This window comes from Linepithema humile, chromosome 1, assembly GCF_040581485.1.
Source record: "Linepithema humile isolate Giens D197 chromosome 1, Lhum_UNIL_v1.0, whole genome shotgun sequence".
Taxonomy (NCBI): domain Eukaryota; kingdom Metazoa; phylum Arthropoda; class Insecta; order Hymenoptera; family Formicidae; genus Linepithema; species Linepithema humile.
The window spans coordinates 18203252-18271154 of NC_090128.1; the positions used below are offsets into that span (position 1 = coordinate 18203252).

General features: G+C 38.4%; 6 protein-coding genes and 1 pseudogene across 11 annotated transcripts; 3 read left to right on the top strand and 4 right to left on the bottom strand.

The window, feature by feature from the left end:
* The first annotated feature begins 11112 nt into the window (after nucleotides 1–11112).
* Nucleotides 11113–14405, top strand: LOC136997352 (uncharacterized). The gene is made up of 6 exons (XM_067348040.1): nucleotides 11113–12167; nucleotides 12425–12511; nucleotides 12685–12777; nucleotides 12838–12954; nucleotides 13109–13356; nucleotides 14148–14405. Exons 1-6 carry the CDS (start codon nucleotides 12149–12151, stop codon nucleotides 14328–14330), a joined length of 747 nt encoding a protein of 248 aa, XP_067204141.1. The 5' UTR covers nucleotides 11113–12148; the 3' UTR covers nucleotides 14331–14405.
* An 8839-nt stretch (nucleotides 14406–23244) lies between these two features.
* Nucleotides 23245–23932, bottom strand: LOC105677794 (uncharacterized; annotated as a pseudogene).
* Nucleotides 23933–30702: 6770 nt separating this feature from the next.
* On the top strand, nucleotides 30703–33327 carry LOC136997350 (uncharacterized). The gene is made up of 8 exons (XM_067348038.1): nucleotides 30703–30841; nucleotides 31012–31115; nucleotides 31386–31512; nucleotides 31598–31765; nucleotides 31845–32031; nucleotides 32154–32419; nucleotides 32526–32582; nucleotides 32863–33327. Exons 1-8 carry the CDS (start codon nucleotides 30754–30756, stop codon nucleotides 33072–33074), a joined length of 1209 nt encoding a protein of 402 aa, XP_067204139.1. The 5' UTR covers nucleotides 30703–30753; the 3' UTR covers nucleotides 33075–33327.
* Nucleotides 33328–33388: 61 nt separating this feature from the next.
* LOC136997348 (putative nuclease HARBI1) lies at nucleotides 33389–37774 on the bottom strand. 3 transcript variants are annotated; one of them, XM_067348032.1, is made up of 3 exons: nucleotides 35838–37774; nucleotides 34198–35758; nucleotides 33389–34119 (listed from the first exon to the last, which is right to left on the bottom strand). In XM_067348032.1, the coding sequence occupies exons 2-3, from the start codon at nucleotides 34837–34839 to the stop codon at nucleotides 33418–33420; spliced, it is 1344 nt and encodes a 447-aa protein (XP_067204133.1). In that variant the 5' UTR covers nucleotides 34840–35758; nucleotides 35838–37774; the 3' UTR covers nucleotides 33389–33417. The 3 variants fall into 3 exon arrangements, with proteins under 3 accessions (XP_067204133.1, XP_067204132.1, XP_067204134.1); XM_067348031.1 differs by having other exon boundaries at nucleotides 34198–34947; nucleotides 35052–37774; XM_067348033.1 differs by having other exon boundaries at nucleotides 34198–34546; nucleotides 34658–37774.
* Nucleotides 37775–39319: 1545 nt separating this feature from the next.
* On the bottom strand, nucleotides 39320–40105 carry LOC136997015 (uncharacterized). The gene has a single exon (XM_067347130.1). It carries the CDS (start codon nucleotides 40103–40105, stop codon nucleotides 39320–39322), a length of 786 nt encoding a protein of 261 aa, XP_067203231.1.
* A 6074-nt stretch (nucleotides 40106–46179) lies between these two features.
* LOC136997349 (putative nuclease HARBI1) lies at nucleotides 46180–51544 on the top strand. 4 transcript variants are annotated; one of them, XM_067348037.1, is made up of 3 exons: nucleotides 46180–50275; nucleotides 50387–50735; nucleotides 50814–51544. In XM_067348037.1, the coding sequence occupies exons 1-3, from the start codon at nucleotides 50094–50096 to the stop codon at nucleotides 51513–51515; spliced, it is 1233 nt and encodes a 410-aa protein (XP_067204138.1). In that variant the 5' UTR covers nucleotides 46180–50093; the 3' UTR covers nucleotides 51516–51544. The 4 variants fall into 4 exon arrangements, with proteins under 4 accessions (XP_067204138.1, XP_067204136.1, XP_067204137.1 ...); XM_067348035.1 differs by having other exon boundaries at nucleotides 46180–49881; nucleotides 49986–50735; XM_067348036.1 differs by having other exon boundaries at nucleotides 46180–49095; nucleotides 49175–50735.
* Nucleotides 51545–51605: 61 nt separating this feature from the next.
* Nucleotides 51606–54229, bottom strand: LOC136997351 (uncharacterized). The gene is made up of 8 exons (XM_067348039.1): nucleotides 54092–54229; nucleotides 53818–53921; nucleotides 53421–53547; nucleotides 53168–53335; nucleotides 52902–53088; nucleotides 52514–52779; nucleotides 52351–52407; nucleotides 51606–52070 (listed from the first exon to the last, which is right to left on the bottom strand). The coding sequence occupies exons 1-8, from the start codon at nucleotides 54177–54179 to the stop codon at nucleotides 51859–51861; spliced, it is 1209 nt and encodes a 402-aa protein (XP_067204140.1). The 5' UTR covers nucleotides 54180–54229; the 3' UTR covers nucleotides 51606–51858.
* Nucleotides 54230–67903: the final 13674 nt, after the last annotated feature.

Below are 67903 nucleotides of genomic sequence, written 5' to 3' on the forward strand. Positions count from 1 at the left end.
CACCGCTGCCACCAAATTTATGTTGCGTTGTCTTTCCGATCGCAACCGTAAGTTCGAGATCCGCTTGGGGAACGGGACGTACTGCTTAGAGGTGTGGAATAACTGGACGCAAACCTTGCCTCGAACAATTTATTTAATCACTCACAAACCGCCAGGACGGTGTTAGATTTTCGTGAGCCGTGTACGGACACGGGGAAACGAGCCGGTGTATTCGCGTATCGTAAACTGAATCCGTCGCTGCTTGCGCGCGACTGTATTTATACGAATCGGCAATCAAGAGTTTTGTAATATTATTGATATGTTATTGTTGATATTTCTCGGATTGCAGATTCGTGTCACCTTGAATCCGAGGTTGTTTCTCTGCAGCCTCATCGTTATTCTTTATTTGCTAAATAATTCTTTCTTAGTATTTTTATTTTGGTATTTAACTTAATTAACCTTATAGCGACACGTTGTGTTACGACACACAACAACTTTTTAACGTTTTACATGTCCGTTTAAAAATTAAACATTTTTGAGCGTTTCAAAAGTGAAGACAAGAAATAAAACACTTTAATGTTTTAAATTTAAACACTTTCTTTTATGACTGTATGCAGTTTGGTTTCAGCGCAAGGATTATAAATGTGCAACACTGGTGCCGAAGTTAATTCTTTCTTAAGAGATTCAAATGCTTTAATACAATCATTATCAAAATTAAACTCTATATTTTTTTGTGTTAACAATGTAAGAGGTCTCACTTTTAATGCATGATCTTTGTTTTGTGAAAAATGCGTCCGTGCGTATTTCTTTGCGTTTTTCTCTTTCTGTTTCAAGCTGGTGCCTGAAATTTGCTCACTACGGATTGAACAATACAAATAAAAATAAACCTTTCCTTTGAATTAAACTGATTGCTTTATTATACGTCTTGCTATGCGTACAAGTACGACCGACACACACTTCTCCCCCCCTCGCTTCGTTAGAGTTCCTATAAGTAGGTAGTACTTATAGGAACTCTAATCGTTATACCCAATACTTGCCCGAATCACAATTTCCGCGCTATTCCGGCGACAGTTTCTATCTCTATCTATCTACGCCACGCTACTTCGTGGAAGAGATTACTAATGTCCCTTTTTACGCTTCTCCAAAAATTTCCCGCGAACTCTCTTTCTCCGTCTCGTGCTCTTGGTATTCATAGGCCCCTCAAGCTTGAGGGGCCTATGCACTTTTGAGGCTCGTTCTCAATACTGGCGGCACCCCGTGCTGACCAATCTCTTTGCCTCTCCCTCTCTGCCTCTTACAGTTCGGCCATCCTGACGATGAGATTGTCCTCAATCCATTTGACCCAATATCCATATATATATATATATATACACATGTAAATAACACAATTTGTCGTTTTGCTAACACTAGCATGTCGTTACATTACTTATTACATTAATTTTACGTTTACATTTTTTCTATAAAATTACAAATTAATTTTCCGATTCTTTCATTGTAACTCGTATCCATGGTTTAATTTTATCGGATGACAAAATACTATTATATGGTTTGTTTGACAATTGATACCCTGGAACATCGGTAATTACATATCGGTTTTTATTTAAAGCTTTACGCACTTGGTATGGCCCTTTATACTTAGGCAAAAGTTTTTGGTTAACGCCCGGTCTCACTGTCATGTCTCGTATCATTACTAAATCGCCCTGTCGATACAGAGTTGGTTTTCTGTGCTTTTTATCATATCGTGTTTTGTTATACAATTGTAAATTTCTATTAGCTTCGTGTGCACAATCTCTCAGAATTGATCGTTGTTGTTCCAGATCATCATCTATTTCGAGTAACTCTTTAATTCCGTCTTGCAAGTCGCGATCCGCATGATTTCTTTGCTCATATCCCAGCAATAATTTGCTTGGTGATGAATTAATTGCTTTATGAAAGGTGTTATTCAGAATATATTGCGCGTCTATTAATTTGGCTTTCCATTCGTTAGGCGAACTTACTAATTTAGCTAATGTACTCTTTAAAAATCTATTTACTCTTTCCACCTGACCATTGGCCCACGGCGAAGCTACTGCCACTTGCACATGATTTACTTTGAATGTATCGAGACATTGTGAGAATACTTGTGACGTGAAAGCGGTACCTTGATCGCTAATTATTCGTTTCGATGCGCCGAACATACCAAATAAATACATTATATGCTCTATCGCTTCCTGTGTTCCCGTTGATTTTGTCGCAAACAACCATGTATACTTCGTGAATGCATCCACCACTATCAAGACGAATCGATAATTGTCCGGAGTTTTTTCCAACGGCCCAAAGTGATCAATGTGCAGTGTCTCGAAAGGAATAGTCCCTTTTTCGACCACTTGCAATTCCCCCTCTGATCTTTCGGTGGAAAAAGTTGTAATCAAACATTTTATACAATTTTGGATATACTCCCGAACAGTCTGCTTTATACACGGAAACCAGTACGTGTTCAAGATTCCCTCCATTGTCTTCTGTACCCCTACATGACCTAACTCGTCGTGATACACGCGGATAACATTATTTACCATTACCTGCGGCACTACAAATAATAATCGTTCCTGATATATTCTGTAAACCAATGCATTTTCTAAAGTAAAACGTTTATTTTCCTTATATTCTAAAGATATAGCTAAGTCGCGTATGCTCTCGTCCGTCATTTGTCGCTGCATTAGCTCGTCTTCCAGAGTAGGCGCGTTAATAATCATTATGTGACGACTCAATGCGTCCACATGCGTCATTTTTTCCGCTGACCGATGTACCAATTCAAAAGTATAATTCTGTAGAGCTAACCCGAGCAGAAATTTGATCGGGCATGCCTGATGTAGGGTCAGGCCCTGACCGGGGATTAATAAGGTATGCTCTAGTAGGGAATCCCCGACTTGAACTTGATCGGGAAAAAGTAAGGCATACCCTAATCTGGAATTCCTGACTTGGGCCTGTCCGTTGCTAATCAGGATTTCCTTTTTAGTTTATTTTTTAGGCAATCCTACATGGGCCTGATAACTCAATCCTTAATCTTTCCCTCATAAGTTTGTGCATAATATATAATTTGCATGACAGTTTGACAGTCAACACAAGTGAAGCGAGTTGCAACACACAAGCGAAATAGCCAATCAGCATCGCGGAAAAGAGGCCTCAACATTTCGATATATTCGAGTTCGAGATGTTGCATGTCTTTTTTAAGATAGGATAAATATATGGCAAGACGGAGTGTTAATATACATACCGAAATTCATGTCAATTAACAGCATTATGGACAATAAAAAGAGTTTGTTAATATCGCGAATGCGAGTACGTAGATTTCGTGCAACTCGACGATCATTGTATTTAAAAACCGGCTCACATTTTTTAATTAATGGTACGTATTTTAATTTTTTTATTAAATGTAGAGACTTTTTTTACAATTTTTACAATTTTAATTTTTTTTTTTTTTTTAATATTATATATTTTAATTCGATAATTATTCGTAGAGAATGGTTCTACTGCAAATTATGCAATACCATCCCAGAGTCATTCATCTTCATGGAATTTGGAGTAGACAGTGAAAACGACGAAAATGAAAATGATACTCAAAAAGAAAATAGTGAAACGGAAGATGCAGAAATCACAGAAAATGAAAGGAACAATGGAGAAAATGAATTAATAGATATCAGTGACAGAGATGACAGAAACAACAGTGAAGAATCAAGCGAGGAAGACAGTATTGCAGAAGCTAATGAGAGCAAACAAGACATTGACAGCGACGAAGTAGATAGCGACGAAGTAGAGGTCGATGAAGAAGCGTACGACAGTGATGGTGAAGCAAGGGACATAGTGGATCTTCAACAATGGGCAATAAAATCCGGCATACCACACTGTCATTTGAACACTCTACTTAAAATCCTGAGAAAACGTGCACTGCCAACTTTACCAGCATGTTCGAAAACATTTCTCAGGACATCATCGTCGGAGTATAAAATCAAGAATTTTCAAACGCACGACGGTAAAGAGATAGGAGAGTTTGTATACTTCGGTATTGCGGCAGGTCTTGAAAGATGTGTCAATAAAAATCTCCATCCAACGAATGAACTTCAGCTGCAGTTTAATTGTGACGGTTTACCTTTATACAAGTCTAGTGCAAAACAATTTTGGCCTATATTGTGCAAAGTCCATGTTAATCCCGATGTTTATAAACCGTTCCTAGTGGTCGTATTCTGTGGAATCGAAAAACCGAATAATTTGGACGAATATCTATGTGAATTTGTTCAAGAAATGAACGAACTGTCACGAAATGGCATTTTAATTGACGAACAGTCACTAACAGTTCGCATCATGTGCTTTGTGTGCGATAAACCAGCTCGCTCTTTTATCAAGTGCATTAAGGGCCATGGGGGCTATTATGCATGCGAACGGTGTACTATTCAAGGAATTCGATATGAGAGACGAACGGTGTATCTGTCTTCTAACTGCAAAGATCGTACCGATGTATCATTTCGAAGCCAAGAAAATCGCGAACATCATACAGGTCTGTCACCATTATTGCAGTTGGAACCAAAACTTGACATGGTGAAATGTTTTGTATTGGACTTCATGCATCTAGGCTGTTTAGGCATCATGAAAAAAATGTTAACCGAGATTTTTTTGGAGGGACATTCAGTTGCTAAACTTAATCAAGGCCGTAAACAATGGCTTTCGCAGTGCTTAGTAGAGTTACAATCACAAATACCAGATGATTTCCAACGCACGACTAGGACACTTGCAGAAACTGCCAAATGGAAAGCAACTGAATATCGTCTGTTGTTACTCTACGTTGGTCCTGTTGTTTTCCGACAAATATTGCCGAAAAAATATTACAGACATTTTCTTCTGCTGCATTGTGCGTGCAGAATACTCTGTTCAAAAGAATTGGCATTACAATACAATTTGCAAGCTAAAGCGTATCTGAAAAGCTTTGTGTTGCTTACGAAGCAATATTATGGCAAGAAATATCTAATCTTGAATATGCACAGTTTGATCCATCTTGCAGATGATGCAAAAAATATGGAGTGCTCTCTAAATGATTTTACGAGTTTTCCATTCGAAAATTCGTTGGGAAAAATAAAAAAAGTACTTCGCACCGGTCACCGGCCACTTGCTCAGTTATGTCGACGAATGCACGAGTCACATTTCGCCGATTTCAAAAAAGTGACTTTTCCACCATCTGTCACTATATTGAGAAAAGGACGTATCGAACAAAATGGAAGTATTCTTGTAAAAAAAATTAAATACAAACAAGTTATAATTACAACAAAGTCACCAAATAATACAGTATTACTCAACAACAAGATTCCAATGAACATCGATGCCATGCATATTCCACCAAATGAAAATGACACAAGAATCGTTCTGACTGGAACAGCTTTACGAATCATAGAACCAATGTTTACTTATCCTTGCAATTCCGAAACACTGAAAATGTGGAAGGTAGATGTAACGTCAAAGAGAATAATCTATCCGCTACAATCTGTTGCTCATAAAATGACAAAATTAACAATAAAAAATTATGATAATAGTAACAATAACAATGACGAAGATGACAGTGACAATGAGGCAACGAGTACTTTCGTCATTTCATTTTTACATATGTAATAAATGCTGCTAATCAGAAGCTATTGTATACCAGCTATATTTTGACTTTCAAAATTATTGCGGACGATCTCCTAATTATCACAAAACTGTAAATAATGAAAATGACATATAACGAAAAAATATACATAAATTCACAAAATCATATTTTTTGTAACATTATCCTCTTAATTAATACTCTTTTTTTGTATTTATTTAAAAGATTTCGAATAAGATTAAATATTATGTATTTTGTCTTGTTAATTTTTTGTTTATTTTCAAAGAGCGATTTTTATCAACTGCCCCTTATGCCCTTATGTACAAATGACATTTCTACTCTTGATTTCGGAGCATGTGGAGGAAACGCACTCAAGTGCGAGCGCGTACGTGTGTTCTCTGCGCAAGTGACAAGTGAAAAACGCGCGTTGTTAATTTCTTTATTTTCCAGTTTCATTATTTGTGGTTAGCTTTACGAAATCAAATTTCATGATGTCTTCAAAACCGCAAAAATCATCGAAAAAAGGTGAGGTATGTAAAACCATTGTAAAACTATTTATGGTTCTGTTATTGTAAGAATTTATTCAAAGTTTAAAGATTTCTGGAGTTGATTGCTCAAGCCGGTTTACCTTGTGGGTGTCGTGTTACTTAGACAAATTTTTCATGGTTAGAAATACATACAATTTTTTTTGTTGAATTAACGTCGTGAAGTATATTTTCTTATCATGTATAATGTTTAAATTTTATGGAGGATCTAGCTTAATTATTAGTGAAATCTGGTCAACCAATTAAATAATGGATATCATTTGCCTTTCAAATTTGCCTTTCAAATTTTTGTAAATTTCTAAGTATATATTTGTGGAAATAATTCAGTATTTATTTTTTTCACAGAATTCGGAAAACGCTTGTGCCGGCTACAAGCTAATTTCCTTTACACAAGAGAAATGTACAGGTAGAAGCATCGATATTGTACCAAATGATTGGATTTGTTATGATGTAAAGTCAGGTAAATTGGTAACCAAGTTTATGCCCCCACCATACTCTCGAAAAACCGCCGATATTCTTTTCAACCTTGTAAAGGCTAAGACGAAGCCGCCAGAGTCTTGGCCATCGTACGAGATTTCTATAATGGGCGATGCCAGTAAGTTACACTTCAATTATTTAACGTAGTAATTCATTTATAATAACCACACTTGAAAATTTTTTCACTCTAATATAATTAATAGTTTACACTCATTAATTCAGACTAAGAAATGTTTTCTATTTTTTGTGAATTCACATGACGTGCAAAACTACATTTTTTATACTTTTTTACATTTGTTGTGTAACATTTCGTTGTAATATTAAATTATGTAATATTATATTGTTTCAGAAAATTATGACGCAGCTCTGAAACGACTCAAAATTTTAGAAACGAAAGAGTACGCGTATACTACAGACTCGGAATTTTCTGCTGAAGCTCGTTCACAGCTTGCAAAAAAGAGCTACAAACTAAAAACATTAAAAGTGTAACGGTGCGGCTCCCCGTATGGGAGCGGTTAGCGCGGTTAAGCTCGCCGGTGCCAGGATTCGGAATGCGGAACGGGTGAGACTCCAAATAAGTAGGCGCGGTTAAGTCGTAAACTATGATATATTTTAGCTTTCTTATGTACAATATATATATACAAGGTGTTCTGCCGTCGGACTTGGTTCGACCAAGCTAGGCGAAAGAATAGCGGTAAACGCAAGATACCCAGAATAGGGGTAAGCGCAAAGTAACGAATACAAAGAATAGCGGTAAACGCAAGATACCGTAACGAAAATAAGGAATAGCGGTAAGCGTAAGATGCAAAGTAACGAATACAAAGAATAGCGGTAAACGCAAGATACCGTAACGAAAATAAGGAATAGCGGTAAGCGTAAGATGCAAAGTAACGAATACAAAGAATAGCGGTAACCGCAAGATACCGTAACGAAAATAAGGAATAGCGGTAGGCGTAAGATGCAAAGTAACGAATACAAAGAATAGCGGTAACCGCAAGATACCGTAACGAAAATAAGGAATAGCGGTAAGCGTAAGATACCAAGAATAGTGGTAAGCGCAAAGTAACGAATACAAAGAACAGCGGTAAACGCAAGGTACCGTAAAGAATAGCGGTAAGCCAAGTATAGCGGTAAGCGCGCGCGGTCGGAGGCCGGGAGCACCCGGCTGAGTCAGGGAGCGCCCTGGCTCGGGTACGGAAATCGGTCGGGAACCGGGAGCACCCGGTGGAGTCAGGGAGCGCCCTGGCTCGTATAGGATTGGCTTCGAGGTGTCACGCTCGAAGCCGGACGGGACTCTGCCGGTCTCGGCCGAGACCGGCCTTTTATACCCGTCACGGTGATCCCCACCCGTGACGGGCTCCCACCTAGCCGCCGTTCGGACCGGGTTCGGTCTCCGAACTGGCGGTCCGTAGGGATGACGCCTTAAGGCGTCGTCACAAAAGAAGACAAAGAACTTGAACAAGAGCTGCTAAATGTTCCCCGATTGGAAGAAAGCATGGAAGACTCATCTCCCTGTTCAAAAGTTTCAGACGCAAGCACTGAATGTAAGTATTTTTCGTATTTTTCTTAAGGAGCCTGAGAATCAGCATTTTTTTATTTATTTTTGCTCTGAAATTGAATATACAATTTTATGCCCGATACAAACTCCGACAAAGTTTTGATCTGGCCATTAAGAGGATGCTGAAGTCATATTGTTACCGACCGAAACTTCAATTTTCTAAAAAGGGTGGCGTTTTTTATTGCTTTAATAGAATTACAAATCCTTTGGTGTAAATAAAGTACATATGCTAATCTTTCGGCAGTTGGTCAAATTTAAACCAAAAAATAAAAAAAATTTTTGAAAATTTACCGACAATGTCACCTCAAAGAATTATATCTTTTATATCAAAATTATACTGCTTCAATCTGCAAAACAAGACCATGTGCCGAAGAAGAGCGTATGAAACAATAATGGAAAACCAAAAAAATAGAGCTTAGAGACTTATTTTCAAAACGCCACCCTTTTCCAGATTTATGTAAAGCATGTGTGCAATATAGAAAGAATAAGGTAAAAAAGAGCTATAGATTAGTTCCGAGATTTTTGGATAGAGGCGCTATACAGTTCTCAGTGCTATCTGTCATATACAGAATCTTTTAGGTTAGTTATGTGTGTGTTAGTTGTGCGTGTGTGTGTGTTTGTGTTATGTGCTACGAAACCCGGCTGAAAAAAATGGGTTGAAGGCACTCTGAAGGATAAAAAAGTGTATGTATTATACATAAATTTTGCAACATTTTTGCAAACATTTATATTATTTAATTACATACATTCATATTCTAATTTCTACAAAATACTTTTATTCATGTGCTTTATGTGTATATATTATGTATATTCTGTGCTCCATATTATGTATATTCACATCAAAGTATCTATGTAAAATTAACTTTTTATATCATCTTGTATATTGTATATCATTTATATGAATATCATTTTGTATATTGTATATATTTTTATAATAAATGTATATGTCATATAACTTATTTATAAAGCATGAAATATAAAGGTATTTTTAGTTTCTTGTATGTATCATTTGTAAAAAAATCTTGATAAAAAAAACATTAATTTTGTGACTTGCAATTATCTGTTTCAATATATACTTCTTTTAAATACTTACAACTAGCCTTATTTTATGCGTTTTCCTTGGTATCTAAAATACACATCAAAATATAAAATTAATTTCTAGTTCAGTAGAAAAAAAACATTGTAGTCTTACACCAGAAAGGAATGATAAAATATCATGTATATGTAATAACAAATAAATCACTTTTCCACTGACATTATACACAACTTTGCAGAAATAAATTTATTCTGTGAATTTTGAATGTGTAGTGCAGTTTAAAACACACAGTCGAAATATATCTATATTTTTGAAATAATAATTCTGATTTTTCATGAATCACAGTGGTTTTTTAAAATGTTCAATTTTAACAGTTTTTATTGGATTGTACTTTAAACAATATTATATTTTGCCATTTCTCTCTGTTGTAAGACAAGAATGTTTCGTTTCTACTGTAATAGAAATACATTTTCGATTTTGATACGTATTTTAAATACCAAGTTAATCACATAAAATAAGGCTAAGTGTAAGTATTTAAAAGAAGCATATAATGAAACAGATTATTGCAAGTCGCAAAATTAATGTTGTTTCTTTTATCAAAATTTTTTTACAAATGATAGACACAAAAAAATAAAAATATCTTTATATTTTATGCTTTAGAAATAAAAAATATGGCATATATCATATACATTTATTGTAAAAAGAGTATACAAAATGATGTCAATTTCTTAGAAAAATATTTTGATATAAATATAGATAATGTGGAGCATATAATATACATTATATATATATATATACATAAAGCATATGACGTAATAAAAGTATCTTACAATAAAGAATAAGACAAGCCAGAGGCGGTTTCCTCGTGGACTGGCAATATATAATAAGACAAGCCAGAGGCGGTTTTCTCGTGGACTGGCATTAGAAAACTCTTATTCTTGTCTTCAAGCCAGAGGCGGTTTCCTCGTGGACTGGCAATATAGAATAAGACAAGCCAGAGGCGGTTTTCTCATGGACTGGCAATATAGAATAAGACAAGCCAGAGGCGGTTTTCTCGTGGACTGGCATTAGAAAACTCTTATTCTTGTCTTCAAGCCAGAGGCGGTTTCCTCGTGGACTGGCATTAGAAAATTCTTATTCTTGTCTTCAAGCCAGAGGCGGTTTCCTCGTGGACTGGCAATATAGAATAAGACAAGCCAAAGGCGGTTTTCTCGTGGACTGGCAATATAGAATAAGACAAGCCAGAGGCGGTTTTCTCGTGGACTGGCATTAGAAGAAAATTCTTATTCTTGTCTTCAAGCCAGAGGCGGCTTTGTCGTGGACTGGCAATATAGAATAAGACAAGCCAGAAGAGATCTTTCGTGAGCTGACAATTTTAAATAAATATAATCAGAGGCGATCTAACGTCAGCTGACAGTTTAGAAGAAAGAGAGCTAAAGGCGATTTATTCGTGAACTGGCAAATTGTAAGAAATATTGTCAGAGGCGATCTATCATGAACTGACAATTTTAAATAAATATTGTCACAGACGATCTAACGTCAGCTGACAGTTTAGAAAAAGAGAGCTAAAGACGATTTATTCGTGAACTGGCAAATTGTAAGAAATATTGTCAGAAGCGATCTATTGTGAGCTGACAATTTTTAATAAATATAGTCAGAGGCGATCTAACGTCAGCTGACAGTTTAGAAAAAAGAGAGCTAAAAACGATTTATTCGTGAACTGGCAAATTGTTAGAAATATTGTCAGAGGCGATCTAACGTCAGCTGACAGATTTGAAGAAATACGTATTTATTTTAGTTAGCAATTTACTGCACGTGTGGTCTGTTTATATTTTATCAGATAATTTATAAGGTCATTTAACCTTTTTTCTCGCAATTGAAATTCTATCGTATGGCCGAATGATGTACATACGAGACAAAATAGACTTATACAAGGTGTCTAATAGATATAAGTTAGATATGATAAAATATTTTATTTGAAAAATGTATGTATAATACTATATGTCTAATTGGAAAAATATGTTATATGCTTTTCCTATTTTTATTCTTATGTAACAAATACAAAATAAATAAATAAGTTAATTAATTATTGAATACATACATATACATATTGAATATAGTTATCTTTATTTTGTATTTTATATAACTGAAATAATATATACTTTCATTATTTTAGTCATTATCATATAAAATACAAAATAAAGATAACTATTTATTGAATATATGTGTATATGTATATATTAATTAATTGATTAATTAGTTATTTAGTATTTACTACATAAGGATAAAAGTAAGAAAAGTATATGACATTTTTCTTCAATGATATATATAGTATTATATGTATATTTTTTATTTATTATTTTGTCATATTTAGTTTGTATTTATTTGACACCTTGTATACGCTTATGTTTTCTCGGACATTATATTGCAGCTTTGCGACGAAATTTCAGTCGAGGAAACAAGCGCAAGCATCGTTTGTTTACAAACTTCCGATGACACACGTACACAGACCACACGTCAGTGTAGTGAGTCACCACTACAAACAAATGCGTACACACGGACCTACGCGGCATAGGTCCGTAGGCTGCGCCGATAATGTCATTTCATTTTTAGTACCATCGAAATGATGGCGCTTTCGCGTCGGAGTTCGCCCGTCACTTCAGCATCCTCTTAAACCAATTTTAAAGTGTGGCAGCACATTCTCTTCGTAAAAGGAAGCTCTAATGAACATTGAGCCGTTTATTAGAGGAGTAAGGGTGTAAAAATGTATAAGTATTGCGCGACCTATTTTTTGAATAGCCCCATATTACTTTTAACATCATTCTAATATCTTTAAATTTTAGAGAGAATTATTCCTTTTGTTTGTTTCAGCGTTTTCAGATAATGAAAGTGCAGAACTGTCATTAATAAGAAATGACCAACAGTGTGCAAGGAAAGAAAAAGTAATGAGCAAAAGAGATAAAGGTAAATTTAACTTGATCATTTAAACACCTCGCTATGTTCCGTTGGCATTCGGTAATGAAGAATTATGATGAAATTAAAAAATTTTAATGTTATTTCAATTTGAAAATAATTTTTTTCAATTTTTTTTCTGCATTTTTTATATAAAGTTGTATATAAATTGTTTGTACATATAATGTTTTGATCTCATATTACATTACAAGATTAATAGGTATTTCTTTCATATTTACATAATAATTATTCTTTTCCGAATCTTTCAGTGATTTTAAGCAATAAACGGGCAAAAAGTTCATTTCATGACGAACAATCTCTGAAGAAGAAAAAGAAATCGAGTACTACAGATAAAGGTAAAAATTTTAATATATTTTATATTATATAACTTTGTTGATCTTTTTTCAGATCTACTTAATATACTGAACGGTTTGGACGATTAATCTTGAATACTATATTATTTTGTTATATTACTTTTGACATCATTCCAATATCTTTAAATAAGAATTATTCCTTCTGTCTGTTTCAGTGTTTTCAGATAATAAAAGTGCAGAACTGTCATTAATAAGAAATGACCAACAATGCGCAAAGAAAGAAAAATCAATGAGCAAGAGAGATAAAGGTAAATTTAATTTGGTCATTTAAATTTTTATAAAAAGTTGACTTATTTTGTTTTCTAAAGAATCAATGGAAAATACTATGTCCGATACTCGTCCGATAACTTCCAAAGCAATGGGATCAGCTGGGGACTCTCATTATTCTTTCACATTTGACGAGAGAAAAAAATATAGTAATGACGGTAACGTTAAGTCCATTCTCTTTAACATTTTACTCCGGGCGATTCTGAATATATGCGTACATGTGTACAAACTTTGTTAATCTTTTTTCAGATCTACTTAATGTACTGAACGATTTGGACGATTAATTTTGAATACTGTATTATTTTGTTTTAGATTTAGCACGTATAACGTTATCAAGGTTTAGGAGTGTCATAACTCAATTGACCCAAATAAAGGGTGAAATTCATGAAATAAAGACAATACTGCAATCTCAAAAGAGTTATTGTCCTGATACGCGGGGTACGTTTTCTGACGAAAATTTTTCGGAAAAATACGGATTTAGTATTCCATTTGAAACACTGGACGACTTCTTGACATTTGACAAGGATCTGAAATCAAGTGACGAATTTCGAAAAGATTTTGTAAATATATTTAAGGCTATATTAATTGTTTTAAGGGAGAGCATCTCACAGGCTGATATATATATATATATATATATATAAATAATACATTTTATTTTTCATTATTACAAAACATTTTTTGAAATTAAAATCAAATAAGTAATCGAACAAACTTAGTCTAAAGAACATCTTCTTACAAAGAAAATTTATCTTAATTAGTTTTTAATGGTTATACTGGTACAGCTTGTATCCTATGCGCAGTGATAATTAATAAGTTAGTGATACATTTTGTCTGATTCAAATATATGAAGATTTTAGCGTAAAATGTGCACAAATATATGCATTCTTTTTTATAAACATACTTACCACTAATAATCAAAAGTGTTATATAATTTAGAAAATGTATAAAAAATGTAAAAAATTTTAAAATAATTTATGATAAAATTAAAAAGTATTTTATAATGTTACTTAAGCAGCCTGTGAGGTGTTCATTTTTAATTAAAAATGATATACAGGATGTCCCAATTCGCACTTTAAAATAACGGGGGTTTCCTTATGAAAATTTTAGATTTCTTCTGAACAATTGAATCTGAGGCATGCTTTTCAAGAAAATAAGTCCAGATCTTTCAAAAATTAAACAAATTTAAACAAATTTATTTCTTGCAAACTGTGTCTCGGATCCCATTTATGTTACAAGGACAAATCATATTACATTGTCATAAGAAACACTCTCTCCAGATTTGTTTTGGTTGCGAATTCTTGGATACTCTGTAGATTTTCTATACTCATTGAATTCATAATTCGTTTTTCAGAAATTGAACATGTGGACATCAATTGATACCAGTATGGCGTTAGTGAGATCTCTAACTAGCGTATTAAAGAAATACTTAGTTAGAGATCTTGCATTGAAATTCACGGCAGTTAAGAAGGTCGACGGCAAAATATTATTTAAAAATACAACCATATGTTCTTGCATAAAAGGTAATAATGTATAATGTAATATATATCATATATATATAATTATAATATATTTATACACTCACCCGAAAAAAAAGTGGTACACTGAAAATGTGGGAAAAATTCATCAAATTTCAACTGACGATAACTTCGTAAATAATAAAGATAGAAAGTTCTATAAAATATGAAAATGAAGCTAAAAATCTCTACTTTAAGAATCAATTTATTTCAATGTTGCAAAATAAATTTATTGAAAATGGCGGATGACAAAGCGCGAGCATGCAAAATTGAAAAATAATGGTTCGAGTTTGCGACGGTGCACGGTATAAACAAAAAATTGTAGCTTATTGGGATCAAAAGCGTACGAAAGTACAGAGTCTCCTCTTTAAAATGCTTTTTTATGCATCTCGATACGATGATTTTTCGCCGAGAGATTCGCATTTGAAGAAAAAAGCAGATTCTTACTTCAAATGCGAATCTCTCAGCGAAAAATCATCGTATCGAGATGCATAAAAAAGCATTTTAAAGAGGAGACTCTGTACTTTCGTACGCTTTTGATCCCAATAAGCTACAATTTTTTGTTTATACCGTGCACTGTCGCAAACTCGAACCATTATTTTTCAATTTCGCATGCTTTTGCTTTGTCATCCGCCATTTTGGAGAAAGTTATCACACATTATTGCGTTATGAATTTTCGAACACTAGACATCCAAACTTTTAAAATGGTTTTTAAAAAATCCTGCTAGCTGTATTACGTGCCGAGATATTCAATTTTGAACCAGACCGAATTGCAAGAATAAGAATTCTGTGGTTATCAGCTCCGCGGTATTTTAAAACTCCAAACTCTCCTTACGGTTATAAGTGTCAATTCTGCTCTTGGCGTTACCCAGGATCAACGGCGTGGACGTGGCAGAAATCTGATCCCGTGTGCACATGTTGGCACGTGTGTATGTGTGTGTGTGTGTGTGTGTGTGTGTGCGTGCGTGTGTCTGTGCGTCCGTGTGTGTGTATGTGTGTGTGCGTGCGCGTGCGTGCGTGCGTGCGTGCGTGCGTGCGCGTGCATGCGTGTGTGTGCGCGTGCACCACTGGGATAAGGACCTCATGGCTCGTTAGATCCACGATATTTTACGACTCCAAACCCTCCCGGTGGTGCGTGTACAATTGTGTGTGCGCGCGCGTATATTAATAATGGGTATGACCTCCTCGTGCGCGTATTACCTCATTCATGCGACGAGGCATACTTCTTATTAGTGTTCTAATTTCAGTCTGCGTAATGTCATTCCACTCTATTTCAAGAACTCTTCGAAGTTCTGGCAATGACTGAGGAGCAGGTATATGATTTCGTACTTTTCTGTTAATATTGTCCCATAGGTGTTCAATGGGATTTAAATCTGGACTCATTGCTGGCCATTCGAGTCGATTTATGCCAACTTCATCGCAGAAATCAAGCACTTTTCTCGCAACGTGCGGTCGAGCATTGTCTTGCATAAACAAAAAGTCCTCTCCGATGAAGTGCGCATACGGAACAACGTACGGTATGAGTACGTCTTCCACGTATACATCTGCGTTCATGTTTGCGTCAAAAAAGTGGAGATCTGTGTGAGCATTCGCAGAAATTCCTGCCCAAACCATTACAGAGCCACCATTGTAGCTAGGCCTCTCACTTACAGTACAGTCTGCAAATCGTTCTCCAACGCGACGGTATACTCGTTCTCGTCCGTCTGAAGAATACAGACAAAAACGAGATTCGTCGCTAAAAAGAACGGTACTCCATTCTGCATATGTCCAGCCTGCATGCTCGACAGCAAAATTGAGTCGAGTTACGCGATGGCGACGCATAAGCGAAGGTACATTTGCTGGCCTGCGCGGAAAAAGACCGTGTTCCGCTAATCTGTTTCGAATAGTGTCAACGGATACATTACATTCGCGGACATCTCTTAAATTGTTTCGAATTTGAACAGCCGTTCGATGTCTGTCTCTTAATGAATTTAAAACAATAAATCGGTCATCGTTTTCATTCGTACAACGAGGACATCCCGAACCAGGTCTTCTTTGGACAGAATTAGTCTCCAAGTACCTAGCATAAGCACGTTGCACGGTTGACATTGATAAATCAAGTGCCTCAGCAACGTACCTTCGACTTCTCCCATCTTCAATTAACGCTACAACTTGAGCAGCTTTTTCAGGACTTATCGTCGCCATAATTGACCAATAATTTCAATGCGAAAAGATTAATTATTGTTTACTTTGACGAAGTCGTACGAATAAGTAACGCGTCTCGAAAGAAAAAGATCAAGAGAAATCAAGCACTCTTCTCGCAATGTGCGGTCGAGCATAAACAAAAAGTCAGGGCGGAGAAATCACAAAAGATCTGCAGACATCTCCTTCGGATGCAAAACAATTGATTGAAAAATAATGGTTCGAGTTTGCGACGGTGCACGGTATAAACAAAAAATTGTAGCTTATTGGGATCAAAAGCGTACGAAAGTACAGAGTCTCCTCTTTAAAATGCTTTTTTATGCATCTCGATACGATGATTTTTCGCTGAGAGATTCGCATTTGAAGTAAGAATCTGCCTTTTTCTTTACGAGAAAATGATGTCGAAGCTGTGCCGGTAAATTGGTTAAATGGTGATGTTTGTTATTGGCCTCCATATAATACACACAAAGTAGGGAAAGCTATTTCTTCCTGTAAAGTAAGAATCTGCCTTTTTCTTCAAATGCGAATCTCTCGGCGAAAAATCATCGTATCGAGATGCATAAAAAAGCATTTTAAAGAGGAGACTCTGTACTTTCGTACGCTTTTGATCCCAATAAGCTACAATTTTTTGTTTATACCGTGCACCGTCGCAAACTCGAACCATTATTTTTCAATTTTGCATGCTCGCGCTTTGTCATCCGCCATTTTCAATAAATTTATTTTGCAACATTGAAATAAATTGATTCTTAAAGTAGAGATTTTTAGCTTCATTTCCATATTTTATAGAACTTTCTATCTTTATTATTTACGAAGTTATCGTCAGTTGAAATTTGATGAATTTTTCCCACATTTTCAGTGTACCGCTTTTTTTTCGGGTGAGTGTAATACGGATATATATAGGTAATTCAATTTTGTGGAAAAATATGACGAACCTTTAGCATCTTCTACATTATTATTTGTAAGTAAAGGAGAAGTAATCAGCGACTGTTTTAACATAGCACTCTCTCTTGAAATTGGCTTCAAAGACTTTACAAATCCTGAAATTTAAATAATTGTAATATTTATTAAAAATACTACGTCTTGCTCTACAAAAAAATTTGTTACAATACAATTTTGTAGAAAAATATATACCTGCAGATAGATCAACACTTGATATAGTAGAGGAAAATGCAGGCGACAATGGTAATTCCATTGGAATCTCAGTTAAATCGTTTTCACTCATTGAAATATCATCATCAGATGCCGATTGAACATCTGAAGTCTCATAAAAAAATTTAGGTTTCTTGCTAATTCTTTTTGAATTTTCCTTTTCAGAATTATTGATGTCCGAAGTATCCTCAGCTCTCTTTGCCTTATTCTTGGCTTCGATTAATGAGTCTGAAAAGATATAGTTCATTTTTATAAAAGTTATACTTTTTATCGCGAGATAGTTGAAAAAAATTAATGTGAATTTAAGAAGTATATTGATTGGGACGATAAATGCATTTATTTTTATTTGAATACAATATTATATTTTTATATAATTAAATAAAATATTATTTTTTATAAATGAAGTACTGTTTATCACTCTTACCATAATTGCATCCTTTTCCTAATTTTCGTATTTCGTGCAAGGTCCATGTAGATATATCTGGATCTTCACAGGAAGAAATAGCTTTCCCTACTTTGTGTGTATTATATGGAGGCCAATAACAAACATCACCATTTAACCAATTTACCGGCACAGCTTCGACATCATTTTCTCCTAAAAACAGCACAATCGTCCACTTTTTCATTTTGTATCACGTACGTTTCAAATTTCTATATTGATCAATTTACACGTGTGTCACAACAATTCACTAATATTTCATATGTAGATTATTCCAAGGTACATGCTCGTGTATTGTACAGAAACTTCTTGACGATTAATCACGATGACAACGACAAACAATTGAACGTCGTCTACAACAGCCGATTATTCTTCTATAATTTGTTTGTGATTGGTCCATTTCTTACGGCTTACGGCTCTATTGTAGACGACGCTTTAAACAAAAGAAGTCAAGAAACTAAAATGGCGTGTACAATGAAATTTTAAGCTTTAAGTATATACATACTTATATTAATTCTAAATGTAAATCGTTTACTATGAGAAAGTAATTTTTAACACTACATTGTACAAGATATTTATTTATTTTATTTAATGAGTATGAATGAGCAGAATAACTACGAAAGCATCATTTTCGGGAAATCGAACAAACTTTCCCAAAATATCAGTTACTGGCCATGCTGAACAATTTCTATCAAGAGCATTAACTAAATAAATGTTTCAAAAAGCAGAATTACAAGGTTCTGAAAAATAGTTGGTAACATTACAAAATCTTTTTCCAATTACATAATACTGATGATTTGTTTTTGCAAAATTTTCAATTAAAATAATGGATCTGTCTTTTAAATAGCAACAATTATTTGCAACGCTTGTGCTGAACGAATAACTGTATGTTATCATCTTCTTATATTGAACAGTAAAATTTCTTGTCGGTATTAAAGGCCCTGTATTATGCTCATGTTTAAAGATTTTTTCGCTTCTATCATTTCGAATATCATTAACATTATTTTGCAGAGATTCGTGTTCTTTTATGCGACGAACAATTTGAGCTATTGGTTGATTTGGTTTTTTTATTAAGTGTTTCACGTACTGTAAGTAATTTTCAAACGGGAATGCGCTATAAGAATGTAAATTTCCGTATAGTTTACAATCGTCGACCACATGGAGTAAACCGTGTACATTGTGTGAAATATATTCTGTCCCATATAAAACCTTAAATTGGTGCACAAAATATTTAAGCAATGAATGGGCATAATCTGAATATTCCTCACGATGACTTTCCAACAATAAAATTTTAATAGCGACATGTAAAGCTAAGAAGTGTACGTATTTATCAGCGGATAATATATTTTTCAATACAACTGGTCCACAATACAACAAAAAAAATCTATGCTCGGTTGCTTTCCAACGTTTCACTTCAATCAATGGTCTTGTTTTTCTAACAAATTCATCAGGTACATGATTTTGAAATGAAATAAGTGAATCGGATATTCTGCTTGTAGCTTCCCTTGGCAATTTGTTTAAACGTGTTCCAAATGTCCACATGTCTACTATTAATTTTTTCACAACACCAAGGCAAACTAAGTGCGTGTACTCCAGAGGGAAATGTTTTATCATGTCAATATTAGGTATCGTTTCAAGAATCGATCTTCCCTTGTGGTGTTGAGGTTGACTTTGACGAATAAAATCAATGTGCGTTCTTTTATCGCAACGTAATTTGGGATATGTTACTCTATCTTTAATATATTTTCCCTTTTGTATGCATTTCGTACATGCAAAAAAACCAGTGTGGCTTTTACAATACGTAATGTCAGATTTGGCAGGAGCATCGCAAATGAACCCTTTGATTTTAAATGGTATATTGCGTCCATTATATGTAAACCCTGTGTTTGTGAAATGAATACAGTCGTTTGTGAAGTCTTTCAAGAAAGCATTGTAATTCTTGATCTTCTCATAACCATAATAAATAGCAATCATGAATATGTTTTTTGGATAATCTGCTAATGAACAGAGAATGGGATAAACGTGACTTCGTGAGCTTTTACTTAATGGTAGACCGTCAATATTTACTAATAGCTCAATCTTTTCTAAAACATCGCCAATTGAAGCACTTAATTTTTGAAGTGCACTTTCTAATCCCAAATAGGAATATGTTCCTGATTCCATATTCTTAAGAATAATGTGACGAGGAGTATTAAAAAATGTTCTTGGATCATTCGGTAAGTTTGAATGCTCTAGATACGGTAATGTTTTAAGCATTTTTAAAAGATCTCCCATAGCTACACGCGTTATGTTATATTTATGTGCCTACGAACGTAATTTATATGAAAATTCTACTGGAATATCATTATTTTCATTTAGGTGAACATCTTCATCGTTATTGATAGGTATTGGGACATTGATCTCATCATTGGTATTAATTTCTTCTGGAACTTCATCTGTATTACAATTTGTAATATTCATACGTACCTCATCTGGTGGTTTTGGCATTTCATTATCAGAAGTGTCAGATAATTCTCCGTTATATGGAAAAATCTGTGCTTGAACGTTTTCCAAAGTATCACTCACATTTTCCCTTAAAACTTCCAAACACATTTGTGTGCCTTGTGCTACTTTTCTGTAGAAAGTCGTATTTGAACACTTGCGTTTCATCGTATGTTTTAATAACTTATTTTATTTTTTTATACTTTCTTTAATGATGTAATTTTTTTATAGAGGCGATAACGAACTAAATATTTCAATAATGTAATGAATTTTTTAGGTTAGTCTTAATCAATAAAAAACAGAAAATGCGTATGCACAAAAATGTACAATATGAATGTACAAGGAATATTTGGTGGATATTTAATGAATATTCAGCGAACATTCAAGTAACATTCAGAGAATATCCAGTGAACATTCATAAGTACTGTGCGGTATATTGAGCATGTTCTGTGAATGATCTGAAAAGATATCACCAGAGTATGTATCATAGAGAACATTCAAAACCTGCGTATTCATAAAACATTCATAGAACAATCTTTGGGAATGTTCTTTATTAGTCATAACTGGAACGTTCTATTAATGTGCGTAGAACATTCAATAGAAATATTCCTTTTCAGAATATATTTAGAATATAAATAGAACGTTCAAAGAATGTCTTGTGCTATCTGGGGTGGTAGGCGCGTGGTCAATGGTGGGGAAATATCGCAGCGTTACTACTTGGCTAGTCGGCTCGCCTGAGTTGTGCAGCCCTGATTTAACTCCATTGTCTTAGTTAAATTAACTACATATTTAGTAGGAGAAATGGCGACATATGAAAATAGTTAAAAGTGACACAATTTGAGTTAAATTTGACACTACAGATTTAACAGTGAGGACCCGATCATGTGGCGCTATTACTATTCTACATTTCGTTTACCTCTCATTTTTTTTTGCGTCGGTTCATAGTTCCTTTTGTTTTTATTTTGCATGCGGCAATTTCATAGTTTGTAAGTGTGTTTGCAATGGCATTTTGAAAGCACGTCCTTTCAACGGGGGGCGGCGTTTGTTAGCAATTATTAGTTAGGTTGCGTTCCGTTTTGCGCATAGCACGCATCATTTGCATCGCTAATGCTTAGCGCATTGGTTGCGTTTCGTTTCATTATGCGCATGATACATGCTTTGAAACGGAACAATATTGAACGCATTAGAAGCGGAAAATCAAAATGGATTCCACAATAAATTGCGCTATCAATGTGACAATGTTTTTAATTGATGAAATGAGTGACAGTAATAGTAGTGAATCATCAATGACTCTTCCATTATGACTCTTTCTATTTTGACACTTTTTACAATATCGCTACCCTGACGGAAAAATATCTACGAAAAAGTACGCTAAGCAACTTGCAACTACAAACAATTACGGAATACTATACGATTTAAATTTTTTAGAATGTAGTAGAAATGCGTAAATATTTGCACGAATTAGTTTGCCTTTTTACGCTCTATTATACATTTCTACGAAACGAGCGTAGAATTTCGTTGGTCTTTGAGAAAACTCTGCCGCTCTACGTCTTACCATGAATTTGTACGGAGTTGGTGTAGGATTTCTTTATTTTTCGAACAATCCACGCCGCTCTACATTACTCTACATGTCACTACGAATAACTCAGAATGGGATGTAGTTTTTTATAGTTTTTTTTAGTTATTCGGTAAAACTACGCCATACTGCGTTTTACTGCGATAAATTTTTTCAAATCACGCAAAGAATTTTTTCGATATGTTGAACAATGTACTGAATATATAATAAATATTCTGTAAGTTGCAATGCGCTTTACAATGTTTCGTAAGGAACAAGTGAAAGATTTCTTGATTTAGATTTGCAACGTTTGGATGCAAAATTTAAAAAAAACTACATGTTACATATATATTCAATTATTTTTATTTATACATCATAACAAAATATTATTCTTCAAAGAATACGCATATAAAAAAAGATATTACTTAATATAATATCGTTCTACATTAATATATATATTAAACACCCAGGCATCCTCTTGGTATTTCGCTGATATAAGATTGACCACTTCTTTGCATTATAATGCATTGTCCTTTCAATGATTCCGGATAACATGAATATAATGGCCCATCTTGATTAGCGTAACATCTTTGAATATGATTCACCTTAACATGAGTTGATGTCAGATAAGGTTCATTTATGACCAATATTTGTCGGAAAAAAATGATTACTTTTTTATTCGCATTACCATCTTCGCTGTCAATATTAAAAGAACAATTATTAGTAATTAAACCTTTAAGACCATCATGAGTAACAATTACAGAATCGTTGGTTTTACGGGACCGATTGTATGATGTACTTGTAAATCTTACACCATTCACAATAACTTTTTTGTACGATAAACAATTACGAGGGAGCAATTCAAATAAGCAAGCACTTTCGACAGGTAGAAGAGTATGTTCTTTTCCTGAACCTAGCAACGTACAATTTCCTACTTTTAAATAAAATTTCAATTTTTTATTGACACATATTTCTTCGCAAAATTGTGTGTTTCGCTCACCAATTATAATATTAATTTGAAAAACCGGAATTGACCTGTAAAAAACATACCGCCGTGCAATTTGAATAGCTACGCGATAAGGACTTGTTTTCATTTGCAAAAGCAATCTATTTTCGTTTTCAAAGAGAAAAGTGTTGGTTGTCCATAATGGTCCCCAATTCCTAATTCTCGAGGGTATATGAAGAAGTAGATGAATGTTATATCTCATTGCATGCTCTCCAAAGAAACTCTGCACTTGTATGGCATATTTTAACAATAGCTCGTTAACTGTACTTATCATACTATGACTTATCGATTTTTGTAAACAAATGTGTATTGCAGTAACGAGAAGTGCCAAGTGCAATAAATATTTTTGTGGCAATATACCTTTGAAGCAAATTAAACAATACCATATGAGCCAAGACCGCCATTCCGAGGCTTTCCAAAGACGACGTTCATCGATGCTTCTTGACAGTCGAGTAATAACCGAGGGACAAACAATAGACTTTAAGCCTTTATTGATAATACGTATGCAATTTGGTGACCCAACATAATAGGGTTCGCCAACAGATGTAAGAAGAATCTCTGTGTAAAATTTGATGACACCTAGTAATACCGAATGCATGTAATCCGGGACCATGCCTCTCACCAAATCAAAGTGTTGCAGATTCATAAGAACGGAGGGACCTTGAACACCTTTCGTGTTATCATTAGTCATCATGTTTTCTCGAATTGATGTATCGGTCCGATCCGGCGGTACATCAACTGATATCGGGTATTTTATGTAACTATTGACGCTTTTTGTCGGATGTTCGCAAAATGTGCAGCCATATGAACCTTAGAACATATATACTGGAAGGGGCATAGCCTATTTAAATACACATAACAAAAGTGTCCCCTACATCTATCTATCTTTGTCTGTACGAAATCGGTCAATGCGCTTGCGCGAATGAATAACCGCTTAAATTGAAAGTAGAAAGATTTAAAATAGGTGGAAGGCATTTGAAAATTTGATTATAACAGGCTGCGTTCCCATTTCGTCTCACTCAGTGCAGTATCCAGTGGCCGCTATTTTGCTGGATACTGCACTGGAGAAGCGTTCCCAAATTACTGGACTGGCTAGTGACAATCGTACCTCGTTCAGAATGTCGTCGGCCGGGAAATGTAAATAATAAATAATAATAATAATAATAATAATAATAATAAAAAAAATCAATGTGTACTGAAAAAATAAAATTATGTACAATAATTATATACAATAAACATTATATACAATAATTTATTGTTTTTAAATGTGAAGTTATACAAGCAAATAATCGGTATAATCGTCGTTATAATATTTAAAAATAACGCTAACACTTATTAATACATTGCTAATTGAAATATTTACTTACCGATATAATAATCTTTACTAACAATAATTGCTTCAACACTATTTACATATTAACTAACAATTTTATTTAGGTTATGAGCTAATACGTGTGCGAGACTGTCACTAGCCACTAGCCAGTCCAGTAAATTGGGAACGCTTCTCCAGTGCAGTATCCAGCAAAATGGCGGCCACTGGATACTGCACTGAGTGAGACGAAATGGGAACGCAGCCACAATTTATTCTTTAAGTTATATTATAATATAATTGCAATATATTATAAATTATATATAATAATATGTAGTAATATGTAATAATAGAGTCTTGCAAAATAAAATAAAAATAATGATGCACATAACCAAAAACAAATACTGTAATGAACAATAATTATATACAGGATGTACAGGATGAACTAAAATAAGATAACAAACTTTGAGGAGCGAGACCAAACATGAAACAAAATTTGACATCAACATATGTCCGTCACACACACACACAAACCCACTGTTACTGATATAAAATATATATTATTAATGAAAAATAAAAAAGTAATATTTATTATTATGTAATATTCTCGCTCCTCTAAAGTTTGTTATCTTATTTTAATTATATCTTGTATATATAGTAACTAGTACAATAAAAATTATTATAATAAATAATAAAAAAAATATTTAAAAACTTCATTGATGTTTAAATAGTATTAGTTTTGTATACTTTTTTATGATTATTTCTTTAGACTTGATTATATTGGAAGGCTTGTCATAGATAAGCTTGTCTAGTTTGTCATCACACACATCAACATAATCGACGCATGCGTATTGCAATAAAATGTACAGACAAGGATAGATAGATGTTGAGGACAACGGCAAGTCAGCTATGCCCCTTCCAGTATATATGTTCTAAGATATGAACCGTTAAATTTTTTCATGCAAAGGAGACTGCATCGGGCAGCGGAATCGACACAGCAGCATATTGGTAAAACTTTTGTAATTATTTCTTGTTGTTTATAATACCATTTAATTCCTTTAGTTGCAAGTGCATTCGCGTCGGTAATAAACGGATTCAGAAATAAATTCATATTAGGCTGATTTTTATGTACCCATAATCCGACTAAAAGCATATTTTTACCTCGCAATTCCGGAGTCAATTCGTGGATCATGGCATATATAGGCCAAACCGATATTTTACTTGATTTACTGGGCTGACATATATATATATATATATATATATATATATATATATATATATCCATCAGTATTAAAAGTGTATGATAAATTCCATTTATTAGATAACGGTTGTCCCGAACGTTCCAGATTCGAATATACGGCGCCATCGTATATATCCGACATTACACCAATCTCTTTTCGTTCAAACCGATACTGAATGTTTTTTATAATTGTTTGATCATTCAGTAAATTCTTGATTTGAACAGCAAAATCGAAAGTCACAAAATATGAGGCTGATTGCTCATCGAAGCTCGCCGAACAATTGTTACATGTAAATATTTCTTTTGACTTTAAATTTACACGAACGCCAAGGTACGTTTCGCAGTTCGTACAGAATATGTGATGCTTAAATGAAGTGTCTTGTATCGAAAAGTTTTTAAATAATTTATACTTTGAAGTCGGTAATACGTCTTTGTCGTATAACTTGTTTATCATAATTAAAATATCCAGTATGGTTGCCCAAGTGAGTGAATGTCGCTTCCCAATTTGTAGCGTCATCAGTATCGCTTCTCCTTTTGTTGTTGATGTACAATTGCATAGCTTTTCATTATAATTGTTATCGCGTCGTCAATTTTTATCCGAAATGTCCTCCTGTAAAGAAAATGGAATATACAATATATTGTTATAATATTTGAATACAATTTTAAACGAGATTAGTGCAATGATTTAAAATTATGAAAATTGGGGAATTTGTAAAATTGTTTCTCGAAATTCTTATAATACCAAAAATTATCGTTATACACATTTGAAATAAAAAGACAGACTTTCGATAAAGTCTTCATGATAACTCGACGTTGAATATAAAAAGAATTAAAATACGTAAATTGAAAATAAAATATCATAAAGTTTTATAGTCTACTTATTTTTTTTACAAGGCTTAAAATATAATATTTTAAATACAATGTATGTAATTTTTTAGCAAAAATGCGTTTTGTACACAATAACACTCCGATTCCAACTATAAGAGACATAATGTTCGTAAAATCGATCAATTTTCTAAATTTATCACTTTCAACAATATAACGAAATTTATTTAACGAATTTTAAATACTCATATCGAATCTTGCCGGTACGGTACGGACACGGTACGGATACGGTACGGATATGTATAAACGGACCTTTAAGGTACGGACCTTTAATTTACACATATCCGGCTCGCATCCGTGAATATTTTGAAACATCAGTCTTGAGACATACATCTGAACTGTGAACATGGCAAAGCTATCGATAAACGAATTAGCGGTAATAGCATTAATTTTAGACGAAGAGAAATCTTAAAAAAAAAAAAAAACGGATTTTATGGGTTCATAAAGCATGGACAAAACGAAAAACAAAAGATGAATTTTTTACATTTTACATATAAAGAATTTTTTTATGATGCAACTAAATTTTATCAATATTTTAGAATGTCAGAACATGCTTTTAATGTGTTACTCAATTTAATTGATAATAAAATACGAAAACAATATACAAGATGGAGAGAACCGGCTAGCGAAAACACGTTCCTACATATGTATAAATTTTTGAAGAGAATTGTGTATTTTTTCTTCAAATAAAATGATGTTTAATGAATATAAAAATTTATTTGTAAAATAATATTTATCATGAGTAAAATTACCTGGTTGGTCAAGTTCTTGAGAAATACTCTGCCACAGTTTTTCTTTATAAATTCCATCAAGATATTTTGGATGGGAAAGATCGTATAATTCGATGTGTTGTTGCACTAATTCTATCAATTTTGTTGAAATAATTCTATCATAATCTATTTCTTTATTTTAAAAGAATGCTCTCAATATCGCAGATTGATACAAAATGAGACTCAAAAATCTGAATGCTACACTGAAGCCTATTTACATTTGTCAGTACCGACACGTTCAGTGCCGTCCGGTCCGTGAAAATATCGTCGCCAACGATATCTGCGGTGCCGGTACGGACACGGACGGCACGGATACGGAATAGTGTAAATACTTACATTTAATCATATGGAATCGAATCTAGCATCCGTGCACGGACGTGTACGGTACGGACACGGTACGGACACGTATAAACGGACCTTTATTCACGCAGGGCGTACCCGCGAATATCGCGTACTCGACGGCACACTCGTCGACGGATATTACGAATCGTTAGAAAACGGCGTAACGCGACATCACGTGTTTCAATTTCACGGATGTTTTTGGCACGGTTGCCCGTCGTGCTTTAGAATCAACCGCGACAGTAACCTCTCCGTAAACAGTGAACGTAGGGATACGATCGATTTGCGTTATGAGCATACCGTCGCAACGACATATCGTCTTAGAAAACGCGGATACACGGTGACGGAGAAATGGGAGTGCGATTTTGATCGTGCGATGGCTGTAAATAGCGTAATGCGGGAATATTTACAGCACCATCAAATGGTTGAAAACGAACCGCTCAATCCGCGCGATGCGTTTTACGGCGGCCGTACGGGGAATGTCGCGACTCGATATGAAATTACGGGTACAGAGAAGATACGATACATCGATGTATGTTCTCTGTATCCGTATGTTTTAAAAACGGGTACTTTTCCGATCGGACATCCCACGGTGTATGTCGGGGAGGAATGTTCGGTGCTAATCGGAGAAGGCCCGAATTACAATTTTGACTCCGTCGAAGGCCTCGTACGTTGCAAAGTACTCGCACCGCGCGATCTCTTTCACCCCGTGTTACCGTATCGCGTACGCGGAAAATTGTTATTCGCGTTGTGCCGCAGTTGCTGCGAAACATTTTCACGCGAAGATTATAAACACGGGCCTTCCGAACGTGAATTTACGGGTACATGGGTATCGTGCGAATTGCGCAAAGCGCTTGAAAAAGGTTATTTCGTGTCGGAGGTTAGCGAGATTTGGCAGTACAACGCAACACGCTACGATCACGGTACGCGGCAGGGTGGGTTATTCGCCGAATATATTAATACATTTTTAAAATTAAAACAAGAAGCCAGCGGGTGGCCGAGTGAATGTACCGATGACGAGGCTAAAGAACGATATCTTCGTGATTACGAGGAAACCGAAGGTATCGTTCTCGAAAGTAACAATATCGCGAAAAATTCGGGATTACGTTTGGTCGCGAAGTTGTGTTTAAATTCTTTTTGGGGGAAATTCGGCCAACGACCCAACCTAACGAATACCGAAATCGTAAAAACTCAGCAACGATTAGCGAGTTTGCTCACAAGCCCCAAACATGAAATAACCGAAATACTGCCGGTAAACGAAGATGCGATGTATGTTTCATGGCGACTGCGGGAAGAGGCCGACGTTCCCTCGCCTCTTACCAACGTCGTTTTAGCGGCGTACACGACGGCGCTAGCGCGATTAGTGTTGTATAAATATTTAGAACGCTTAGATCGACGCGTTTTATATTACGATACCGATTCTTGCATTTATGTAAGCAGCGATGATCCTTCCGAATACGAGTCGCGTACGGGTAATTTTTTGGGCGATATGACGAACGAACTCGAAAGCTATGAGTCCGGTAGTTACATCGAGGCGTTTGTATCCGGTGGCCCGAAATTTTATGCTTACGTTGTTCGCACACCGGAAGGACTCACGCACGAAGTTTGCAAAGTAAAGGGTATAACCCTAAACTTTGCAAACTCATGCTTAGTCAATTTTAATAGTATAAGAGAATTAATATTGCAAAAAGAGCGAGAGGGACGAGAAGAGGAAAGTGAAGAAGAAGAAGAAGAAGGAAAGTCACATAGAACATCGATAAATCTACGTTTCAGAGCAATTCGGCGTACGGCTTTTCACGAGTTAATAACTCGCGACGAAGTGAAAGCTTGTACTCCTGTGCTATTGAAACGTAGATTTATCAATAGTCGTTGTTCCGTTCCTTACGGTTACGCGATTCGATAATTTTTACAGAATTGTTCTTTCGCTGTCGACGGTTAGCGTGTGTTTTCCGACTTTATATAAATAGCTTTAAGTAGATTTATAAATTTTTGTAAAAGTATAAATAAAAAACTTTTTTATTTAATTTAAGAAAATATTGCTAGTTTTAAAATGTAAAATGTATAATTGTATAAAAACCATGTAAAAACTATGAAAAATTTAAGAAATAAAAACGAATATTTTTATTTTTCTCAAATCATGTACTTTTATTCGTAAAAATAAATGTTTTCTCGCATAATTTTTCTTAAAGATTTTTCTTCCTCCTAACTTACTTTCCCGTATAAAACCCTCATTTTTTCCGAGAAAAAAAAGCGTTTCATCGCGCGAAGTAGCGTTTCCACTCTTGGACGCTGGCGCGAGCAATTTCGGCGGTTGCGCTTGTCCAGCGTCTCCGCGGACCGAATCAGCTTGTTCGAGTCCGCGAGTTGTACGCTAGCGCGAGCAAGCGGTCACCGCCGCCGCCGCCGCCGCCGCCGTCAGTGGGCAGTAAGCTTATCGCGTCATAGTGTTTCGCTGATTTTTTTCGTTTATGAAGGCGCGAGCGAACGGCGAAGAGTTCATTTCGCAAGATGGACATACGCTGGAAACATCCTTGGACGTCTATCGTCAGCGGTCCCACTGGATGCGGCAAAACGGTCTTTGTAAAAACTTTTCTCAAATATCTATCCGAAATGGCCGATGTTTCTTTCCAAAGAATTTTATTTTATTACGCCGAATGGCAGGATGCTTATCGACAACTTCAATACGCGTTTGAGAAAAAAGAAAGGAACGCTGCGGGAAAAATAAAGAAAAATGCAATCGAGTTTCGCGAGGGGTTGCCACAAGCGCATGATTATTCCCACGATCCTCTCACACCAAAGTTGGTGATAATCGACGATCTTATGAGAGAATCATCCTCGTGCGACGTCATCGTGGATCTTTTTACAAAGGGTAGTCACCATAAGAATCTCAGGGTGCCATTACATGGAGCGTAACTGGCGTAAAGCGTAACTCATGTAAATTTGCGCCGACCAATCACATCGTCCCAAGCTTCCGTCTAGTAACTTTATGCTTTTTACGCTATGACCGTTACGTCGAATCCAATTTCTGGCGTAAGAAACGCAGATATGTGCGTATTGACGTTTCAGCTCGCCATCTTGTATTCATTAATATGCACGTGTGCACGAGTGCTCTCAAATTGGTCGTATTGTGCTTACTTCTAAGCTATTTTATTATCTGGAGGAAGTATCCTATCAAAGGTCTGCTTATTTATTTGCTTATTAACAAAGAATCGAGTAAACGGGTGTCTATTAACACTTTGTCACGTTTTTGATGAGATTCATCACGATCCGGCCGTTGCTGGCCTCTCATCTTTTGTTCTCATCACTGTGCCTTTTTAAGGAAAATACCTTTTTATTTGTTCTACCAGAAAATCCACTGTGGAGACAAAGGACACTCATTCCAAGGAACAGTGCCCTCGGTTTTGAGAAGCCCCCAACTGCGTGTGTTATAAAGATGAATAATCAAATCAGGGTAAGTTAACAAATATTTAATTTTTTATATAATAGCTTTTTAGCTTTTTTATATCTGTCACTGCTCACAGCATGTCGATACAAAATTTTAAGGTTGCAGTTTGTTATAAATAGGTCTTACTCTTGCTACTTGCATTTTTTACATTTGAAATCTTTGTTTTCTCTTTCTCAAATATCTAATATTTATCTTGTTTTAAATGCATGAATTTTTGAAAATTTTAAAGCAGCATGAACATCTTAATGTTTGCATTGCACGCTTGAATCCTTTCAGCACAAATGTGGGTATTGTGGGTGGCTGTTCAGTTTTACCACTAATTTTTTCGAGCATGAATGCTTCAAACATTATGTGGAGGACAAAGATCGCATTTATATAGATGAAAATAATGTTGTGACAATACGTATGTTTACTGCATTCTTTTATTCTTCGCGCATATTTTATTGTATTATAATAATTAAATATATCCATTTGTTTAATGATCTAAGGCAATACAAAGACTGCGGAAGATCCTGTATGTACAGACACTTTGGATGAACTCTTGATTGGAGCAGTGAAGGCAAGGAAGGGTCTCTACGACCATCGTATACCTCCTAATGAAAGAACCAATTTACGTAAAAATGCGTTGTGGACAGAAGTTTCAAATACTCTAGGAGGTACTATCTATATCTTTTGTGAATACAAATATGCAAATATTTTATACATTATAAATTAATTATGAAATTAAATTTTTAGGGGCTTTTAATCCAGAGGAGGCTAAAGCTCGTTGGAAATATTTGAGAGATAATTACATAAAAGCTCGCAAAAAGGTTAAAGGCTACATTCCCAGTGGATCGGCAGCCAAAACTAGTGCATCAAAGAAACCTAAGTTTAGATTTTATGACATCATGACATTTTTGAACGACTTGCTTGAGACACGACAGTAAGTTCTTTAAGCTCTTCAAAATAGATGTACAAGACAACTTTTCATGTTCGATGCGCTCACATAGGATGCTATATATATACATATATTTATTTATTTATTTATTTATTTATTTATTCCAGGACTGTGAGTTCATTGCCAAATGATGTTGCTGAAAGTGAAGAATATGGAACACTCGACCAATACGAGAATTATGATAATGTGAGGTTTGATATTTCTCCTCGGACGCCGACTACCATTCATGCCTCTCCACCAGCACTGAGTCCTACTTCTGATCCTCCACGAACGCCCACACCAACTCTCGTTTCTCCGCGGCCGTCAACGTTCAGAAGCGTCTCTCCAACAGTCATCAATATGACTTCGCGAATAGCGGCCACAAATTCAAGAAGTTAGTATTAGTTATTATGTTTTTCTCCCGTGTCTTTTGACGATAATAACTGTACACGTATTGAAATATTTATCGCTACAATAATATATTACTATCTTGTTTTCAGGATTGTTGCAAAGTGCTGACTATGCGGATGTACCCCGACAAATGTCCGCACTCAAAAGTAAGTCAAATTTTAAGAAAAATAAATTTTAACAAAGTAAATATATTATAAAATGTAATTGGAATATTTTAAAAATAAATTATTACAATAAAAATTTGAGTTGAAAATGAAATAGTTCATTTACTAAGATTAATAATAATAATAATAATTTTATTTAAATATTAAAATTTCAATATACCTTAATAAAATTTTAATCAATAAACATGTATGTATGTTTATATTGTGTTCACGCAAGCATATAACATGATTGATGTATTAAAAGTCTTACATTATGTTTCAGAGCAAAAGACCGATGTATTACAAACTGCTATAATAGAAGCCTTAAAAGAACCAGCACACATTGTTGATCCGCTAGATGGATTTCTAGCACGGTTGGGAGAAGGCATGCGAAGGTTGTCATATCGCGACAGAAGTCGCTTAGAAATACAATTTCTGACGTTTCTGCTCGCCGAAGAAGAAGAAAAATTGCATCGTAAGCAGCTTACAACGTAGCGTAGTACGTGATGCGATGACGGAAATTTCGCTCCCGATTTTACGATTCTCCGATATTATGTGCGTCTTAATTAAATTTAAGTAAAATATTTAAAATTATATTAAAATTATAAATTTAAGTAAAATATTTAAGTAAAAAAATGTATTATATTTATAATTATTAAAAAATTTATTATACTTATAATTATAGTGAAAAGAGACTTAAAAATTTGAAAATATCTTATAAAAATAAAACACAAAATAAAACACAAAATATGTTTATCTTTATTATAAATATACATATAATATACATATATATATATATATATATATATATATATATATATATATATATATTACCATTTTAAAAATCATTGAGCAGAACTTTTTTCCATTGCCAGGGTACTGCCCCGTTGTTTTCGAAATATGTAGCAAAGTCGTCTCGAATTCTGGAAGCAAGACGGGTATGAGTGTTTGTTCTATTAGCATTGTTTATTTCTTGCAATGCACCGCTTGTCCTTAATTCCACTTCACTGAGAATACGACTATAACGCCTTTCGGAGAGTGGCAATTTATTTTCATTCTGAATCACGAAATTATGCAAGCATACAGTCGCTTGAACAATTTTGACTGCAATAGAGACAGATGCGATTATCGGTCGACGATAAATTCGCCATTTCGCTGCTAAAATGCCAAACACGCTTTCAATCATTCTTCGTGCTCGACTGAGACGGTAATTAAAGACTTTTCTTTGACAATTTAGACGTCCGCTTCGTGGATACGGCCTCATCATGTAATGAGTCAAAGCGAATGCTTCATCCGCTACTAATATAAATGGTAATGCTGGCCCAGAAGATTCAATTGGTCTCGGTTGTGGCAAAGTCATTTGATTTTGTTGAAATCGCTGACCAAAGTTTGAATGCGTGAAGATCCCGCCGTCGCTCTGTCTGCCTTCTCCACCAATATCAACCAATGTGAAACAGTAATTGGCGTCACAAACCGCTAATAAATTAATACTATGACTTCCTTTGTAATTATAAAAAGTTGAGCCACTGTGAGGAGGTGACTGAAATATAGAAAATGACCATTTTCATTTCTTTAAGTAAATATAAATACTAAGTACATTATTTAAACATCGACTTACCTGTATTATTACGTGCTTTCCATCTATCGCACCTATGCAATGCGGAAAATGCCACTTCGTCGCAAAATCATTGGCGATTCTCAGCCAATTCTCTTTCTTTATTTCAGGGAAAACTGACTTGTGGAGAGTATTCCACAATTCCTCGCATGTTTCAGTAATAATTTTTGAGACAGTGGTTATTCCAATCCGAAAAGAATAAGCTATTGAAGTCATACTGTCCCCAGATGCTAAATAACATAAGCATACTAGAAGCCGGGTACGGGGGCATATTGGATCTCGAATGACAAACTGTTTTTCAATAAGTGGCCCAATAACATTCAACAACTGATCGAACATGTCTACGGACATTCTACAATAATTAAAAAACATTTCGTGATCTCCAAACTCCATTTCTCTGACCAGATTATTACTGGCACCTTGCAATAATCTTTGTCTTTCTCTAAATATCGGACGCACCCACATTTTATGATGAACTTTTTCCTCTTGATGCATCATCAGTTTCCATATTAGAAACAGTTTGAATATATGTCGTTTCTCAACTTTCCGCTGTTGAAGTGTTTGCTTCATCTTCTTCCACTTTTGCCATTTTTTCCATATAATTATTAATATTATGTTAGGATCCATTATGGTGTTTTCATCCATTATAATTTGTTGATGTCAATTCCAGTTTTCTGTGTATTTGTGCCGTAAGATGAATCAGCATGAGCGCAGGTAGAAGCGGTTTCTGTTGTTCTTGTCCACTTGTAAAACCTGAGCAGTGTGAAGAAGCGACTGTAATATAAATGTGGATCTGCTCGATGCTACAGCAAGTACTGCGAGCACTTAATTGTATTACGTATATATATTCTTCTTACCTTTCATTTATTATTTAGATTACATATATATTTTCTTATCCCTCTTTTATTAATAGCATTTAATGGTAAAAATATTAAATGATTTGAACGGAAAATGCAGTGACACACGTGCCATGGACTGTTTTAAACATCCAATTAAATTTTTCAGTTTTTCATGTATAAAATATTTATCATCAAAATATGCGCACGTCATACGCGAACACAAAGCATGGGTTTTACATGACGCGTATTTTTCGTCACTTTTCGAGATGGGTAGGTTACGAAAACCAATCGCAAATCGATTTAACATTTCCGTTAGATTGTACAACGGAAACCCTGATCTACAATTGGTTGAATTAGTTACGCGTTGCGCTCAATACGCTCCATGTAAATGCCGTCCTTCAGATTAGCGTAACCGTGGCGTAATTTTTATTAAATTACTAGAACGCTATATAAAATTACTAAATACGCAAATTACGCTTTACGCCAGTTGCGCTCCATGTAATGGCACCCTCAGCGTTATACTTATCACGCATAATCTATTTCACCAGAGACGATGTCAGCGCGACATATCGCTTAATACCAATTACATCGTCGTCTTCAAGAACCCGCGCGATCGCGCTCAAATTCGTCATCTCGCGCGACAGGTGTACCCCGATGACCCAAAGTTTCTAGAAGAAGCATACTTTGACGCAACCTCGCGCCCCCACGGATATTTATTACTCGATCTGAAACAATCGACTCCGGACAAATATCGATTTCGGACAAGCATCTTTCCCGACGATGCGTTGCGTTACGTCTACGTACCGCGCAGATCCAGCGTATAAAAAGTATGCACCATCGCTCGCGAGATGACAGTTGCGAGTGACTTTCTCACGATGAAAGTAGCGGCGTCGGACGGTGCAACGAAAACCGCTAGACGTTCGATCGGAAAGAGAAACGTTTGTCTTCTAGAGGCGCTGTGTCATCTGAACAAAAATCAACGCAGCTCCTTCCTGCGAACCGCGGACGAAAAATTTATTCGCTGTATTTGCGAATGCGTTTTCAACACGCTCAATGGTAACGTTGCGCTCGAACGGCGCGAAAAAAATCGTCTGAGCAAATACAAAACGACGCTACGTCGTATCGCGTCAAAGCGCGGAAATTGGAAGAATAAAAGAAAGCTATTGGTACAACGAGGTGGATTCTTATCCTATATTATCGTTCCTCTATTAGAGGCCTTATTTTCGCGAATCATAGACAAGGTGACGGCTTAAAACACAAGAGAGAAAATAATATCGAGTGTTATGGAAAGAGCGAAAAAAATGGTTTTAATTTCTACGGAAAATCTCGAGAGAATGCAGCGTCAATTGCATCAACCGACTACCGACTACGGCGCACCGCTCGTGGAAAACACACCGGACGAAAGCGTTAATAATAATAATAATAATAATTATAATTCCGTACGAACACCCGGAACCGCTCTATCCAGACTCGATGCGGAGATGAGTCGAATTCTTAATTCGCCCTATCTGAACGACGAAGCCGAGAGATGGAAGATGTACAAAGAGGCTCTTTGGCGATATCTTCACTTTGTACGAGTAGCACACGGACGACGAAATCAAGACGCGCGTAACGCCGAGGAAGAAGAAGAGGAAGAAGACGCGATGGACACTCGCGAAGAAGAAGTACCGCCGAGCGATCTCTCATTCGCTCCGGGCTCTAGTCGTGCGAGAAGCCTCCCGAAAGAACACGACGCGAGTCCAATGCTGCCAGAAACGAGCGGCGGCATCACACTAATACAACCGAGAACCGATGACGTCACCCTATCCGTGTGAGCTCGACCCGGTCGACCAATGGAAGAGAACGCCGTCTCCCTTCCACCGAGCCGACGCAACAGACGATAAATGCTAAGAAGTAAGTGTTTCTAAGGCATGTGGCTGGAATATGAAAAATCCCGTGTTCGAGATTTGCTTCTCGCAACTTTCTTTTCTTTTTTCCGCATTTGTTTCTAACAGTGTAAATTATCAAATAATCTTTTTTTTGCTTAAAAAATAATAGTTTATATTTATTAATAATATTCGCATATGTTAAAACTAACAATTTTTGAAATAATTCAGATTTGCTATTGTCAATAGAAAAATGAAGTTATTTTGCAATATTGCAACAAAGTGTAAATTTAACATATACTATGTTCTTGCCATTCGCCTTATTCGTTTAGCCATGCTTGCTTTGGCATTTATGTCTATCGACTCGAAAGATTTTACATACCTGTAAAACTTTTAATTATTTCCCAACTTACAATTAGTCACTCGCGTCCTGATATTTTTTCTCCCGTTCAATAATTTTCTATTCGTACATTCGGAGAATCCGAATAGTGAGATCAATAATGTACTTAATTTTCGTACACTCTAGTATCTCAATCTGAGATCGGTGTACATTTTAACGTGTCAAATGTAGACGAATTATTTCTATATAAAAGATAATTAAAATTTTCACACCAACAATCTATGATATATGCTTCATATGCCATATTATATTTTATTCCATTTTTAATCATTTATTTTAAATTACTGCATATTAGCAGAAGTTACTGTACTATGGAGATGAGTGGAGGAGACGGTAACATATATTATAAATGCAGTCAGATTTATTGTACTCTTGTTAAAATATTGTAAAAATAATGTATTATTAGTAATTATAATAGTATTTATTAGTAATTATAATAGTATTATTAATAGTGGTCTTCCGCACCACCTTCGAGGTTTCACTAACGGCGCGTTAGGTTTTTTTAGTGGACCTTCGCCAGGAGCCCTATTATACCACATTTCATTAATCTTTCTATATATTTCTTTTATACATATGTGATGTCATTTGCAGACAAAATACTTTTTTTACACTTGTCATTTACAAGTGCGGTGTCATTTGCAGACAAGATACTCTTTTTACTCTTGTCATTTACAAGTGCGGTGTCATTTGCAGACAAAATACTCTTTTTACTCTTGTCATTTACAAGTGTGGTGTCATTTGCAGACAAGATACTCTTTTTACTCTTGTCATTTACAAGTGTAGTGTCATTTGCAGATATACCAAATTTTAAACAATTTCAACAAAATTTGGCAAAATTACGACGATTTATATCTTAAAATCTTATTGAATTTGGGAATAAAAATTTTTCAATTTTTTATTTTTATTATTAAAAATAAGCATCGAACAAAAAAACTGCAAATAGAAAAAAGTTTCGTCTCATCATTCTCTACAAGCCTATGTTTAAAAAAAATTAATCTTGCGACTTTCAAAATTTTCATGCTTCGAGACGTTTAGACGATATTTTTACACGATTTCGAGCGCAGAGCGATTTCGTTGATCCGCGTCCTCAATTGTGTTGTAACGGTTCGCCTTTCTCGACGCCGCGGATCTGCTCGCCGGAGTCAGGATTCGAGAGAAGGAGGGAAGCTTGATCGATCACTCCATGAAATATATTAAAGCTGCGTTTATTCAATCAATTGTGGTGAAGAATACAAAGTGCGCTTCTGCGCGGACGTTCCCTCTTAAGGTCTATGGCGTTCACTTACACTAACGTTAACTACACTCTATATAATACAACCGCGTACCGGGAGAACCCTGGTTTTAGGAGAGGGAGCACCCGTCTCCTTTAGGACGGCCTAGCGCGCTGCGAGCCGGGAGAACCCTGGCTTCAGGGCGGGAGCACCCGGCCCTGTCGGTGGGAAGTCGGAGAGACCGAACGCCGGGAGAAACCCTGGCAGCAGAGTGGGAGAACCCGGCCCTGTCGGCGGAAAGTCGGAGAGACCGAACGCCGGGAGAAACCCTGGCAGCAGAGCGGGAGAACCCGGCCCTGTCGGCGGAAAATCGGAGAGACCGGACGCCGGGAGAAACCCTGGCAGCAGAGCGGGAGAACCCGGCCCTGTCGGCGGAAAATCGGAGCAGGTATATCTCGGGAGCACCCAGAGATGTGGTCTGGTCGGATACCGGATCGGGACAGGTGTCGTTATGCTGGCCGAGCCGGCTTATATACCCGGCTCGGGCCTCCCACCCGCGAGTATCGGTCGCGCAGTGGGAGCGGTCCCCACGCTGGGGCGTCGCATGGGCGCGAGCGCTCGTGGGCGTCATAGGCGTCGAGCCTACGTCTGGTCGGTCGCTAGGGACGATGAGTGGTAGGCGCATCGTCACATCACCCCCCCTCTTAGGCTAACGCAAGGAATAGACTCTGGCTTAAATGACTTGAATTTTCTGTGTTTATTATTTTTTTTTTCTTAACCTAGGCTTACAACGTACTCCTTAACCTATGCTTAACCTAAGCGCTGTACGCTACGGGGACGGCCACGGCGGTCGAACCGGATGATCCACCGTCCGGTCGCGGTGAGGATCCGGTACTTCCGGCCGAGGATGGTGGTGAGGAGCGGGACCTCGACCTTGGTGCCGTCGCCCAGTGTTACGGTCACCACTTGGGGCCCAGGTTGCCGGGGTCCCAGTCCGATAGACCTGGTGAGCGCGGGTTGGCCGGAACTGGCTGGTGGCAGGTCGGGCATGGCTGGCCCGGGCGTTGAGGCTGGTCTGGCCGGGACGGGGCGCCTGATGAGCCTGGGCGGAGGCCGACTGGGGCCGGTGACGACGGGCGATGCGCCGGGCGTGGTAGACCCGGGTGCCGGAACGGCGGCCTTATCGGGGCCGGCGACAAAGGCCGGCGGCGAGTCGGGCGTGGCTGGCCCTGGCGGGTTACCCGGGCTGGCTTCGGTGGGCGGCCGGGTGGGTGGTCGGCTGCGAACGGCGGTCGCGACGCACGACCGTCGCCTGGGCTTTGGCGGTGGCAGCGGGGCGAGGAGCAGGATCGCTTTTTGGCGGTTCTCCCGGTCCGAGCGTTGTACTGATGTCCCGGGTCGAGGCGGCCGAGAAACGGGTCGCTTCGGGGCATCGGGCGGCTTGGCTGGTGGCTCCGCCGTTGGTTGGGGGCTCGGGGCTGGTCGAGGCCCTGGCGTCGGCTGGGAATCCGGTGTGGTCTCGGTCTGACCGGACTCGCTCGCGCTGTCGGAGATTTCCCCGAATAGGGCGTCCGCTATTTGTTGTTCGTTGGACATAGCGAAGGATTACTAAAAGCTCTATTTCCGGGCGGCTTTATATAGGCAAGCTCGAAGGGGCCGGAGTGGGGATGGAATGCGGCACGTGTCGGTTCTCGGCCGGCGTGCCGACGCTGGGAAAGCGGCCGGGAGTGGGAGTCAGGAATGCGTGCAGTAGTCCGTCCGTACGGCAAGCGCGCCGGAGTCGGTACGGGGACTGTGTCCCTGACAGTAGTCGTGCCGTAGGGCGGGCGCGTCGGTCGGCGTGCTCGGCTATTCCCCCTCTCCGTCGGACGGTTCTTCCTCGTCTGTGGGCCCGGTTTTGAGGTCCTGAACGTGGACGTGACGGTACCATTTGCCCTGTGCGCCCCGCAGGTCGACGATAACGGGTGACAGGATCCTCCGCACCTCTAGGGGCCCGATGAACTTGGGCGCTAGCTTAGCGTTAAACGCTTCGCTTCGGTTGGAGAGCGGGCGGTCCCGCTTCCACACCCGGTCGCCCAGCTTTGGCCGCCAGTCGCGACGCCGGAGATTATAGTGGCGCTCCTGTCGCTGGAAGGCGCGTGCCAAGTGGATCCTGGCGACTTCGAAGGCCTCGTCGAGTTGTCGGCAGACGTCCTCCGGGCTCCTAGAGTTGGTCGGTATCCGGCGGTCGCGCGGATCCGGCCTGGCCAGTTCTCGGCCATGAGTAAGGAAGGCTGGCGTATATCCGGTGGCCTCGTGCCGCGCGGTGTTTACGGCGAATTGTAGAGCGTCGACATGTTCGTCCCAGTTTCGGTGACGTCCCTGGACGTACTGCGCGATCATGGTCTTGATCGTCCGGTTGGCTCGTTCCACCGGATTGCAGTGCGGTGCGTACACCGGCGCGGTCTGGTGTCGTATCCCGAAGGAGTCGAGCATGGTCCGGAATTGTCGCGATGTGAATTGCGTTCCATTGTCCGATATGATGCGTTGCGGGCACCCGTGCCGGTAGATGACTCGCCTTGTAATTTCGCGGGCGAGAGTGGGAGCCGTGGCCTGTCTCAGGGGTACTAGCTCTATCCATTTGCTGAAACGGTCTTGGGCCGTCAGTAGCCAGGTGTGCCCTTTCGCAGACCGGGGTAGAGGACCCACCAAATCTACGGACACCTGTTGCCACGGCTCGGTGACGGGGGTGGCGTGTAGTCGTCCGGCTGGTCGTTGCTGCGGTGGCTTGTATGCCAAACAGGTGGGGCAGCGGCGGACATATCGCGCGACCTCCCGGAACATTCTAGGCCAATAATAGAGCGACGCGACGCGGGCGACTGTCTTGGCTACGCCCAGGTGTCCGGCCGTGGGATCATCGTGTAGGCGCCGCAGGAGGTCCTCCCTCTGGTCTCGAGGAACGCATTGTTTCCACTGGTCGGCGGCGGGTGCGTCGTGGAAATCCAGGCTGTGTAGCACGTGCCGGTACAGCTGTCCGTCGCGTATATCGTAATCAGGGTATTCTGCGGACTGACTCCGCACCCGCGAGAGGAGTCGTCGGTACCACGGGCAGGCGGGACGTGGAGTGATTGCGCTGACCTGCGGCTCGCGTGACAGGGCGTCGGCCACCTGGTTCTGCGTCCCGCGCCGGTATCGTATACAGAAATCGAACTGCTGCAGTTCGAACAGCCAGCGGCCCAGTCGGCCGGTCGGGGCCTCTAACTGTTGCAGCCACTTGAGGGCCTGGTGGTCCGTGATGACGACGAACCGGTATCCCTCCAGGTATCCACGCATTCGACGAATGCCCCAAACTACGGCCAGGCACTCGAGCTCGGTGGCGCTGTAGTTACGCTCGGCGCCATTGAGAGTGCGGCTAGCGTAGGCAATCACCCGTTCTCCCTCTGCAAGCTGTTGGGTCAGAACGGCCCCGAGGCCGTGTGAGCTGGCGTCAGTTTGCAGCAGGAACGGTTTCGAGAAGTCGGGGCAGGCTAGTACGGGAGACGAAGTCAGCGCTGCCTTGAGCCGTCTGAACGCGAGGTCTTCTTCGGGCCCCCAAGACCACCGTACATTCTTCTTGGTGAGATGGGTCAGTGGTGCGGCGACCGTCGAGAAGTCCGGTATGAATCGCCGATACCACGAGGCCATCCCCAGAAACTGGCGGACTTTGCGGACTGTGGTGGGGGCAGGCCATCCGGTTATGGCGGCCACCTTGATCGGATCGGTGCGGACTCCATTTCGGTCGATGATATGACCAAGGTAGCGCAGGCTCTCCCGTCCGAAGTGGCACTTGGCGGGATTAAGGCGGAGCTTGGCCTGGCGTAGGCGCCGGAAAACTTCGGCCAGGTGTTGTAGATGTTCCTCGAAGGTCCGGCTTGCGATCACGATGTCGTCCAAGTACACCAAGACGTGTGGTTCCAATTCCGGACCTAGGACGGAGTCGAGTAGCCGTTGGAAAGTAGCCGGTGCGGAGTGCAGGCCAAATGGCATAACTCGGAACTGGAACAATCCTTTTCCCGGTACCGTGAACGCGGTCGCTGGTCGGCTCTCTGGCGTGAGTGGAATCTGCCAGTACCCGCTCTTTAGATCTAGTGTGGACAGATACCGGGCCCCACGGAGTTTGTCCAGTGTTGCGGCAATATGTGGCAGCGGGTAGGCGTCCTTTACTGATGCGGCGTTGAGCTTGCGGAAATCGATGCAGAATCGGTGGGATCCGTCCCGCTTCCGTACGACCACAACCGGAGAGCTCCACGGGCTGTTGGACGGCTCAATTATGCCTTCGGCAAGCATGCTTTCGACCTCCCGATCGATAATAGCTTGCATGGCCGGGTTTCGGGGGCGATATCGCTGCTTGATGGGCGTCACGGGCTTGAGCCGTATATGGTGGGCCCCGCGATCGGTCGGCCCCTTGATGGCCTCAAAGCTCGGTAACTCGCGTTCTAGAAAGGTTCTCAGACGCGCCTCTTCTGATGGCGAGGCGTGGGTGCTGGCGGCCACCAGGCTGGTCGCTGCCGTGGTTGATGTCTCGGTTCGCGGAGGAGGAGGCAGAGTGATGCCCAGTTTTGCCCACAGATCGACACCGATCAGCATCGGACTACCCAGGCGGGGTAGTACCGCAAAGCGGTGAGTGTATGTGTGTCCCTGCACGGAGATGGGCAGGACTATAGTTTCGGTGATAGGGACGCTGGTCCCGTCGGCGAGATCGACCCGATCGGTCGCGGCTTCTAGGTGGTACGGGCTGCCTTCGCACAGGCGTACCGTTGCCTGATCGACGAACGAGAGTTCGGAACCTGAGTCCAGCAGCGCCCAGCGCGTATGTTGTAGAATCCGAACTCGGAGGTGCGGTCGGGGCTGGTACCTCATTCGGAGGCGGGCTGGGCGGCGGCCGCAACGTCCCCGGCCCGGCTGGCGTTTCCCGACGGTGGGTGACAATCGCGAGTCAGGACGCCATCCTTCCCGCAACGGGAACAAAACTTCTTGGCCGGCCGTCGGCAGTCCTGACGTGTATGCCCACGCTGCTTGCACCGCCAGCAACATTCATCCCGGCTGTAAGCGGCAGCCGCGGCGGTCTTGCAGCCGGGAGTTCCTGTCCGCTCGGTCCGACGGTGGTTTATGGCCTCCAACTGGGCGGCTCTGGTGCTTAGCTCGCCCACAGTGGTAGCGTCGGTCAGCTGAACGTACAGCTGGTACTCCGGGCCCATGTTTTCATGTAGTTGCTCTACTTGATCTCGCGCGGTGTAGCCCCCAGCCCGGCGCATCATGGTCAACAACGCCGTGGCGTAGGCCTGAAATGGCTCGTCCGGCCGTTGATAACGGCCTTGTATGTCCCGGCGGAGCCGGCGCTGGTAGCCCGGCGGCAAATAATGCCCGCGGAGCTGGTCGCAGAACTCCCTCCAGGTAGTCCAGGTATCGCGGTTATTTCGATACCACAAGAGGGCGTCGCCTTTTAGCATTTCGGGCAACCCCAGCAACAGCTGATCGTCTCGGCACCCGTATCCTTGCCGCAACTCGTCCACGCGCTCGAGGAAGGCCAGCGGGTCCTTTCCGTCGAAGTGGAGCCCCCATTTCCTTATCTGGTTCATGACCTTTGCTGGGTCGGCCATGGGTGTTTCTATGACGGTGGACGGGCCGGGGTTCGTGCTAGCGGTGTCTAGCGGCATATTCCCGGATCCCGTGGCAACGCGGTTTTCAAATAGTGAGGGGTTCTGTGCCACAAATCGCCGCAGCCGCTTTCGTAATTCGTCGAGAGTTCCCTCGGTCGATAGTTCTTGCGCGGCTAGCTCCTCGATGGCCTCTCGCTTGGAGATATAGTCGATCTACCGTGGCATGGAGTTTTATGCCGATCGTAGCTTCCTCTAGTCGAGTCCCTGTTCGGGCGCCATGTAACGGTTCGCCTTTCTCGACGCCGCGGATCTGCTCGCCGGAGTCAGGATTCGAGAGAAGGAGGGAAGCTTGATCGATCACTCCATGAAATATATTAAAGCTGCGTTTATTCAATCAATTGTGGTGAAGAATACAAAGTGCGCTTCTGCGCGGACGTTCCCTCTTAAGGTCTATGGCGTTCACTTACACTAACGTTAACTACACTCTATATAATACAACCGCGTACCGGGAGAACCCTGGTTTTAGGAGAGGGAGCACCCGTCTCCTTTAGGACGGCCTAGCGCGCTGCGAGCCGGGAGAACCCTGGCTTCAGGGCGGGAGCACCCGGCCCTGTCGGTGGGAAGTCGGAGAGACCGAACGCCGGGAGAAACCCTGGCAGCAGAGTGGGAGAACCCGGCCCTGTCGGCGGAAAGTCGGAGAGACCGAACGCCGGGAGAAACCCTGGCAGCAGAGCGGGAGAACCCGGCCCTGTCGGCGGAAAATCGGAGAGACCGAACGCCGGGAGAAACCCTGGCAGCAGAGCGGGAGAACCCGGCCCTGTCGGCGGAAAATCGGAGCAGGTATATCTCGGGAGCACCCAGAGATGTGGTCTGGTCGGATACCGGATCGGGACAGGTGTCGTTATGCTGGCCGAGCCGGCTTATATACCCGGCTCGGGCCTCCCACCCGCGAGTATCGGTCGCGCAGTGGGAGCGGTCCCCACGCTGGGGCGTCGCATAGGCGCGAGCGCTCGTGGGCGTCATAGGCGTCGAGCCTACGTCTGGTCGGTCGCTAGGGACGATGAGTGGTAGGCGCATCGTCACAGTGTTTATAAGTCGCGTACAAACAGAGATCAGACTAGTTCCTTCGGTTCCTTATCAGTTAATACACTTGACGGAAAAGTCGATTTGAAGAATATTGCGAAATATGGATCGTAAGTAGAAAATTAAATTATTATTAAAATCATCATAAGAAATATAAATTATTATTATTTATTAATTAAAAATAAAATTTTTAATTAAATAATATGAAAAACGGCATAAGAGTGATGACTAGATTGATTATGACTAGAATTATGTGTTAAGAATTAGGAATAATTAATACATTTCGTTATCTTATTTCAAATAAAATAATTCCAATTTAATTTTCCTAATATTTATTCCTATTCCTAATATTTTCTCTATTCTACGTAGAGAATCTTTATTATAATATAACGTTACTCCAATAATCGTTAATCTCAATCTATTGTTTCTATGTTGTAAGTTTCTCAAGTAGTATAGCTTTTTAAAAAAATTTACATTAAATCTTGCTTAAAGATTAAAATTTTTAATTTTAGTATTTTGAATATTAAAATTGCTGATTCTTTTAATTTTATGTATATTGAGAATGGTCGAATAGTCAACTGTTTATATTCTTAAAGACAATTTTGTAAATATAAGAAAGGTTAACACATATTATTTAGCTGTAGCTCATAATTCTTCTACCGTTTTTCATGTTATTTATTTTGTTAGCAAAATGTTTAATCTTTAGTTTCTTTCTCCTCTCTTATACATATATAACAGTTTTTATTTTTTTTAAACTCATAAATGTATTACTAATTTAATAAATATATATTAATTTTTGCAGAGGACATGACACAAAGAGTGGAAAGTATGACGCTGGAGGAGAAAGATGCTGCTGTACAACAGTTGATGCAACAAATGTTGCATCAACAAGAAAAATTGGTACAAATGCAGCAGCAGCTGCATTTGTTAATAAGTAGTGGTGCAACAACGCAGCAGCAGCAGCAGTAAAATACAAACACAGAAAATATCCAAGAGCAGCAGCAGCCGGAGGAACAAACAAGAGGTACATTATTATTTTTTTTTATTTTTTGTAACTAAATGATTAATTTATATGCATGATTGTTTTATTTAATATAGTACTTATCTGTAAATGTGCTTATTTTTTAGAAAAAAGGAGAGGAGGCGGAAAGTCTCGCGCTCGCTGGTATCACCAGCGAGGTGGAAGAAGTGAATGGGGAGGCAGAGGTAGATGGGGAGGCAGAGGTGGATGGAGCGGCAGAGGTGGATGGGGTGGCAGAGGTGAGTGGGGACCGAGAGGTGGCCAGGGCGGAGAGGCCATATCATAATAAAAAAATATTATATAAATTAAAAAAATATTAGATAAATATAAAAATAATTTTATATATTAATTTTATATTAATATTAATTTTATTTTTTTAACAAACTTTTATTTTTTAATATTTTTTTTGTATTTTTTATTTATATTTTTATTATTTTTTAACTTATTTACTTATACAATATACTTATATTTTTATTTTTTAATTTATATTACTTATACAATATACTTATATTTTTTTTTATTTATATTTTTATTATTTTTGACGATATTTTTATTATTTTTTAATTTTTTATTTATATTTTTATTTTATATTTTTCTTATTGATTTATTATTATTATTAATAATATGTTTTTTAATCTAATTTATGTGATAACATTATAATAAATATATATTGACTAGGCATATTGTGATAATTTTATATTAAGATTTATTTTACATATATAAAAAATAAAATTTCAAATAAAATCAATTATCTCGTGCTAACTCTCTATCCCGTCACATATTTATAGATAAATAAAATATTACTAACATGTCTGCAAATGACATCACATATGTATAAAAGAAATATATAGAAAGATTAATGAAATGTGGTATAATAGGGCTCCTGGCGAAGGTCCACTAAAAAAACCTAACGCGCCGTTAGTGGAACCTCGAAGGTGGTGCGGAAGACCACTATTAATAATACTATTATAATTACTAATAAATACTATTATAATTACTAATAATACATTATTTTTACAATATTTTAACAAGAGTACAATAAATCTGACTGCATTTATAATATATGTTACCGTCTCCTCCACTCATCTCCATAGTACAGTAACTTCTGCTAATATGCAGTAATTTAAAATAAATGATTAAAAATGGAATAAAATATAATATGGCATATGAAGCATATATCATAGATTGTTGGTGTGAAAATTTTAATTATCTTTTATATAGAAATAATTCGTCTACATTTGACACGTTAAAATGTACACCGATCTCAGATTGAGATACTAGAGTGTACGAAAATTAAGTACATTATTGATCTCACTATTCGGATTCTCCGAATGTACGAATAGAAAATTATTGAACGGGAGAAAAAATATCAGGACGCGAGTGACTAATTGTAAGTTGGGAAATAATTAAAAGTTTTACAGGTATGTAAAATCTTTCGAGTCGATAGACATAAATGCCAAAGCAAGCATGGCTAAACGAATAAGGCGAATGGCAAGAACATAGTATATGTTAAATTTACACTTTGTTGCAATATTGCAAAATAACTTCATTTTTCTATTGACAATAGCAAATCTGAATTATTTCAAAAATTGTTAGTTTTAACATATGCGAATATTATTAATAAATATAAACTATTATTTTTTAAGCAAAAAAAAGATTATTTGATAATTTACACTGTTAGAAACAAATGCGGAAAAAAGAAAAGAAAGTTGCGAGAAGCAAATCTCGAACACGGGATTTTTCATATTCCAGCCACATGCCTTAGAAACACTTACTTCTTAGCATTTATCGTCTGTTGCGTCGGCTCGGTGGAAGGGAGACGGCGTTCTCTTCCATTGGTCGACCGGGTCGAGCTCACACGGATAGGGTGACGTCATCGGTTCTCGGTTGTATTAGTGTGATGCCGCCGCTCGTTTCTGGCAGCATTGGACTCGCGTCGTGTTCTTTCGGGAGGCTTCTCGCACGACTAGAGCCCGGAGCGAATGAGAGATCGCTCGGCGGTACTTCTTCTTCGCGAGTGTCCATCGCGTCTTCTTCCTCTTCTTCTTCCTCGGCGTTACGCGCGTCTTGATTTCGTCGTCCGTGTGCTACTCGTACAAAGTGAAGATATCGCCAAAGAGCCTCTTTGTACATCTTCCATCTCTCGGCTTCGTCGTTCAGATAGGGCGAATTAAGAATTCGACTCATCTCCGCATCGAGTCTGGATAGAGCGGTTCCGGGTGTTCGTACGGAATTATAATTATTATTATTATTATTATTAACGCTTTCGTCCGGTGTGTTTTCCACGAGCGGTGCGCCGTAGTCGGTAGTCGGTTGATGCAATTGACGCTGCATTCTCTCGAGATTTTCCGTAGAAATTAAAACCATTTTTTTCGCTCTTTCCATAACACTCGATATTATTTTCTCTCTTGTGTTTTAAGCCGTCACCTTGTCTATGATTCGCGAAAATAAGGCCTCTAATAGAGGAACGATAATATAGGATAAGAATCCACCTCGTTGTACCAATAGCTTTCTTTTATTCTTCCAATTTCCGCGCTTTGACGCGATACGACGTAGCGTCGTTTTGTATTTGCTCAGACGATTTTTTTCGCGCCGTTCGAGCGCAACGTTACCATTGAGCGTGTTGAAAACGCATTCGCAAATACAGCGAATAAATTTTTCGTCCGCGGTTCGCAGGAAGGAGCTGCGTTGATTTTTGTTCAGATGACACAGCGCCTCTAGAAGACAAACGTTTCTCTTTCCGATCGAACGTCTAGCGGTTTTCGTTGCACCGTCCGACGCCGCTACTTTCATCGTGAGAAAGTCACTCGCAACTGTCATCTCGCGAGCGATGGTGCATACTTTTTATACGCTGGATCTGCGCGGTACGTAGACGTAACGCAACGCATCGTCGGGAAAGATGCTTGTCCGAAATCGATATTTGTCCGGAGTCGATTGTTTCAGATCGAGTAATAAATATCCGTGGGGGCGCGAGGTTGCGTCAAAGTATGCTTCTTCTAGAAACTTTGGGTCATCGGGGTACACCTGTCGCGCGAGATGACGAATTTGAGCGCGATCGCGCGGGTTCTTGAAGACGACGATGTAATTGGTATTAAGCGATATGTCGCGCTGACATCGTCTCTGGTGAAATAGATTATGCGTGATAAGTATAACGCTGAGGGTGCCATTACATGGAGCGCAACTGGCGTAAAGCGTAATTTGCGTATTTAGTAATTTTATATAGCGTTCTAGTAATTTAATAAAAATTACGCCACGGTTACGCTAATCTGAAGGACGGCATTTACATGGAGCGTATTGAGCGCAACGCGTAACTAATTCAACCAATTGTAGATCAGGGTTTCCGTTGTACAATCTAACGGAAATGTTAAATCGATTTGCGATTGGTTTTCGTAACCTACCCATCTCGAAAAGTGACGAAAAATACGCGTCATGTAAAACCCATGCTTTGTGTTCGCGTATGACGTGCGCATATTTTGATGATAAATATTTTATACATGAAAAACTGAAAAATTTAATTGGATGTTTAAAACAGTCCATGGCACGTGTGTCACTGCATTTTCCGTTCAGATCATTTAATATTTTTACCATTAAATGCTATTAATAAAAGAGGGATAAGAAAATATATATGTAATCTAAATAATAAATGAAAGGTAAGAAGAATATATATACGTAATACAATTAAGTGCTCGCAGTACTTGCTGTAGCATCGAGCAGATCCACATTTATATTACAGTCGCTTCTTCACACTGCTCAGGTTTTACAAGTGGACAAGAACAACAGAAACCGCTTCTACCTGCGCTCATGCTGATTCATCTTACGGCACAAATACACAGAAAACTGGAATTGACATCAACAAATTATAATGGATGAAAACACCATAATGGATCCTAACATAATATTAATAATTATATGGAAAAAATGGCAAAAGTGGAAGAAGATGAAGCAAACACTTCAACAGCGGAAAGTTGAGAAACGACATATATTCAAACTGTTTCTAATATGGAAACTGATGATGCATCAAGAGGAAAAAGTTCATCATAAAATGTGGGTGCGTCCGATATTTAGAGAAAGACAAAGATTATTGCAAGGTGCCAGTAATAATCTGGTCAGAGAAATGGAGTTTGGAGATCACGAAATGTTTTTTAATTATTGTAGAATGTCCGTAGACATGTTCGATCAGTTGTTGAATGTTATTGGGCCACTCATTGAAAAACAGTTTGTCATTCGAGATCCAATATGCCCCCGTACCCGGCTTCTAGTATGCTTATGTTATTTAGCATCTGGGGACAGTATGACTTCAATAGCTTATTCTTTTCGGATTGGAATAACCACTGTCTCAAAAATTATTACTGAAACATGCGAGGAATTGTGGAATACTCTCCACAAGTCAGTTTTCCCTGAAATAAAGAAAGAGAATTGGCTGAGAATCGCCAATGATTTTGCGACGAAGTGGCATTTTCCGCATTGCATAGGTGCGATAGATGGAAAGCACGTAATAATACAGGTAAGTCGATGTTTAAATAATGTACTTAGTATTTATATTTACTTAAAGAAATGAAAATGGTCATTTTCTATATTTCAGTCACCTCCTCACAGTGGCTCAACTTTTTATAATTACAAAGGAAGTCATAGTATTAATTTATTAGCGGTTTGTGACGCCAATTACTGTTTCACATTGGTTGATATTGGTGGAGAAGGCAGACAGAGCGACGGCGGGATCTTCACGCATTCAAACTTTGGTCAGCGATTTCAACAAAATCAAATGACTTTGCCACAACCGAGACCAATTGAATCTTCTGGGCCAGCATTACCATTTATATTAGTAGCGGATGAAGCATTCGCTTTGACTCATTACATGATGAGGCCGTATCCACGAAGCGGACGTCTAAATTGTCAAAGAAAAGTCTTTAATTACCGTCTCAGTCGAGCACGAAGAATGATTGAAAGCGTGTTTGGCATTTTAGCAGCGAAATGGCGAATTTATCGTCGACCGATAATCGCATCTGTCTCTATTGCAGTCAAAATTGTTCAAGCGACTGTATGCTTGCATAATTTCGTGATTCAGAATGAAAATAAATTGCCACTCTCCGAAAGGCGTTATAGTCGTATTCTCAGTGAAGTGGAATTAAGGACAAGCGGTGCATTGCAAGAAATAAACAATGCTAATAGAACAAACACTCATACCCGTCTTGCTTCCAGAATTCGAGACGACTTTGCTACATATTTCGAAAACAACGGGGCAGTACCCTGGCAATGGAAAAAAGTTCTGCTCAATGATTTTTAAAATGGTAATATATATATATATATATATATATATATATATATATATATATATATGTATATTATATGTATATTTATAATAAAGATAAACATATTTTGTGTTTTATTTTGTGTTTTATTTTTATAAGATATTTTCAAATTTTTAAGTCTCTTTTCACTATAATTATAAGTATAATAAATTTTTTAATAATTATAAATATAATACATTTTTTTACTTAAATATTTTACTTAAATTTATAATTTTAATATAATTTTAAATATTTTACTTAAATTTAATTAAGACGCACATAATATCGGAGAATCGTAAAATCGGGAGCGAAATTTCCGTCATCGCATCACGTACTACGCTACGTTGTAAGCTGCTTACGATGCAATTTTTCTTCTTCTTCGGCGAGCAGAAACGTCAGAAATTGTATTTCTAAGCGACTTCTGTCGCGATATGACAACCTTCGCATGCCTTCTCCCAACCGTGCTAGAAATCCATCTAGCGGATCAACAATGTGTGCTGGTTCTTTTAAGGCTTCTATTATAGCAGTTTGTAATACATCGGTCTTTTGCTCTGAAACATAATGTAAGACTTTTAATACATCAATCATGTTATATGCTTGCGTGAACACAATATAAACATACATACATGTTTATTGATTAAAATTTTATTAAGGTATATTGAAATTTTAATATTTAAATAAAATTATTATTATTATTATTAATCTTAGTAAATGAACTATTTCATTTTCAACTCAAATTTTTATTGTAATAATTTATTTTTAAAATATTCCAATTACATTTTATAATATATTTACTTTGTTAAAATTTATTTTTCTTAAAATTTGACTTACTTTTGAGTGCGGACATTTGTCGGGGTACATCCGCATAGTCAGCACTTTGCAACAATCCTGAAAACAAGATAGTAATATATTATTGTAGCGATAAATATTTCAATACGTGTACAGTTATTATCGTCAAAAGACACGGGAGAAAAACATAATAACTAATACTAACTTCTTGAATTTGTGGCCGCTATTCGCGAAGTCATATTGATGACTGTTGGAGAGACGCTTCTGAACGTTGACGGCCGCGGAGAAACGAGAGTTGGTGTGGGCGTTCGTGGAGGATCAGAAGTAGGACTCAGTGCTGGTGGAGAGGCATGAATGGTAGTCGGCGTCCGAGGAGAAATATCAAACCTCACATTATCATAATTCTCGTATTGGTCGAGTGTTCCATATTCTTCACTTTCAGCAACATCATTTGGCAATGAACTCACAGTCCTGGAATAAATAAATAAATAAATAAATAAATAAATATATGTATATATATAGCATCCTATGTGAGCGCATCGAACATGAAAAGTTGTCTTGTACATCTATTTTGAAGAGCTTAAAGAACTTACTGTCGTGTCTCAAGCAAGTCGTTCAAAAATGTCATGATGTCATAAAATCTAAACTTAGGTTTCTTTGATGCACTAGTTTTGGCTGCCGATCCACTGGGAATGTAGCCTTTAACCTTTTTGCGAGCTTTTATGTAATTATCTCTCAAATATTTCCAACGAGCTTTAGCCTCCTCTGGATTAAAAGCCCCTAAAAATTTAATTTCATAATTAATTTATAATGTATAAAATATTTGCATATTTGTATTCACAAAAGATATAGATAGTACCTCCTAGAGTATTTGAAACTTCTGTCCACAACGCATTTTTACGTAAATTGGTTCTTTCATTAGGAGGTATACGATGGTCGTAGAGACCCTTCCTTGCCTTCACTGCTCCAATCAAGAGTTCATCCAAAGTGTCTGTACATACAGGATCTTCCGCAGTCTTTGTATTGCCTTAGATCATTAAACAAATGGATATATTTAATTATTATAATACAATAAAATATGCGCGAAGAATAAAAGAATGCAGTAAACATACGTATTGTCACAACATTATTTTCATCTATATAAATGCGATCTTTGTCCTCCACATAATGTTTGAAGCATTCATGCTCGAAAAAATTAGTGGTAAAACTGAACAGCCACCCACAATACCCACATTTGTGCTGAAAGGATTCAAGCGTGCAATGCAAACATTAAGATGTTCATGCTGCTTTAAAATTTTCAAAAATTCATGCATTTAAAACAAGATAAATATTAGATATTTGAGAAAGAGAAAACAAAGATTTCAAATGTAAAAAATGCAAGTAGCAAGAGTAAGACCTATTTATAACAAACTGCAACCTTAAAATTTTGTATCGACATGCTGTGAGCAGTGACAGATATAAAAAAGCTAAAAAGCTATTATATAAAAAATTAAATATTTGTTAACTTACCCTGATTTGATTATTCATCTTTATAACACACGCAGTTGGGGGCTTCTCAAAACCGAGGGCACTGTTCCTTGGAATGAGTGTCCTTTGTCTCCACAGTGGATTTTCTGGTAGAACAAATAAAAAGGTATTTTCCTTAAAAAGGCACAGTGATGAGAACAAAAGATGAGAGGCCAGCAACGGCCGGATCGTGATGAATCTCATCAAAAACGTGACAAAGTGTTAATAGACACCCGTTTACTCGATTCTTTGTTAATAAGCAAATAAATAAGCAGACCTTTGATAGGATACTTCCTCCAGATAATAAAATAGCTTAGAAGTAAGCACAATACGACCAATTTGAGAGCACTCGTGCACACGTGCATATTAATGAATACAAGATGGCGAGCTGAAACGTCAATACGCACATATCTGCGTTTCTTACGCCAGAAATTGGATTCGACGTAACGGTCATAGCGTAAAAAGCATAAAGTTACTAGACGGAAGCTTGGGACGATGTGATTGGTCGGCGCAAATTTACATGAGTTACGCTTTACGCCAGTTACGCTCCATGTAATGGCACCCTGAGATTCTTATGGTGACTACCCTTTGTAAAAAGATCCACGATGACGTCGCACGAGGATGATTCTCTCATAAGATCGTCGATTATCACCAACTTTGGTGTGAGAGGATCGTGGGAATAATCATGCGCTTGTGGCAACCCCTCGCGAAACTCGATTGCATTTTTCTTTATTTTTCCCGCAGCGTTCCTTTCTTTTTTCTCAAACGCGTATTGAAGTTGTCGATAAGCATCCTGCCATTCGGCGTAATAAAATAAAATTCTTTGGAAAGAAACATCGGCCATTTCGGATAGATATTTGAGAAAAGTTTTTACAAAGACCGTTTTGCCGCATCCAGTGGGACCGCTGACGATAGACGTCCAAGGATGTTTCCAGCGTATGTCCATCTTGCGAAATGAACTCTTCGCCGTTCGCTCGCGCCTTCATAAACGAAAAAAATCAGCGAAACACTATGACGCGATAAGCTTACTGCCCACTGACGGCGGCGGCGGCGGCGGCGGCGGTGACCGCTTGCTCGCGCTAGCGTACAACTCGCGGACTCGAACAAGCTGATTCGGTCCGCGGAGACGCTGGACAAGCGCAACCGCCGAAATTGCTCGCGCCAGCGTCCAAGAGTGGAAACGCTACTTCGCGCGATGAAACGCTTTTTTTTCTCGGAAAAAATGAGGGTTTTATACGGGAAAGTAAGTTAGGAGGAAGAAAAATCTTTAAGAAAAATTATGCGAGAAAACATTTATTTTTACGAATAAAAGTACATGATTTGAGAAAAATAAAAATATTCGTTTTTATTTCTTAAATTTTTCATAGTTTTTACATGGTTTTTATACAATTATACATTTTACATTTTAAAACTAGCAATATTTTCTTAAATTAAATAAAAAAGTTTTTTATTTATACTTTTACAAAAATTTATAAATCTACTTAAAGCTATTTATATAAAGTCGGAAAACACACGCTAACCGTCGACAGCGAAAGAACAATTCTGTAAAAATTATCGAATCGCGTAACCGTAAGGAACGGAACAACGACTATTGATAAATCTACGTTTCAATAGCACAGGAGTACAAGCTTTCACTTCGTCGCGAGTTATTAACTCGTGAAAAGCCGTACGCCGAATTGCTCTGAAACGTAGATTTATCGATGTTCTATGTGACTTTCCTTCTTCTTCTTCTTCTTCACTTTCCTCTTCTCGTCCCTCTCGCTCTTTTTGCAATATTAATTCTCTTATACTATTAAAATTGACTAAGCATGAGTTTGCAAAGTTTAGGGTTATACCCTTTACTTTGCAAACTTCGTGCGTGAGTCCTTCCGGTGTGCGAACAACGTAAGCATAAAATTTCGGGCCACCGGATACAAACGCCTCGATGTAACTACCGGACTCATAGCTTTCGAGTTCGTTCGTCATATCGCCCAAAAAATTACCCGTACGCGACTCGTATTCGGAAGGATCATCGCTGCTTACATAAATGCAAGAATCGGTATCGTAATATAAAACGCGTCGATCTAAGCGTTCTAAATATTTATACAACACTAATCGCGCTAGCGCCGTCGTGTACGCCGCTAAAACGACGTTGGTAAGAGGCGAGGGAACGTCGGCCTCTTCCCGCAGTCGCCATGAAACATACATCGCATCTTCGTTTACCGGCAGTATTTCGGTTATTTCATGTTTGGGGCTTGTGAGCAAACTCGCTAATCGTTGCTGAGTTTTTACGATTTCGGTATTCGTTAGGTTGGGTCGTTGGCCGAATTTCCCCCAAAAAGAATTTAAACACAACTTCGCGACCAAACGTAATCCCGAATTTTTCGCGATATTGTTACTTTCGAGAACGATACCTTCGGTTTCCTCGTAATCACGAAGATATCGTTCTTTAGCCTCGTCATCGGTACATTCACTCGGCCACCCGCTGGCTTCTTGTTTTAATTTTAAAAATGTATTAATATATTCGGCGAATAACCCACCCTGCCGCGTACCGTGATCGTAGCGTGTTGCGTTGTACTGCCAAATCTCGCTAACCTCCGACACGAAATAACCTTTTTCAAGCGCTTTGCGCAATTCGCACGATACCCATGTACCCGTAAATTCACGTTCGGAAGGCCCGTGTTTATAATCTTCGCGTGAAAATGTTTCGCAGCAACTGCGGCACAACGCGAATAACAATTTTCCGCGTACGCGATACGGTAACACGGGGTGAAAGAGATCGCGCGGTGCGAGTACTTTGCAACGTACGAGGCCTTCGACGGAGTCAAAATTGTAATTCGGGCCTTCTCCGATTAGCACCGAACATTCCTCCCCGACATACACCGTGGGATGTCCGATCGGAAAAGTACCCGTTTTTAAAACATACGGATACAGAGAACATACATCGATGTATCGTATCTTCTCTGTACCCGTAATTTCATATCGAGTCGCGACATTCCCCGTACGGCCGCCGTAAAACGCATCGCGCGGATTGAGCGGTTCGTTTTCAACCATTTGATGGTGCTGTAAATATTCCCGCATTACGCTATTTACAGCCATCGCACGATCAAAATCGCACTCCCATTTCTCCGTCACCGTGTATCCGCGTTTTCTAAGACGATATGTCGTTGCGACTGTATGCTCATAACGCAAATCGATCGTATCCCTACGTTCACTGTTTACGGAGAGGTTACTGTCGCGGTTGATTCTAAAGCACGACGGGCAACCGTGCCAAAAACATCCGTGAAATTGAAACACGTGATGTCGCGTTACGCCGTTTTCTAACGATTCGTAATATCCGTCGACGAGTGTGCCGTCGAGTACGCGATATTCGCGGGTACGCCCTGCGTGAATAAAGGTCCGTTTATACGTGTCCGTACCGTGTCCGTACCGTACACGTCCGTGCACGGATGCTAGATTCGATTCCATATGATTAAATGTAAGTATTTACACTATTCCGTATCCGTGCCGTCCGTGTCCGTACCGGCACCGCAGATATCGTTGGCGACGATATTTTCACGGACCGGACGGCACTGAACGTGTCGGTACTGACAAATGTAAATAGGCTTCAGTGTAGCATTCAGATTTTTGAGTCTCATTTTGTATCAATCTGCGATATTGAGAGCATTCTTTTAAAATAAAGAAATAGATTATGATAGAATTATTTCAACAAAATTGATAGAATTAGTGCAACAACACATCGAATTATACGATCTTTCCCATCCAAAATATCTTGATGGAATTTATAAAGAAAAACTGTGGCAGAGTATTTCTCAAGAACTTGACCAACCAGGTAATTTTACTCATGATAAATATTATTTTACAAATAAATTTTTATATTCATTAAACATCATTTTATTTGAAGAAAAAATACACAATTCTCTTCAAAAATTTATACATATGTAGGAACGTGTTTTCGCTAGCCGGTTCTCTCCATCTTGTATATTGTTTTCGTATTTTATTATCAATTAAATTGAGTAACACATTAAAAGCATGTTCTGACATTCTAAAATATTGATAAAATTTAGTTGCATCATAAAAAAATTCTTTATATGTAAAATGTAAAAAATTCATCTTTTGTTTTTCGTTTTGTCCATGCTTTATGAACCCATAAAATCCGTTTTTTTTTTTTTTAAGATTTCTCTTCGTCTAAAATTAATGCTATTACCGCTAATTCGTTTATCGATAGCTTTGCCATGTTCACAGTTCAGATGTATGTCTCAAGACTGATGTTTCAAAATATTCACGGATGCGAGCCGGATATGTGTAAATTAAAGGTCCGTACCTTAAAGGTCCGTTTATACATATCCGTACCGTATCCGTACCGTGTCCGTACCGTACCGGCAAGATTCGATATGAGTATTTACACATATCCGGCTCGCATCCGTGAATATTTTGAAACATCAGTCTTGAGACATACATCTGAACTGTGAACATGGCAAAGCTATCGATAAACGAATTAGCGGTAATAGCATTAATTTTAGACGAAAAGAAATCTTAAAAAAAAAAAAAACGGATTTTATGGGTTCATAAAGCATGGACAAAACGAAAAACAAAAGATGAATTTTTTACATTTTACATATAAAGAATTTTTTTATGATGCAACTAAATTTTATCAATATTTTAGAATGTCAGAACATGCTTTTAATGTGTTACTCAATTTAATTGATAATAAAATACGAAAACAATATACAAGATGGAGAGAACCGGCTAGCGAAAACACGTTCCTACATATGTATAAATTTTTGAAGAGAATTGTGTATTTTTTCTTCAAATAAAATGATGTTTAATGAATATAAAAATTTATTTGTAAAATAATATTTATCATGAGTAAAATTACCTGGTTGGTCAAGTTCTTGAGAAATACTCTGCCACAGTTTTTCTTTATAAATTCCATCAAGATATTTTGGATGGGAAAGATCGTATAATTCGATGTGTTGTTGCACTAATTCTATCAATTTTGTTGAAATAATTCTATCATAATCCATTTCTTTATTTTAAAAGAATGCTCTCAATATCGCAGATTGATACAAAATGAGACTCAAAAATCTGAATGCTACACTGAAGCCTATTTACATTTGTCAGTACCGACACGTTCAGTGCCGTCCGGTCCGTGAAAATATCGTCGCCAACGATATCTGCGGTGCCGGTACGGACACGGACGGCACGGATACGGAATAGTGTAAATACTTACATTTAATCATATGGAATCGAATCTAGCATCCGTGCACGGACGTGTACGGTACGGACACGGTACGGACACGGTACGGATATGTATAAACGGACCTTTATAGGATGTCCGAGCTCTCGCTCCATCCACACCAGCCAACGCAGTGCTTTGCGCGATTGCGTATTCGCGTGTCTGTACCCACCCGGTGGAATTATACCAATCTCGCTTTCACGCAGAAAGTTTTTTCTAAAAACCCTCATACACGTGGAAGCGATTGTTGTACATTCCTCGAACGGGCACACTTTTCCGCGCCTCAGGAAAATTTTCCTAAAAGCCATGCACGCTCGTCTAAGAATATCCACGTCGTTGCGACAATAGCGCGATATCTCGAGTTGAAAATCAAAAATATAATTCGCCCGGGTTAACTCGTCGTGCCATGCTAAAAACTGTTCGCGTTCTTTCGTATTCATAGTTTCCGGAGAGTAATACTCGACGCCCGGCAACGGTCCTACATAGAATTGATTATCGAGCGTGTTATATAATAAATGCGGAAAGACGCCTTTATCCAAAGTATTCGCCAGCCCAAAAGTTTTTGGTAATTCGGATAACCGCATCGGCATATAATTAACACTGTCGATAAATTTCGTATTTCCTACCGTTAGTACTATGATTTTAGTACCGCTCAAAATTACACGAGGTTCTGTCGAAATACCGCTTTCTACTATGGTAAATATCGGAGGATAAATTGCGCGTCGAACGATTTTGCGTTATGAGCAATACAAATTATTTTTTTAAAATATGTCGTCGGACGCGTCGCGAAATTTACAAATTCTTTAACAGGATTGTGACGAAATGTAAATTCGCGGATACCGCACCAACGACACCGCACCGACATATCTTCTATTTCCGCGCACGATTCGCAAATCTGCTGCGCGACGCAGAGAGTGGGCACGTGAATTTTTACATTAGCGGTACCTCGAAGCGTTTCATCCTGTCGTGTTTCGAAATCGTAAAACACGAATGCGGAGCGGTTTTCTGTTTTCGACACGTGTTCATCCTCATTTTGATCTTCGAAATGCTCTTCCGAAGAGCGACCCACGATGCTACTCGAAGCTCGATTGATCGGCATCATGCAGCAATAATGATTTAGCGGTTGGTGAGAACGACACGTGAAACAGAAAGCCGCGCCGCATTCGTGCTGTTTCTTTCGTTCGATTACACGACCGCACTCGCCGCAAAATCGTATAACGCTACAAACGCTTTGAAGCGAATGCCCGTCGTACGATTTTTGCGCGCGATGACGCTCGAGGCACGCGCGATTAAAAAATTCGCGATTACATTCCGTGCAGCGTATTCGCTCATGTTCGAATCTCTCGCAAGTTGGAACCATGTTACAACGCGGGCATTTATTAGAGCATCGATGCCCTTTCGCGTCACTGCGATAAGCTACGTTGCACGGAATGCAATACCCTCTACTTCCAGCAGCGGCTCTTAAATTTAAAATCACGCTATAATGACGCGATTCGGCGACAAATAAAATATTTAATCGAGATATAGGTTCTCGATGTAGAGAGGCTAGCACCGCTGTTCCGTCGAATAACGGTTTACCCCCGCGACCAAAAGTGTCGGAATTGTAAACTATTATCGCGACATTTTCCGCGGCTAAATATTGTTGGAAATGTTCAATTTCCCTAATTCCGCAGCCGACTTCCGGAATCGCGATACCGACTTTTTTCGTCAACTCGACGGCGAGTTCGCGTTGCAACGACGAATTTCGTTTTCTCACCGCGTTCCATCTCGCATGCAACTCGCCCGTACGCACATTTCCACGCTCGTTATAAATCTGTGCCGTCACGAGCGCGCAAGGAAAACACAGATTATCGTTGTTGTTTATTGTTAAACTCGAACGTTTACCAACAATATCTAGAGCGTTATATCCACGTCCCGTGGGAGGGGTGATACGAAAAACGCGAATATTAAACTCTTGCGCTACGTTTAACCCCCCTGAACTTTGAGCTAATAAACTCACGAGATTCCAAATGTTCTCGGGAGTCAAATCGTTCGCCCTACGGAACGATATTCCAGCGGGGCCGTGAGAAAGAGCCGGAGAGTCGAAAGACAATCCAACATAATCTCCCGGTACGCATGAAAATATCGCGTAAGAGTAAATTTCGCGAAACGCGTTTTCCAATCGCGTGTAAACCTCCCCTCCTCCCTCGGGAAACGGAAGTATACGGAATCTAGCTTCTCTACCCTCTATCCCGAAATTTCTAAATCTACGCGTGTTTTCCGATACTAATTCTATATAATTAAAATTATCGCCGACCTGATTATTATTCCTTTCCGCCGCCGATGCTGCATCGATATCCTCCGCTCGCCTCGTTTCCTCCTCCTCCGTTCTTTCCTCTTCCTGCGGCGCTCTTTCGTCGGTTTCGCCAGTCGATTCCACGCCCGACCGAGTTTCCTCCGACTCTTCTTCTTCTCTACCGCCACCTGTTTGAACTGCAAAAGTCAAAATTAAAAAATTAGCGAATTAATTAAAAATTTGATAAAATATTATATTTTATATCTTCATGCTCGAATTTTATTTGCAATAAAAATCGAAAAAGTGTTAAATCAGCTCACCTCTAGATTTTCTTCTTTTTTATTTTACACCCTCGTTTGATAATTGTAATCGGGAGAGTAAGAAATCACAGGGGGACTGTATCCTGTGAAAATTTTAATGTTTAATTTTAATGTTTAAAAAATAAAATTCGAGCATAAAAGCAACTGTAAAAATTTGCAATCTTTCTTACCTCTGTCACCCATTCCCCATCCGTCGTGGCTTTGTTCATCCTCTCCTTCATAATTTCTCTCCTGTAATTCCTCTTCCTGCTCTTCCTCCTCCTGCTCTTCCTCTTCCTCCTCCTCCTCCTGCTCTTCCTCCTGCTCTTCCTCTTCGTCGTCAGCCTCGGGTAATATTACGCTCTGTTGACGGTCGTTATCTAAAAATTTACGTTATTAATTTTTCAAATTTTTTAGTTATTTTATGCTTCTGCTAAGATAACTTTTTTTATCACTTACTGTACAAAGGACTGAATATTTCCTCCTCATCGAACGAGCTCACTTCGCGAGGAGCCGACTGACTCGTCGATTCGTTGCTCACAAGATCGACAAGCTCCGGCGTAAGAATAATTCGCGCGCGAGCTAAAACATTAAATTTTTTGAAAAATTTCCTAATATTAAATCAATGCTGTTATTTCATATAAATTACTTTTACGAAGGTCTATTACTTACACGAAGGTCCAGCTTCAGGCGAGGTATCGTCTCGTCGTCTTACCCCGCGGCGTTGAGTAGCTCGCTCTTCGACATAATTTTGACGCTCGCTACGCACCACACCCTCCACCACCATGACTTTTTTCGGCTCGTGACATTGTAGCGTTCCTAAAAAATAATGATTTTAATTTTTTTAAATTTTGTTTTAAATATTCATAATAAAAAATAGAAACTTACCATTTTTTACCGCACCACGATAGTAATTCAGCAGGCCGGCGATATAGCCTCCCGCATCCTCTTCTTCGTTGTCGTTAAACACACGTCTCATCTCGATTATTTCGCCGGCAATAATCAAAAGCTGGAGGTAAATCGAGAAATGCCCCAAACGGAATAAAACCGCGAGCACCGCGGTAGGGCACGCACCCGCAAACTTTGCGAATACAACATAATTATTATCGTCGTTGTCGGATAACGACGATAAATAATTATCGATGCAGAGCCCGTTTAAACTACGCGTCAATCGCAAACACGATTCGATAATTTCCCGCAAACTAGACATTTTTAATTCAACGTTGCTTCGATACGCGGTGAAATCACACGAAGACGGAAATACAGATCGCTATGATCCCGAATGCGCGAGAAAATGTGAAACTGTGCGATTTTTTAGCGTCTTCCCGTTTTATACCAGTTTTCCCCACCTTGAGAAAATTTAGGAAAAAAGCATTGTTTGTTTTCAAATATTTTTATTACACTTCCTTTGAAACCGGACAACGGTCCAGGTCCTTTCGTCGTACAACGTTTCGCTCGTACTTTTCACGATAATCCTATTATTCAACGAACGGTACTTCAAGATAGGAGAGCGAGGCGCCTCGGAAAAAATAAAAATAACAAATAATCGAATCGGGATAAGAATAATCCTATAGTATTGAACACGTAGTAAAAATTCCGACGACGCTTAACTTGTTAAGAAATACTACGCAACGGGTGGAAATTCTGTTGTTTGAATAAGAATAATCCTCTATATAACAATCGCGTAGTAAAAACCACAATAGAGTGCAAAAATTTTTCCGTTGTAAAATCATGAAAATTTATTCCGTAACATGTCGCGACATGAAAATCGAAACTTTTTTTTATCTAGTAGAATTTTCGTGGGAATTCGGAAAAGTAATATTTGTCAATGCTTCGCCTTTGCGACCAATCATAGTGCTTAAAAGTTTATGTGTTCAAATTTCCCCCACCGTTTTTCCGATTTTCTATTACGCGGAAGATTGTAACATTTTTCTCATTCGTCTCCTAGCATTCGAACCTGCAAGATCAACAGCGAACAAGTTTCAGTTTTCGTGTTTTCGTTTTGCGTCTGCGTATAAAAATCAGTGTCATGGATAAACGCCGGGAAATTGTGAAATCCGAAAAACCGACAAAGTGCAGCGACACTTCCGAAGCAAGATGCGACATCACCGAAAAAATTGTGCAGAATTGCATGCTATTATCTACAACATATGGATTGAATTTTTCTTATACGAAGAAAATTCATGTTGGGCTGCAAACTTCAATCAACAGCGACGAGTTTGATTTTCAACCTTTCGTTAAATTTTCATCCAAGGGAGCCGATGGTATTTGCTTCAACATGGCGGAATGGCAAAAATTTCAAGAAAATATGAAGCAAATGTCGGATTACTTAAATGGAAATAGTATTACGGCAAACTCGATTATTATCAACAAGATAATTATAAATTTCACCACTGCTTATGGAGCAAGAGCTTTGTTATTGACATATCGAGAAAACGGACAAGAAGTTCAACCTTTGGAAAATACCACGACTAAAGAAGAAATTCATGCTCCAAAGAAACGCCGGACTTATTCGCTCGCTATAGCAATGCAGAGAGCTAGTTTTCTGGGACTAGAAAATATACTCGAATGTGTAAACGCTAATTTGAATCGACTGAATATAATCACCACTAGTGCCAATGATTGCGCTAAATATCTTATTAATGAAATACAAATAAGACTACCTATCGTGGGTTATATCGAAAACGATATTATAAAACTCGCGTTCAAATCTAATTGTCGCGAAATACAAACTAATGTACGTACGCAACTAAAAGATTTAACATTTCTCGACGATCAATTTGAAATTGTATTTTTAGAATTAATTGCTCTTTACTTCGATCAAATTGTACATATAATTAGATTTCAACGAAAATTGTAATTCATACATTAATGTATACTTTTATCATTTATAATTAAATTTGCTTCTATTGAAAATCATAAAATGTATAAACTTTATTTTGTCAGTTCAATTATGTATTCTTAAGAAAAAATTCCAAATAAACGATTTTGTATTCCATTTCTCGTGTTTGTTTCCTTCCTCTTTTCGCATGTTCCTGCACTCGACAATCCTTACAGCGCGCTCAATCCGCGGGGTGGCTCATTCCGTTCACGAGATATCGCTGCCACCTTAACCAGCATGCCGAATATCAGACTAAAAGTCGTCCGATCATTCGTCGCTGCGTTCTTTTGTCCGCTATACCGGCGCACGCTCTATACCGTTTGCACCCCCTTAGTCGTCATCTCGTCGAATATCGGTCTAGCAGAATCCACCGTTTGACTCTGTCGTTCTTTTGTTCTCCCATACTTGCCCGCTCACAGGTCGTAGTTCTATCATCCCCCGCTCGACACCTTGGCGATGTTTGTTTACATTTCCCATACCTGCCAGAGAGTACAAGGTACCTCATGTAGACGCGGCCCCACCATAAATACGACCCTTCGCAAGGCGACTGTGTGACGTCGTTTGTTTTGACGCCCCATACCTGCCAGAGAGTCCGGGGTACCTCATGTAGACGCGGCTCCACCATAAATACGTCCCTTCCCTTCACGGACTAGAGGCGACTGTGTGACGTCGTTTGTTTTGTAAGATTCTAATTGCACTTAACCGCAGTGTGTCAGGATAGGAAGCGGTAAGGTACCGGATAATAAACCGTTGAAAAGTTTCTAAGTCCACTCAGCCTTTTATTAGAGATCATGATTATAATTTAAATGTTACTTGTTCGAGATATCGCGGAGATCTCTTTTGGAGCAATTCTTTACGTACGAGCTCAGCTCGTATTACAGTGTTGTCACATCTCGGACACTTATATTAAGTGTCTATCCAATAGGTAGCAGGAGCAGGTCTTATATTTTAACGAAATTTCTTACAATACCCCATACCTGTCAGGTCCCATACCTGCCAGGCCCCATAGCTATAAATACGACCCTACGACTTATTTCATTTGATCTATAGGTAGCCATGCGGACTAAAACCAGGACTAGAAACCCAGCGATCCAGGTTCGAACCCGGTTTGGATTTTCTCAATTCGGAAAAAAATAAGAAATTTACGTCATCCCGCGCCTGCCATAAATACGACCCTACGACTTATTTCATTAGATCTATAGGTAGCCCAGCAGACTAGGACCAGGACTAGAAATCCAGCGATCCAGGTTCGAACCCCGTTTGGATTTTCTCAATTCGGAAAAATAAAAATTTCCGCCATCTTGTCAACATCCGCCATCTTGTTTACCCGTAGCCGCCATCTTTTTTTCCCATCCGTCAGAGAGGAGTGGGGGAATGTTTTGGCGCCAGACCCACCGCGGGGGGCCTAGACGGGGTAGGCGGTGGGGGGTTTGTTGTGACGGCCCATACCTGCCAACATACTACTAATGTCCCAAATGGGACAGCGTTGAATCTAGTCATACCACTGTCATACCTATCATGAAGAATGGTAATTTATGTCAAGCTGCAAAATTACAAGGAGAAAATATAATGATACGCAATACATGTGCTTTCGATGCTCTCCTTCATATTACAGTACACATGATAGGTATACAAAATGAATATAAACATATTCTACAAACAATTGCTGACGATCGCTTTTTGCAATTAACATTACAAATTGCATCTAGAGGAAAAGTTAGTAAAAATGAATATGCGGAAAGGGCCTCCTTTCTCATTGAAACATCATTATTTCAGTCGTCGAAATATACTAGACGCTTTAATTCTTTAGATGCGATGTGTAATGCTGCCCATTTAGCTGAATATACTTTTGCCTCTCTACCCAGTTTTAAAAGAAATAAGACATGCACAGTGTGTAATTATTCGAACGAGAGAAAATTCACGGCTATTAGCATTAATATCGATATACTATTGAATAGAGGACTTCAAAGTATTCAAGAAGCTTTTAATGACACACTAACACATTAAAGCAAGCATGTGTCAAATGCAATAATTTATGCGACATAACTGAAAATTATGGACTACAGATTCTGATTGATACAAGTATTTTAACAGATACTAATTACTTAGAAACAGCTAAAATAAATTCAAACATCTACAATTTAGACAATATTGCCAAAAGTTTAATAATTATATAATAACAACAATAAATATATACTTAGAGGAGTTGTAAATTATTTGAACAATATGCGTCACTACACTGTAAAAAATTTTCATGTAAAATTACAACTATTATAGTGGGTAATATTGAGACCAACTATTAAAGGTGTATATTTACAAGTATTAATAAATTTACATCTTGTAGATAAAATTATTATCTTATATGGTAAGTAAGCAGTTTGCACAAGTAAGTTTACATTTAAAAGTAGACTTCTAGAAATGTTTTTGTAATAATATATTTTGTATATATATTTGTACAATTTCATATATTAAATTTACATTTGATGTGTAAATGTATAAAATCTTTTGTGTAATAATAATTTATATACTTGTATAATTGCAAAACAAAATATGAAATTTACTATTATAACGTAAATTTACGAAATGATTTTATAATATTACTATAAATATTTTAAAAATTACGTTTTTTTACATTAAAAAAGTTATATTTTATTGAAATTTATATCAATTTTATTGTATAATAGTATTGTAATATATTGTAATGCTATGTTGTAATGTTTAAAATTTTTAATCTTACAGATATTAAAAATATTTTATATTTACCAAATATCTGTTAACAATTGTATTGTCGCAATTTAGTACTTCTGCAAATTTGAACCATAAGACTGAACAAAAAATAGATAATTATCTAATTCCAAAAATAAATTTTGCATTTTATTTGATTTTTGTTTACAGAGATAATAGTACTATATTGCGACAATAAAATTGTTAAGAGATATTCTGTAAGTAAAATATATTTTTAATATCTATGAGATTAAAAATTTTAATAACATGTAATACACGCTCAACCTTTAAAAATTTAGAAAAATATATCTTTAGTATAATATCTGTTTTTTGTGCTCTAATTATAACTTATTGATATAAGATTATACATATAAACAAAAAATAAGTAGTAAAAAGTAAATTTATTTTTTTTAATTATTTATTTTTAATTATTACATATGTATGCACCAGTGCCGGATCTACACATAAGCTAGATAAGCTACAGCTTAGGGCCTTACATTATAAAGGGGCCTTCTTAGTATAGAAAAGATTTTTAAAAATGTATTTTTTGTTAATAAGATGGGGGCCTCCTTAAGATCATAGCTTAGGGGCCACAAAATCGTACATTCGACCCTGGTATGCACCATTAATAACCCTGATAGCCACCTGTCTGTGTTGTTGCTGCCACGTTGCCGAAAACAAAGGGCATTAGT

What these genes read in the sequence shown, in the direction of transcription:
- LOC136997352 (XM_067348040.1), top strand. An exon ending in ATCGAGTACTACAGATAAAG is followed by an intron (nt 12,512 to 12,684) that starts GTAAAAATTTTA and finishes TGTCTGTTTCAG; the next exon opens with TGTTTTCAGATAATAAAAGT. An exon ending in ACGAATTTCGAAAAGATTTT is followed by an intron (nt 13,357 to 14,147) that starts GTAAATATATTT and finishes TTCGTTTTTCAG; the next exon opens with AAATTGAACATGTGGACATC.
- LOC136997350 (XM_067348038.1), top strand. Translation starts at nt 30,754, where the DNA reads ATGCACGTGTGCACGAGTGCTCTCAAATTGGTCGTATTGTGCTTACTT. An exon ending in AGATGAATAATCAAATCAGG is followed by an intron (nt 31,116 to 31,385) that starts GTAAGTTAACAA and finishes GAATCCTTTCAG; the next exon opens with CACAAATGTGGGTATTGTGG. An exon ending in GACTTGCTTGAGACACGACA is followed by an intron (nt 32,032 to 32,153) that starts GTAAGTTCTTTA and finishes TATTTATTCCAG; the next exon opens with GACTGTGAGTTCATTGCCAA.
- LOC136997348 (XM_067348032.1), bottom strand. Translation starts at nt 34,839, where the DNA reads ATGGATGAAAACACCATAATGGATCCTAACATAATATTAATAATTATA. An exon ending in GAAAGCACGTAATAATACAG is followed by an intron (nt 34,120 to 34,197) that starts GTAAGTCGATGT and finishes TCTATATTTCAG; the next exon opens with TCACCTCCTCACAGTGGCTC.
- LOC136997015 (XM_067347130.1), bottom strand. Translation starts at nt 40,105, where the DNA reads ATGTCCAACGAACAACAAATAGCGGACGCCCTATTCGGGGAAATCTCC.
- LOC136997349 (XM_067348034.1), top strand. Translation starts at nt 50,094, where the DNA reads ATGGATGAAAACACCATAATGGATCCTAACATAATATTAATAATTATA. An exon ending in GAAAGCACGTAATAATACAG is followed by an intron (nt 50,736 to 50,813) that starts GTAAGTCGATGT and finishes TCTATATTTCAG; the next exon opens with TCACCTCCTCACAGTGGCTC.
- LOC136997351 (XM_067348039.1), bottom strand. Translation starts at nt 54,179, where the DNA reads ATGCACGTGTGCACGAGTGCTCTCAAATTGGTCGTATTGTGCTTACTT. An exon ending in AGATGAATAATCAAATCAGG is followed by an intron (nt 53,548 to 53,817) that starts GTAAGTTAACAA and finishes GAATCCTTTCAG; the next exon opens with CACAAATGTGGGTATTGTGG. An exon ending in AAATAATGTTGTGACAATAC is followed by an intron (nt 53,336 to 53,420) that starts GTATGTTTACTG and finishes TAATGATCTAAG; the next exon opens with GCAATACAAAGACTGCGGAA.